This window comes from Neoarius graeffei, chromosome 23, assembly GCF_027579695.1.
Source record: "Neoarius graeffei isolate fNeoGra1 chromosome 23, fNeoGra1.pri, whole genome shotgun sequence".
Lineage (NCBI taxonomy): Eukaryota > Metazoa > Chordata > Actinopteri > Siluriformes > Ariidae > Neoarius > Neoarius graeffei.
Genome location: NC_083591.1, coordinates 11,976,014 through 12,048,102, shown reverse-complemented (window position 1 = coordinate 12,048,102; position 72,089 = coordinate 11,976,014). Strand labels below are relative to the sequence as shown.

General features: G+C 42.3%; 2 protein-coding genes across 2 annotated transcripts; both read right to left on the bottom strand.

The window, feature by feature from the left end:
• Nucleotides 1-2,298: 2,298 nt before the first annotated feature.
• On the bottom strand, nucleotides 2,299-3,231 carry LOC132871156 (succinate receptor 1-like). Its single transcript, XM_060905264.1, has one exon. The coding sequence runs from the start codon at nucleotides 3,175-3,177 to the stop codon at nucleotides 2,299-2,301; it is 879 nt and encodes a 292-aa protein (XP_060761247.1). The 5' UTR covers nucleotides 3,178-3,231.
• Nucleotides 3,232-45,452: 42,221 nt separating this feature from the next.
• LOC132871155 (succinate receptor 1-like) lies at nucleotides 45,453-46,385 on the bottom strand. The gene has a single exon (XM_060905263.1). The coding sequence runs from the start codon at nucleotides 46,329-46,331 to the stop codon at nucleotides 45,453-45,455; it is 879 nt and encodes a 292-aa protein (XP_060761246.1). The 5' UTR covers nucleotides 46,332-46,385.
• Nucleotides 46,386-72,089: the final 25,704 nt, after the last annotated feature.

Here is a 72,089-nt window from a genome sequence, read left to right as displayed (position 1 = left end):
CTTCACAGACACTCTGAGGATCTGAATACCCTGCTTTGGTACTCCACCTGTTGTACTACCATGACTGAAGCCTCTGTTTCCAGCTTCCAAGAATTACAAATCATCAGAATACCAGCAATGGAATGAGCCGTTTTAGCGCCAGTGCCTTATGCAGTGACCATAAAAGGCCGACAGAGAAATTTTCACAGAAGGGGAGGGAAGCAAGGAAGAAACGGTTGAGAGCTAGTTAATGAATAACAAGCACATGTATCTATATATGTATTTCCACATGTATTGAGAAAAATGACAGTTAGTAGAACTGCAAACTCAAGGAAGGGACAAAGGGGTAAAATGTGTGAAATATGTGGCGGGCGGCACGGTGGTGTAGTGGTTAGCGCTGTTGCCTCACAGCAAGAAGGTCCGGGTTCGAGCCCCGTGGCCGGCGAGGGCCTTTCTGTGTGGAGTTTGCATGTTCTCCCCGTGTCCGCGTGGGTTTCCTCCGGGTGCTCCGGTTTCCCCCCACAGTCCAAAGACATGCAGGTTAGGTTAACTGGTGACTCTAAATTGACCGTAGGTGTGAATGTGAGTGTGAATGGTTGTCTGTGTCTATGTGTCAGCCCTGTGATGACCTGGCGACTTGTCCAGGGTGTACCCCGCCTTTTGCCCGTAGTCCGCTGGGATAGGCTCCAGCTTGCCTGTGACCCTGTAGAACAGGATAAAGTGGCTAGAGATAATGAGATGAGATGAGATATTATGTGGCTGACAGAAACGTCAACAAGGTCAAGTCCTGAACTTCTGTTTGGGTTAACTGCAAATTTTACTCCACATGTAATCGCTTTGAACTCTGTCATAATTTTACTGTTTACTGGTTGTCCTTCCAGGTTTTATTTATTAGTAGTACTTATTACTTTGTTGTGCAGGATTCGAGTGAAAATAAGACCAGTCTTATTAATGAGTATGTTAATGAGAATCTTGAAAAATGAATCAGTTAAATACAACAAAATAAATCAAATAACTGCAAGGAAACACACAATAACATTCCAGAAGCTCTGATTTTTATTCATAATTATTTAATCGTAATAACAGGCTTTCAAGCAGAATAATAGTATTTTATTACTGAGACAATTGCTCCCCCTAAAGGCACATGTCTGTAAATAACTATTTTACAATTTTATATTTAACTTTGTTGACTAGTTGTAAAATATCTAAATTTACCAAGTACCAGGATTTGTTTCAAATAAGTTATAGAATAAAATGTATATAAGTCACAAGACAAAAACGTATATATATATATATATATATTCATTACTGTTGTTGTGAATTATAATCTGTAAATTAATGCCACTATTATTAAGGAATAGTTTTGCCAAATTTCAAAATGTACCTAATTTGGGGACACAGCTTAATAACTGCAGTAAAGAAGCAACCTTCACACAACAAATTTGTTCTGACTGATCAACTGCATTTGGAATTATGTGTATACATACTTCCTGGCCACTTTATTAGCAGCACAATGTATACTATCATGCAGATACAAGTCAAGAGCTTCAGTTAATGTTCATGTCAAACCAGGGGAAAATGTGACCTCAGTGATGCTGACTATGGTATGGTTGTTGGTGCTAGACAGGCTGATTCGAGCTCTTCAGCAACTGCTTATCTCCTGGGAATTTTACTCATAAGAGTCTTCAGACTTTATACAGAATGGTGAAAAAAAATTTAGTGAGGAGCAGATCTGGAATACACTTTCATGATGAAAAAGATCAGGAGAGAATGGCCAGGCTGGTTCAAGTTGATGACTGTAGTAACTGAAACGAACACTCCTTACAAATATGGTGTGGAGAAAAGCATCTAAAAAAAAAAAAAACTCACAACAACTCGCTGAATCTTGAGGCATAGGCTCATTTATACTGGATTGATAAAGACTGGAAAAACATTACCTGGTCTTTAAAGTGACCACTGAGTGTATTTCATTGTTTCAGTCTTATCATTTTACTTGTTAAATTATTTAAATAACTTATTTAAGGAAGGAAGACAGGAGCAATAGACAGATGAACAGACGGATAGATAGATAGATAGATAGATAGATAGATAGATAGATAGATAGATAGATAGATAGATAGATAGATAGATAGATAGATAGATAGATAGATAGCAACTGTGTATAAATGTACACCACAGAGAGATTTGAAAGCCACACTAAGATTTGAAAGTTAAAGTCAATTGTTATCAGTGCTCTCTTTGCTTTGAAAGCCACACTAAGATTTGAAAGTTAAAGTCAATTGTTATCAGTGTTGTCTTTGCTTCATAGGTCAAACATGCTTAAGATTTAGTCATTAGTATCCTTTTAAGCTTCCTCCACTTTTCCTGTAGTGCTTCTTTAAAGCTGTCTGTCATGAGAAAGTAAAACACAGGGTTGATGGCACTGTTAGCAAATCCAATTGGCCGTGTCACTGTGTAAACTGCATTAATATAGTCAATGCTACACCGTGAAAAATTTAGGTTAGGAAGCCGTGATGCAACACGCACATTCCTCATTATATGGATGGGTGTGTAGAACACCAGAAACAAGATTGCTGCGACCCTTACAATTCTTACTGGCCTTTGGAATGATGTTCCAAGCACCTCTTCCCTTTTTGTCAGTACAGAAACCATCCGTTGTGATGACAGAAACAAACCCACCAAAGGCATCACATATCCAGTTATGGTGAGCACTACGCTGTAGGTCAGAAGAACTTTGGCATCTCCCAGGCTTGCAAAGTCACGACACACTGTCCAGCCATTTTGATCCAAGTCCTGGATAATGAAGACGATGAGAGGAGCAATTTGAGCAGTCACCCAGATCCAGTTCAAGATGGTGATACACACTGCAGCCTTCAGAGTCAACAGGATGTGTTCACGCTGTGGGTGACACAGCAACAAGTACCGGTCCACACTTACCCACATCATGAAAAGGATGCTGGAGTACAAGTTCACAAAGAGGATGGAGCGATTAATCATGCACAGCGCAGAATTGAATTTCTTCTGGTTGTAAGCGTAATTGTAGGATAGTTCAGGTAAAGTGCACAGGAAGATGAGGTCAGACACAGACAGGTTAAACAGGTACACATTTGTGGACTTCCAAGTAGGGAGGCAAAAGATATAGCCGAGGACCACGACTACGTTTCCGATGAAGCCAGTGGCAAATTCCAGACCATACATTGGTGAGAGGTAAGACTTCTGTAATAGTGGAGTGATGTAACTGGAACAGTTGTCCTGCAGCCATAAAGATTATTGTATTTATAATTACTACACATAACAGGCTCTATTTTCATGCTGATGCAAGCATAATTTGCTGGTTAATGCTAGTGCATTATTATTATTATTATTATTATTATTATTATTATATTTGTAATTAATTAATTAATTGCCAATATTCTCACCCTTGAGACTTCATGCTATTTTTGTGGTCATGAATTAAAGTACTGTACTAATCTGTGTGAAGCAGGTTGTGTCCTTCAATATAAATAGACTGTCATCAAAATATGAATGAATTACAACACTATTATAATCATAAAAAATATATACTAAGATTATATTGCTACTAAATGGCAATTCAAATTGAAGGGTTGGTTTTTTAAGTCTCATTTTAAATTTTATTTTAACCAGCCTTTAAATCCACACCAGCTGAGATGTCCATAAAAGCCTAAACTTCCACGTTCAATCTCTTGACCTCCCAGATGCTTTGTTTCCATTAGGCCTGCTTGGACAATATGATGCCAAATTAATTCAGTGTGAAGCAGATTATTTAGATACTCAGGTGTGGAGCTTTAATTCTTTCAATAATAATAATAATAATAATAATAATAATATTTCTTTCAACCCTGGTTCCTTATAACATAATCCGATCTACTTCAATATAGGCAGTGATCCACAAGTCACCAAGTGCATTGATAAAAGTATAAAGTGAGAATTTGGAATTGGTTCATAAGTTGTTTTTGTTTTGGAGTCTAAACTGTAAAACACACACACACACACACACACACACACACACACACACACACACACACACACACACTTGCTGTAATTTCACCAAATGGACACCTCTTAGTAATGTATTCACTGAAATCCATCCCTTTGCAGCACAATAACACCTGCAGTAATGCTCACAAAGATATATATATATATATATATATATATATATATATATATATATATATATATATATATATATATATACAACCTTGTTTTTGTGTGTGGCATGGCCATGGAAATAGAGCCCAAATTCTCTGTAGGTTGTAGACAGAGATTATACACATGCAAGAGTTAATTTCACACAGGGGATTAATCATGATAATAATGATGAGTTTTATGTAAAACATTTTAAAAATTATTTGCATAAAACATATTAGACTTTTGTCTGTTATACCTCTTTATAAAGAAATTGTTTAAAAGTTTAATATCACTAAACAAGATTGCAAAATTAATATGCCTTTACTTCCTCCTTATTTCATGTTACAGACTGCACAGGATATAAAGGATCTGAATGCTTGTTTAAATGTCATATTTCAGTTTTATTCATAAAAAAAATCTGCCAATCCACTTTTTGGTTTTTGTGTTTTATTGTTTTGTTTTTCTGATTTGTTTTAAAAAAGATGATATTTCACTTTAACACCGCTTAAAAGACCAAATCAGTAGACAAAACTTTCTGATAGTAGATTTATATAAAATCAAACTAATGCATTCGATGGATAAACATAACAGTAATGCATAATCCATACTTGTTTAAGAAAAAAATGACTTTAATTAACTTTAATTTCTTAGTGTAAGCACTTCTTTAATCACAATTAGCATTTGTCTTTCCAAATATTATATTTTTTTGTTAATAAAAAAAATTGAAGGAAAAAAAATTTCATGACTCTAACCTCTGGCATTACTGGTACTTAACATATGTATACACATTATCTTTTTAAAAATAAGTATAGTATATTTGAAGCATTCTTACCATTGCGCTCTTTGATCTGTTGGCTTTGGGAGTGTGAAGTCAGCTTTTCAGGGTCCCTTATTCTAAAAATCACTGCACCGCCCATTTATAGCACATCATCATTAAGTATAAAGTGTACACTGTATTTACATACACGTCAACCCCTCACGGCTCTCACCTGTACTCCCTGGTAAAGAAATCCATAATTTCCATACCAAATCCATAGTAATATTTCATGCATAATAAAAATGTATCAGATCTTACCTAATATATGCACTGGTTTATTTCTGTACATCCATATGTACTGTTAACACTCAATTAAACAACAGTCAGTGTTTTCTTAACCCTATATCAGTTCAACAAAATTTAGTATCTCTTCTCACATAATCCAATAATTTGGGGTTCACTTGGCACATTGTTCAGCAATGTTCCTGATTGTATGAACATGTTGCACTTCTACCCAACTTTACAGAAATATGTCATAGAACCAAGATCACTGTCACAATTCCTAAATAGACAATGATCAGAATTTCTCTCTTTGTACCTAAATTTCAAGGTAACTAAAACTAAACAGAATAGAGCATGCAAATTACTTCAAACAGTATTCATATCTTATATTAGGATTAATATGTGAACTTCATTTAAAACATTAAATAAAAATATTCTTCCCTACCAATTACCTACTAAATTATTTATTCCTTGTGATCTGACACAGAACACTTTTTTGTTTTGGCCTTAACATAAATATGATTAATTATCATGTGTAACTAAAATCACTTGTGTTCAAAGTGGAAATAAATGTCAATGAGGAGTTCATCCACAGGAATCGACAACTCTTTTACTCCAGCAGCAACACAAAGATTTGCTAAGTGGCAAATACATCCGATGTTGAAGATGTTGGGCTGTTTCTCTCGGATTCTTGTCAGCACAGAGTTCTTTCTCCCAATCATGACGCTGCAATTATCACTGGCAAAGCCAACACAATTTGTCCAAGGAATGTCCTGCTTCTTGAAAAAATATATCAAAATTTTCAGTTTATATCAAACTTAAAAAAAAAATTTCAGACATTATCAATACAAAAGGAAATATTAATTCCACATAATTACAAATGTTTTTAAAACAAATTACATGCAACTTATATTAAAAGGAATATTTCAGACATAATTAACACAAAAGGGATAATATTTATTTCTCATAAATAACTGTAACACTTCTGTATGCGGGGGTGGAGCACAGAGGACGGCAGGACAGAGATCAGGTTCAAAATAGGCTTTATTGCCACACTTTGCAGTGAACAATTGCAACACCAAAACGACACACACAACTGGCGTCTAGTTCAGGGATCAGCCCCTCTGCTCTCGCTCTCCCTCCTTAAGTAGGGCGCGGTCACTGGGAAGACACACAAACAGGTTAATTGCTCTCAGGTGTAGTGATTCTGCCACTTACCTTCCCTGACTCTGCCCTCCTGTCACAGACCGGCGCTTGACCACACCCCCACTGCTACATACCCCCACCACCCGACTCAGGCCGGGCGGCCGTCCAGCCTGCAGCTGACTCCCCCCCCCCTTGATGGGAGAGGAAGTCCGCCACGACCATCTGCGCCCCCAGCCTGTGGACCACCTTGAAATTAAAGGGTTGGAGTGCCAGATACCAATGGGTGATCCGCGCGTTGGCATCCTTCATGCGGTGGAGCCACTGGAGGGGCGCGTGGTCCGAACAGAGGGTGAAAGGGCGCCCCAGCAGGTAGTACAGGAGGGCGAGGACCTCCCACTTGATGGCCAGACATTCTTTCTCTATGGTGCTGTAGTGCCCCTCGCGCACTGACAGCTTCCTGCTGATGTACAGGATGGGGCGGTCCTCCCCCTCCACCTCCTGGGACAAAACCGCCCCCAGCCCTCTGTCTGACGCATCGGTCTGCAACATAAAGGGGAGAGAAAAGTCAGGGAAGTGTAAAAGTGGCCCCCCACACAGTGCAGCCTTTACCTCATAAAAAGCCTGCTGGCATTGCTCCGTCCACTGGACCGGATCTGGTGCCCCCTTTTTAGTGAGATCAGTCAGCGGGCTGGTGACGTCCGAATAATTAGGTATAATCTACGGTAATAGCCAGCCAGCCCCAGGAACTGTCTCACCCCCTTTCTGGTCTTGGGCCTCGGGCAGGCCGCAATTGCTGCCGTCTTATTAATTTGGGGACGCACCTGCCCGTTGCCCAAGTGGAAGCCCAGATACCGTACTTCCACCCACCCAATTGCACACTTCTTTGGGTTGGCTGTGAGCCCCGCTCGCCTCAGCAACCTAAGGACGGCCCTCAGATGTTCGAGGTGCCGCTGCCAGTCATTACTATAGATGATGATGTCATCTAAATACGCGGCCGCATAAGTGGCGTGAGGGCGGAGGACTCTGTCCATCAGACGCTGAAACGTAGCGGGCGCCCCAAACAGCCCAAACGGAAGTGTGATGAATTGGTGTAAACCAAACGGTGTGGAAAAGGCCGTTTTTTCTCGGGATAGTGGAGTCAAGGGGATCTGCCAATATCCCTTCGTCAAATCCAGTGTTGAATAAAAGCGAGCAGTGCCGAGTCGATCGAGCAATTCATCAATACGAGGCATTGGGTACGCGTCGAATTTAGACACCGCGTTGACTTTTCTGTAGTCCACACAGAACCGGACTGACCCGTCGGCCTTGGGTACTAAGACCACCGGGCTGCTCCAGTCACTGTGGGACTCCTCGACGATGCCCATTTCGAGCATGGTCTCAAGTTCTTCCCGAACCACCTTTTTTTTGTGCTCGGGTAGTCTGTAAGGGCGGCTACACACTACTACCCCCGGGGGCGTCTCTATGTGGCGCTCTATGAGGTTAGTGCGACCAGGCAGGGGCGAGAACACATCCGAAAACTCGGCCTGCAACTGGGCGACCTCTGTGAGCTGAGTCGGGGAGAGGTGGTCTCCACAGGGGACCGGAGGGGTACGTGATGCCAATGCCCCTTTTTGAACCTCCGGCCCCAGCTCCGCCTTCTCCGGAACCACTGACACCAACGACATGGGGACCTCCTCCTTCCAGAGTTTAAGGAGATTGAGGTGGTAAATTTGTAGTGCCCCACCCCTGTCCGTTCGCCTCACCTCATAGTTGACGTCCCCGACTCTCCGTGTGACCTCAAAGGGACCTTGCCACTTGGCGATCAATTTGGAGCTCGAAGTGGGCACCAGTACAAGTACTTTATCTCCCTGGGTGAACTCCCTAAGGCGCGTACCCTTGTTGTACAGGCGGGCTTGCCGTTCCTGGGCCTGCCGCAAATTCTCCTGGGTTAGGTGGGTGAGCGTGTGGAGTTTTGTGCGCAGGTCCATAACGTATTGAATTTCATTCTTGCTTTGTGAAGGTCCCTCCTCCCAATTTTCCCGCAGCATGTCTAAGATGCCGCACGGCTTATGCCCATATAATAATTCAAACGGGGAGAACCCTGTGGAGGCTTGGGGAACCTCTCGCACTGAGAACAACAAGGGTTCGAGCCACTTATCCCAATTATGTGCGTCCTCACTTACGAATTTTCTAATGATATTTTTGAGGGTGTGGTTGAACCGTTCCACTAAACCGTCCGTTTGTGGGTGATACACACTGGTGCGGATCGGCTTAATCCCCAATAACCCATACAGTTTGCATAGTGTTCGTGACATAAATGTAGTGCCTTGATCAGTCAGAATCTCTTTCGGGATTCCGACTTGGGAGATGACGCGGAAGAGTGCCTCTGCAATACTGCGTGCTGAGATATTGCACAGAGGCGCTGCTTCCGGGTATCGCGTTGCATAGTCCACCAGAACTAATATAAAGCGGTACCCTCGTGCTGACTGATCTAATGGCCCGACGAGATCCATCCTAATTCTCTCAAACGGGGTCTCGATCAATGGAAGAGGGCGCAAAGGCGCTTTTGGAATGGCCACTGGATTTACTAACTGGCATTCGCGGCATGCCGTACACCACCTGCGAACATCGCCGCGAATCCCTGGCCAATAGAATCGGGCCATTATTCGGGCTAGTGTCTTATCCTGCCCCAAGTGTCCAGCCATGGGATTAAAGTGAGCCGCCTGGAATACCAATTCCCGGCGGCTCTTTGGAATCAAAAGCTGCACGACTCACTCTTTAGTTTGAGTGTCCTGCGTCACTCGGTATAATCTATCCTTCATAATCGCAAAGTAAGGGAAGGACGGGGTGGCGTTCGGCTGGAGCGTTTGACCATCGATTACTCTCACTTGGTCAAACGCATGTCGCAGAGTCTTGTCTCGTGACTGCTCTAATGGGAAATCCGCGAGGGATTCCCCAATAGAGAGAGGAGGAGCCGACGGCTCCTCACTCTAATGCGGAGATGACGTAGACGGCTCTGTGACAGCTGCTCCCGCCAAAGTGACACCGGGACCTCCCCCTGTCAAATGGCAGGACCCACTCTTTACTAGGCATGTCATTAAACCCCGAAATCCTAGCCAATCAGTCCCCAAAATTAGTGGGTAAGGCGAGGATTAACCGCCGCCTTCACTATAGATTTTCCCCTCTGAAAAAAATGTGGACCAACACCAAAGGGTAGCTGTGAACATCCCCGTGCACACACAACACCTTCACCCCCTGTGCTCCCCCCAATGCCTCGTTTTGAACCAGGCTTTGGCGAATTGAGGTCTGATTACAACCCGAATCCACCAACGCCTGATATGTAGCCCCTTGGATACTCACCGGTATGTGATACGCTCCGGCCCGATCGAGGGCTGCTTCTGGCACGTCGGGGACCTGAACCACCATGCCCACCTCTATTGCTGTGCACTGCTGTTGGAGGTGGCCCGGTTCCCCGCAGCGCCAGCAAACCGGCCCGGGCTTTCCCTCTGCACCGGTGATCTGGGGCTCACTCACCTGAGGGGGGGGAGAGACAGACACAGAAGGGAGAAATGGGAGGGCACCATGGGTGCGGCAGGCCGACTGGGGTGGTGCCGGCCCCCGCCTCCGCGGTGAGGGAATGGGGCGAGGACGGGACACAGGAGGAGGGGGAGAGAGAAGAGAAGAGGCTGTCTGCTGTCCTGCCGCCAGAACAGCCACCAAATGGTCCTCCGCCAGCTCGATGGCCTGGTCCAGCGATGCCGGCCAGTGGCACTGGACCCACTCTGCGGTTCCTGCTGGCAAGCGCGCGACGAACTGCTCCAGCACCACCTGATCGACGATCTCCTCGGTGTCGCGGTTGTTGGCCCTCAGCCACCGCCAGCAGGCGTCCTGGAGTTGCTGGCCAAACGCGAATGGCTGGCCGACTTCCTCCAAGCACAACGCGCGGAAGCGCTGACACTGCTGATCAGGGGTGCGCCCCACACGCTGGAGGATAGCCCGGCGAAGGTCCGCGTAGGCCAGCCGGCGGTTGGCGGGGAGCTGTAGCGCGGCCAGCTGTGCCTCTCCCGTTAGCAGGGGGAGGAGGTGCGCCACGAGCTGCTCCATCGGCCACCCCGAGGTCTCTGCGACTTGCTCGAAGAGCGTGATGAATGCCTCGGGGTTGTCCTGTGGGCCCATCTTTGTTAGGGTGAGGGGGGACAGGCCCACGGAGGGAGCGTTGGTGGACCCCGCTGACGCGAGGAGGTGCCAGAACGCCTGTCGATCTTCTTGTTGGGCCAACACCAGGGCCTCGAACCGCTGTTCTTGCTCCTTTTGGAGGGTGAGTAGCGCCTGGTGCTGGCTTTGCTGGGCCGTGGCGAGGGCGTGGACCAGTTCAGCGAACAGGGAGGGCTCCATGGGGCTTTTAGGCTGCTGTGCTCCAGGTCCCGGGTTTCAGCACCACTGTAACACTTCTGTATGTGGGGGTGGAGCACAGAGGACGGCAGGACAGAGATCAGGTTCAAAATAGGCTTTATTGCCACACTTTGTAGTGAACAATTGCAACACCAAAATGACACACACAACTGGCGTCTAGTTCAGGGATCAGCCCCTCTGCTCTCGCTCTCCCTCCTTAAGTAGGGCGCGGTCACTGGGAAGACACACAAACAGGTTAATTGCTCTCAGGTGTAGTGATTCTGCCACTTACCTTCCCTGACTCCGCCCTCCTGTCACAGACAGGCGCTTGACCACGCCCCCGCTGCTACAATAACATACTTTGATATACAACTTTTTAACATGTATACTTCAGACATTAATCATACAAAGGAGATAATTGTGCATAACATTAGAGTTAAATAATTTATTTTTATTCATATATTGAAGCCTATTTACAAATACATAATCACATCAGGCATTTAATTTTTTCTCATCTCTTGATTTTAAATGATCATCTCATTTATTAGTATTACGATCATCATGCATCTTTAAAACAAAGTTATATTTCAGAAATTATTCATACAAATAGAAATGTATTTATTCTATATTTATTAAAATGGACATAACATTCTTACTGTAATACTTCATCCAATGTTTTGAAAACTGACTCCGCTGTACCAATGTTACACACTGGTATGTCCAAAATTCTGGATCGAGCCCCAACATTCACGTCAAAAATTCGGACAAGCACTGCCAGTCTCTTGTCACTCTTTTTATCATTGCTTTCATCAATCATTACAGAAAAGGGCATAGTCTTACAATGATCTATCACTGGAGAAGTGGCCTCTGGTGCTAGACTTCGTTTTATAATCTGAGTCGCCTTGGTCCGTTTACAGCTGAATTTCTTTGCTAGATCACTATCTGGAAATAGTGTAGGGATGAGTTCCATGAAATGGTCTGCGACGGACACCGGGAGGTTGTGTTGAGCAATGAAATTGCAAAATGCCACTTCTGATTTTAAGATAGTGTCAGAAAAAAAACCTTTGTTGGCTTTTGCATGAAGAAATTAATTGACAGCTGTCTCTTTTTCTGGTTTGCAATCTTCACATGCATTTGAGATTTCATGTGTTCCCTCATGTCGTAAATTCCAGAGGCAAACACTTTCATGTCTCTACAACAAATTGTGCAGTTGACATACTCAGCACCCATTCTGGAAGCGATAATTATTCCATTGAATGTTTCTGAACATTCGGGAAGAAAGCGACCTCCAGTTTTAGATGTTTTGAGTTTTTTCTTCAGTGGTGCCGACATCTTGACCTCTTGACCTGTCTATTGTTACGCTACATGTGCTGTTATTTCCCACTCGGTGTGCAGGAAAATCACAATTGTGCATGCTCAGACATTCGGAATGGCTTATTGGTACTAGCGGAACTACCGGTTGAGTAATTCTAAATGTAGAAAATGGCGGCTCCCATGCATTTTCGTATTTCATGACGATTTTTTTGATGGTAATAAATCAAAATAATTTTAAGGTGAAAATGTAGAAAAATCCGTAGTTGAATACCACTACGCCCTGTTAGGACTGGGACTGTTTTGGCCTCTAGAGGCCGCTGTTATTTCCTTTTCTTGTCATGTTTGTTTTGGCCTCTAGAGGCCACCACTGTTCCTGTGTTTTGTGTTTGTGTTGATTTCCTGTTTCTCTTCATTAGTGTCACCTGTTTCCCATTTATTTTGTGTATTTATACTCCCTCTGTGAGGTCCCTAGTCACGGAGTCTTTATGCTATGCTGTTAGTGCTAGTTCCCTCTGTCCCATGTACCTTGCCTGTGTCTTAGTATTCTTGGTTTTTGTTACTTTCTTTTGGACTTTGTGGATTTTTGTTTTGACCTTTGGATCTTCTGAGCGTTTGAGTTTTTGCCTCTTCTTTTCTGAGTTGGATTTTGGACATTGAACCTTTGGATATTTTTATTTTTGTATATCTTCTGAGCTTTTGGATTATCCTTTTGTTTTTTCCTTTGGATTGTAAATATTGTAAATAAACGGTTTTTGATACTCTACATTCGCCTCACGCCTCTGCACTTGAGTCATCCCCCTGGTGGCCTAGTGGGGGTTTGCTGGATTATCACACCAGCAACCCGGGTTCGAATCCCAGCAAAACCCTAACAGAAAGACTCCGTCATGACCGACTCAGCAGAGGCTGCTTCAACTGTCTACCCCGCCAACCTTCAGGGAATTATGGCAGCTTTGACACGCTTTAGAGCGACCATGGATGCTCATGGACATATGCTTGCAAGCCAACGTGAGGCCCTTGCTTGCCACGAGGTACTGCTTCAGCAGAAAACCCTGGCACAGCTGACCCCTCTGCCTGCATCTCCTCATCCTGCTCCAGTACCTCCTGCCACGCTACCTCCTTCACCTTGTGAACCCAGACTTCCTGCACCACAGAGGTATGACGGTGAGTGCTGGGAGTTCCTTACCCAGTGCCAACTCACCTTTGAGCTCCAGCCTACCACCTACACTACGGATCGCCACAAGATTGCCTTTGTGATAACCTTGTTAGTTGGTAAGGCACGAGCTTGGGCAACAGCTATCTGGCAGAGACAGGGACCCGAGTGCTCTGATTTCGAACTGTATACAGAAGAGATGCTTCGGGCCTTCGATCAGGTGGACATCAGTACAGACGTAGTCAGAAAGCTCATGTCCATCCGGCAAGGAGGAAGCGTCGCAGACTACGCCATATCATTCCGGATGCTCGCAGCAGTCAGTGGATGGAACGAGGATGCCCTGGTTTCAGCCTTTCACCATGGTTTGTCTGACCCCATCAAAGATGGCCTGGCCTCTATTGGATGCCCAAGTGACCTCAAAACACTGACTTCTCATGTCATTCGTCTTGACAACAGGATGATAGAACGCCGCCAAGCCCTGAGCCTCCCCGGCCTTACTGCCTTGACCTGGAGCCCGTCTACCTCCTCCAGTGACTGTCCAGAGCCCATGCAAGTTGGCCGTACTCATCTCTCCACAGCTGAAAGGGAGCGCAGAAGGAGGGACAAGTGCTGCATCTACTGTGGCAAGCCTGGCCACTTCCAAGCATCATGTCCCGAGCTCTCAGGAAAAGGACCGCCCCGTCCAGCCGAGGGAGGGTTGTGACGGGGCCTACCCTCTCTCCTGAACTTCCTGGCCAAGGAGTCTACATCCCGGTCTCCATCTCCTGGGGTGAGTCTGTCCACTCTTGTCAAGCCTTGTTAGACTCCGGGGCGGCTGGAAACTTTATGGATGTCAACTTCGCCCAAAGTATCAATGTCCCGACTACACCTCTTGAAGTCCCACTGTCTGTGTCTGCCCTCGATGGCCAAGCATTAGGTGATGGAAGAGTCACGCAAGTTACTTCTCCTGTCTTTCTCCAGTCTCAAGGTCATAAGGAAGAGATATCCCTGCATCTTATTCATTCACCAGAGTTCCCAGTGATTCTAGGCCTTCCTTGGCTTACCCGCCACAACCCTCGCATAGACTGGGTAACAAGCCAGGTTGTGGAATGGGGCCCTGCGTGCCATGCCTCTTGTCTGCTCTCTAGCTCTCCTGTGTCTCCTGCCAAGCCCCCTGATCTCACCGAGCTATCTCAAGTTCCCAAAGAGTACTGGGATTTGAAGGAGGTATTTAGCAAAAGCAGAGCCGCCGTTCTTCCTCCGCACCGTGCCTATGACTGTGCCATTGACTTGCTCTCTGGGACTACCCCTCCTCGGGGCAGACTGTTCTCCCTCTCTCAGCCAGAATGCAAGGCCATGGAGGAATACCTCAAGAACGCCCTGGTCTCGGGGTTCATTTGACCCTCCACCTCACCTGCTGGTGCCAGCTTCTTCTTTGTCAGCAAGAAGGATGGGGGTCTCCAACCATGTATTGACTACAGGGGCCTGAACAAGATCACTGTGCGCAACCGCTATCCCCTTCCGCTGATGTCCACAGCATTCGACCTGCTCCAAGGCGCCACTGTCTTCACTAAGTTGGACTTACGGAACACATACCACCTAATCCATATCCGACAGGGAGACGAGTGGAAGACTGCCTTTAACACCCTGTCAGGGCACTACGAGTACCAGGTGATGCCCTTCAGACTCACCAATGCACCAGCTGTTTTTCAGGCCCTTATCAACGACGTCTTGAGGGACATGATCAATCAGCATGTTTTCGTCTACCTTGATGACATCTTAATATTCTCTAAGACCTTTCAGGAGCACCGCCACCATGTCCGCCAGGTTCTCCAGAGGCTGCTATGGAACAATCTGTTTGCGAAGGCCCAGAAGTGCGAGTTTCATGTTCCTGAGGTCTCCTTCCTGGGATTTATTGTATGGATGGGACAACTCCAAATGGACCCAGCCAAGACCCTGGCCGTCCGGGACTGGCCCACTCCCAAGTCCGTCAAGGAGGTGCAGCGGTTCTTAGGATTCATTAACTTTTACTGCAAGTTCATCAGGAACTTCAGTTCCGTAGCAGCACCCATGTCAGATCTCACCAAAAGGACTGGTGGATCTTATGTCTGGTCTCCTCAGGCAGAAAAGGCGTTTAAAGACCTCAAACACCGCTTCTGCATGGCACCCATCCTGGTCCTCCGGGACAATTCTCAACCATTCATCGTCGAGGTGGACGCCTCGGACAGTGGGTTCGGCGCGGTTCTGTCCCAATGGTCGGAGGGCAAGCTGTACCCCTGCGCATACTTCTCCCACCGCCTGAGCCCTGCGGAGTCCCAGTATGATGTGGGGGATCATGAACTGCTTGCGGTGAAACTGGCCCTTGAGTAGTGGAGGCACTGGCTGGAAGGAGTGCAACATCCATTCCTGGTTTGGACAGACCACAAGAACCTGGAGTACCTCCAGCAAGCTAAGAGGCTGAACCCACGACAGGCTAGGTGGGCCTTGTTTTTCAGCCAATTCAATTTCACCCTTTCATACCGCCCGGGCTCTAAGAACACCAAACCAGACGTGCTCTCCAGGCTGTTCTCGCCCGACAACAGGGAAAGTGAAGTTGGGCCTATTATCCCTGTGTCCCGGATTGTGGCCCCTGTCTGCTGGGGTGTTGAGGAGGCCATCCGACAAGCTCAACGCCAGGACCCTGGTCCTGGGACGGGGCCACCAGGCCTCCTGTACGTCCCTTGTCAAACCCGGGCCAAGGTTCTCCAGTGGGGTAACTCTTCTCCTCTCACCGCCCACCCGGGAGCTTGGAGGACCCTGGACTTCTTGAAAAGACGCTTCTGGTGGTCGAACATGGAGAAGGAAGTGAGGTCATTCGTCCTGTCCTGTGATATCTGCATCAGAACCAAGAATCCTTGACAGCGTCCCTAGGGTCTCCTGTATCCTCTGCCTATTCCCCGGCATCCCTGGTCCCATGTGGCAGTCGACTTCATCACGGGCCTGCCAGACTCTCAAGGTAACACTGTCATTTTGGTTATAGTCGACAGATTCTCTAAGGCCTGCCGCTTCATACCACTGTGCAAACTCCTTTCTGCTCTGGAAACAGCTAAATTAATATTTAATCATGTCTTCTGAGTCTTTGGTCTCCCACAGGACATCGTCTCAGACCGGGGGCCCCAGTTCTCCTCCCGAGTGTGGCACGGGTTTTGCAAGCTCATCGGAGCCACTGCCAGCCTCTCCTCTGGGTTCCACCCCCAGTCCAATGGCCAGACGGAGAGGCTCAACCAGGACCTGGAAACCACCCTGCGAGGCCTGGCTATGGATAACCCGACATCATGGAGCACCTGGCTGCCATGGGCAGAGTATGCCCACAACACCCTGCAGTCATCGGCCACCAAGCTGTCACCGTTCCAGTGCCAATTCGGGTTCCAGCCACCTCTGTTCCCGGACCAGGAGGAGGACGCCGGGGTGGCCTCGGTCAACCAATATGTGAGACGGTGTCGCAAGACCTGGAGCAAGGTCAGGAGGACCCTCATCCAGACCTCCAGAACCAACCAGACTCAGGCCAACCGCCATAGAAGGCCTGCCCACGTTTTCCATCCTGGGCAGCGGGTTTGGCTGTCTGCTAAGGACCTTCCGCTACTGGTGGAGAACTGCAAGCTTGCTCCTCGCTACATTGGCCCCTTCAAAGTTGTGCGCAGGGTGAACCCTGTCTCCTACCGGCTCCAGTTACCACGAATGCTAAGGATCAACCCCACATTCCATGTTTCCCTGTTGTGGCCCGTATTGTCATCCATGTATGCCCCTGCCCCTAGGAATCCCCCACCCCCCCGCATCTTCCAGGGTCAGACTGTGTTCACTGTGCATCGCCTGCTTGACTCCCGTCGGGTCCGCAGTGGGCTCCAATATTTAGTGGACTGGGAGGGCTATGGCCCTGAGGAGCACTGCTGGGTCCCAGCTCAGGACATATTAGATAAGGAACTTTGTCAGGACTTCCATTCGGCCCATCCGGATCACCCTGGGAACGTCAGGAGACGCTCCTGGGGGGGGGGTCCTGTTAGGACTGGGACTGTTTTGGCCTCTAGAGGCTGCTGTTATTGCCTTTTCTTGTCATGTTTGTTTTGGCCTCTAGAGGCCGCCACTGTTCCTGTGTTTTGTGTTTGTGTTGATTGCCTGTTTCTCTTCATTAGTGTCACCTGTTTCCCATTTATTTTGTGTATTCATACTCCCTCTGTGAGGTCCCTAGTCACGGAGTCTTTATGCTATGCTGTTAGTGCTAGTTCCCTCTGTCCCATGTACCTTGCCTGTGTCTTAGTATTCTTGGTTTTTGTTACTTTCTTTTGGACTTTGTGGATTTTTGTTTTGACCTTTGGATCTTCTGAGCATTTGAGTTTTTGCCTCTTCTTTTCTGAGTTGGATTTTGGACATTGAACCTTTGGATATTTTTATTTTTGTATATCTTCTGAGCTTTTGGATTATCCTTTTGTTTTTTTCCTTTGGATTGTAAATATTGTAAATAAACTGTTTTTGATACTCTACTTTCGCCTCACGCCTCTGCACTTGCATCATCCCCCTGGTGACCTAGTGGGGGTTTGCTGGATTATCATACCAGCAACCCGAGTTCGAATCCCAGCAAAATCCTAACACGCCTGTACTATTTTTAAAATACCAAAATCCATAGGAAATATGGGAAATCCATAGGGGTTGACATGTATGTATTTATTTGGTATTTTTCTAACCAGAGATCTGATGCTGAGTTTCCCACACATTGACGAGACTATGGTGCCCTGCCATAGTCTAATTTGGGCCACCATAGTCTCAGTCCGCGCACGCACGCACGCACGCACGGCAACATTGACGCACCCGGCCTGACATTGCATGCATTGCCTATCTGAGACAGCGTGAGGAGACAACTCTGATAAGCTACATCCTGTCTGCATCTACATGTTAAGGTAAGTTTATACAACTTTATGTAGCCTTTGACGCGATTGAGAAGGTGACATTTAGGCTACGCTATTGTGCTTTATAGGTGTATGGAGAGCGCATTGATGGATGACGTAAAGTGTATTGTTTCAGTAAAATTACTTTGTCCATTTCGTACTGGCAAACCTACCTTTTCTGTAAGGCAACAGTAGGCTATTTTGAGGCAATACTAGTTAGCCCTATGTAGTTATCTAATTCGTCAAATTAACTTTATCATCCTACCAGGATCAGGTCATTTCCAAATTCACTGGCGAAGTGCTTCCCGCTTGACATTGATGACTTGCTCTTGTGTTTTGAATCATTGTCTTACTACAAAACCCAAATGCTTATTGATTCAGCTCACCAACTGATGACCAAATATTCTGCTTCAGGATTTTCTGGCTGAGAACAGAATTCTTGGTTCCATCAATTATGGCAAGTTGACCAGGTCCTAAAGCAGCAGATCGTCCACGTACCATCACATGACCAATAGCATGCTTGACTGTTGTTATTGTAGATACAGTCCCTTTTAGAACTACGACAGCCCATCTCTTTAAGAAACTACAACTCCCATCACCAACTTCCATGTTGACCTACATCACGCCTGGGTGGGATTTCCAATGTCACATCCTCCATGAAAGCATAAGAAACTGAGAAACGCTTCCTTCTCTCTCTGTGGTGCTGTGAAACTCGTCGTGATCGGCCCGTTCTGCAGAGAAAAGGAGGCTGCTCACCAGAACATCCAAGATACAGATGTCTTTCTCCTGAGAATACGATTCAACACATTTTTTTGTTTACCCTAGGCCATGGTAGAACATTTAAATCGTGCTCTCTTTCTTGGTTGAGCTACAGCCAGTTTTGTTTGTCTATTATCAGTAACGTTATGTACGACTGCAGCCCAAGCAGTTAATTTAAAGAGTTAGAAGTGACCGGATCCTTCTAATTAAAGCACTGTGCACATTATTCTGATCAGAGACTCTCTTTTCATCACAAGCGACCATGCGTCGGACCAAGAAACCCTCTGCTTTCTACAGAAGCGACTCACGTGCTTCACAATGGTGAAACTCCAAAAGTCTCAGAACTTCTTCTCATAATCTCGCGTAGAGGCAAGATACTGAAGTAAGACTGGCAAATTTTGGGCAAAAAGGCTAGTCTTAGGAATTAGTTTATGAAGAAGTGTGAATTTAAACTTAGGAACTGTTTAAGTGTGCACACTGATTTTGTGTTCCATAATTGTTCTATGTTCTCTCAATTGCTTAATAGACAGGTTGCATGCTATCTTCTATTCCTTCCTAACACTCTTAATTCCATTCTTACACATATTTTGACCTCATCAAGATTTCAATGAATTTGGTAATGTTATAAAGCTAGTGGGTTAGCTGCTACGGCTAATTCTTCTGTCTCATTAGCATTCAGAGCTAACTGCATTGTCTCAAGGGACTGTAAGGCCTTACCATGTGGTCACACACAAAACACACCTCAGTTAGCATCCCACGCTAGCCTTTTTAGCTAGGCCATAGGCCTTACAAAACACCTTAGCTGGCTACACAGAGCTAATCTTTTGTCTCCAACATGTGGGCACCCTCCCCCACACCTTAGATAACATTATTTTGTCTTAACTCCACGAGGTAGGATCCTTGTGCCTTAGCTAGCCACATACACTAATTCTTTTGTCTAATTAGCAACCAAAGCTAACTCTCTTGTTTTACTTAAAAACACGTGGTCATCAGGCCCCCCCCACACACATGCACGCACACACACACAGAGACACCAACACCCACACCCACGCTCATCAAGTATATATCATATTTGTATATAAAGATTTCAACTGCCATTATTCATTTTATCTTTGTTATAATAAATTCAATTATTATTGAAACTGTGTGTTTATTTGCTTCCATATTCCTTGAAGTCACACAAATCTCACAAGAATTCTAAGGTGCATATGAGTTATGTAATACGGTAAGTGATCATAATAATTTGGAATATACTATAATTTAGCTGTTTGGTAATTTATTATTAAGTGCCAAAATTAATGGCATTAATTAATGACACTGATCCAATGAGACTGATTCCATGAGTGATTTAATGATAATATGAGACTGATTTAATGACAATAATTAATGAGACTGATTTAATGAGATTAATCACTTAATTACCAATTGCCTACATTATAATAGTCTTATTATTGAATGTTGTTTCAGCCTTTCAGTATGCAATGGGAACCATTACTCCAAGTTCCATTTTTCTCTGATCAGTCTGCAGAACATTTTCCCAAAATACTTGGGGGCCATCAAGGTGTTTTCTGGCAAATGTGAAATGAGCCACGATGTTCCTGTTAGTTAGCAGTGGTTTTTGCCTTGCAACTCTCCCATCAATACCATTTTTCCTCAGTCTCTAAACTTTCTACTGGTGGAATCATGAGCACTTAGCTTATCTGAGATAAGGCTTGCAGTTCCTTCAATGTTTGTCTGGGATTTGTGACTGACTGGATGAATTGTCAATGAACTGTTGGAGGAATTTTTTTAGGTCAGCCTCTTCTAGAAGATTCACCACATTCCATGTTTTCTCCATTTGAAGATAATGGATGTGCTTTGCTAGCGTCCCAAAGTCTTAGAAATTTCTTGGTAACTCATCCAGATTGACATGTTTAAATCAATGTCTAAGTCATCTTGTCTGGAATTTCTTTTGACAATAGTATAGTGTCCAGCTTGTTGAGCTTAATCCACAATTCCAGAAAAGTTTTATTTTTGTAAGGTTTAGATCTAACATCTCATCTCATTATCTCTAGCAGCTTTATCCTGTTCCACAGGGTCGCAGGCAAGCTGGAGCCTATCCCAGCTGACTATGGGCGAAAGGTGGGGTACACCCTGGACAAGTCACCAGATCATCACAGGGCTGACACATAGACACAGACAACCATTCACACTCACATTCACACCTACGGTCAATTTAGAGTCACCAGTTAACCTAACCTGCATGTCTTTGGACTGTGGGGGAAACCGGAGCACCCGGAGGAAACCCACGCGGACACGGGGACAAGATGCAAACTCCGCACAGAAAGGCCCTCGCCGGCCATGGGGCTCGAACCTGGACCTTCTTGCTGTGAGGTGACAGCACTAACCACTACACCACCGTGCCGCCTAGATCTAGAATGATTGGCAGTAATCAAGCCTGGGTGGGTTGAGTATAATTACATCCAGTTGTCAATTAAATTTGGTCTATTGGTTGATTGTATAAGTAAGAGGGCAAATTGGTCTTCACACAGGGTCTGTTGGTGTTGGATACATGTCCTTAAAAAAAAAAGATCATTTAAATTCTGCATTTCTGTTTATTTAGTTGTCTTATATTATGTTACATTTTGTATGAAGATCTAAAAAATGAATGGTGAAAATACGCAGAAAAAGAAGAATTCATGAAGGGGCAAATACTTTTTGACTGCTGCTACAATTAATAATTTTTATTATTATAATTGTGTTGTTGTTGTTGTTGTTGTTGTTGTTAAAACTAGTCAAAATTGAATTGTGGATATGTGGACCTGGAGTTTTTAGTCATAAAGACCTATGTCTTTATGTATCTTCAGTATGGATGTAATCTGTGATTGCATTTCTCTCATAAAAATAAGATTAGGGCAAGAAATAGTTAGTCATATTGAAAACAATAGTAAGATCAATGATTAAAAGTATAACCTGTAATAATATTATAGATATCTTTGAGATGTTCTTCATGTTCAAATGAGAATTCAATATTTAGAATTACTAAAAATAGCTTATTAGAGCTGTGGTTTTAGTCCCGTAATAATAATAAGGCATATTAATAATATGCATTATAATAACATAATAATGAATATTAATAAATTTCCATTAACAAAACTGACTGCGGGCGGCACGGTGGTGTAGTGGTTAGTGCTGTCGCCTCACAGCAAGAAGGTCCTGGGTTCGAGCCCCGGGGCCAGCGAGGGCCTTTCTGTGTGGAATTTGCATGTTCTCCCCGTGTCCGCGTGGGTTTCCTCCGGGTGCTCCGGTTTCCCCCACAGTCCAAAGACATGCAGGTTAGGTTAACTGGTGACTCTAAATTGACCGTAGGTGTGAATGTGAATGGTTGTCTGTGTCTATGTGTCAGCCCTGTGATGACCTGGCGACTTGTCCAGGGTGTACCCTGCCTTTCGCCCGTAGTCAGCTGGGATAGGCTCCAGCTTGCCTGCGACCCTGTAGAAGGATAAAGCGGCTAGAGATAATGAGATGAGATGAAAACTGACTGCTGGCAGGAAATGTTACACTATCAGAATGGAGGAAGGCTCAGAATAGGAGACTAGAGTTTGTCAAGTAGTTGATGAGAACATTGTGCTATTTGATAGCGTTCTAAATATGGTCACCAGTTTTGGACATTAGCTGCAGTGGAAAGGCCACAACGACAGCTTTTCAGTAACAAAAATACTAACCCCATTTCAAGAAAAGTTGGGATATTTCCCAAAATGCAATATAAACAAAAATCTGTGATTTGTTAATTCACGTAAACCTTTATTTAACTGACAAAAGGATAAAGAAAAGTTTTTCAATAGCTTTACTGTCCAACTTAATTGTATTTTGTAAATATGAACGAAGTTAGAATTTGATGCCTGCAATCTACTCAAAAAAAGTTGAGAGAGAGGCAAAATAAGACTGAAAAGTTTATCGGATATTCAAGTAACACCATTTTGAAAGTTCTACAAGAAGCAGTTTAATTGGGTACAAAAGGAACATGCACCAAAGGTTCAGCCTTTGCGAGCAAAAATGGGTCGTGGCTCACTTCTTTGTTCCAAATTCATGAGAGAATTTCTAGTTTCAGAAACAACATTTCCCAACAAAAACTTTTAGGGCTTTCAAAATCTACAGTACATAAAATTGTGAAAAGATTGAGGGAATTCGGAGATACCTCAATGCGTAAAGGGCAAGGTCGGAAACCACTGGTGAATGTGCATGACCTTCGAGCCCTCAGGTGGCACTGCCTGAGAAACTGTCATGCTAATGTGACAAATATAGTCACATGGGCTTGGAAGTACTTCCGAAAACTGTTGGCACTTAACAGAGTCCACTACTGCATCCAGAAATGCAACCTGAAACTGTATTATGCAACGAGGAAGCCATTCATGAATTATATGCAGAAACATCACTGATTTCTCTGGGCCCAAACTAATCTCAGATCAACCAAAAGCCAGTTGAAGTGTGTGCTGTGGTCAGATAAGTGCACATTTCAGCTTGTTTTTGGCAAAACCGGATGTCAAGTTCTCCGTGCCAAAGGTGAATGCAACCATCAGGATTGTTATCAGAGAAAGGTGCAAAAGCCGGAATCTGTGATCGTACGGGGATGCATCAGTGCCTGTGGCATGGGTGAGTTGCATGAGTGTTAAGGTACCATTGATATATTGGGTAAATATTGGGATTTTAGCGAGACATTATTCATCAAGGCAACATCTATTCCCGTGAAATCTATGCTTATTTGAGCAGAACAATGCCAGGCCTCATACTGCATGGGCTACAACAGCATGGCTTTGTAGACAAAGTGTGGGTGTGTACTTCACTGACCTGTTACCAGTCCAGATCTATCTCCTATTGAGCATGTATGGTGCATCATACAAGAAGAGAATCAGACAAGAGCAACCTTGGACTATTGAGCAGCTGAAATCTTGTGTAAAGCAAGAATGGACAAAAATTCCAATTGCAAAACTGCAACAATCAGTATCCATAATTAAAACTGTTATTATAACAAAAGGTGATGTAATATAATGGTAATACTGCCTCTATCTCAACTTTTTTGAGTGTGTTGCAGGCACCAAATTCTAACTTTGTTTATATTTTTATAGAATACAATTAAGTTGGTCAGTAAAACTATTGAAAACTTATTTTCTTTGTACTTTTGTCAGTTAAATAAAGGTTCACACAAATTTATAAATAAAATATTTTTGTTTTTACTGCATTCTGGAAAATATCCCAACTTTTCTTGAAATGTGGTTTGTATTTTATTGAAGTACATGCAGCAGGAGGTCAATGGGCAATTAACATTACATACCTGTTGCTTTTTTTTTGGCTTATCAAGCTGTTGTCTCGAGCAGCTTTGATTTCCCTGTGGTTTTTGTTTGTTTGGCTGGTTGGTTGATTTTCTTATAATCCTGTGCTACAGAATGGGACAGAAATAAAAACTCAACCTGAGTCCACTATGTTCTTGAATTATGTCCACTATCATTTGTCACACTGGTACTAAAACCTGAGCAAGAGCTCAGAGAAAGATGCCACAGAGACATGGAGTCCAATCCTCTTACCCAGATTTTCTAGTCTCTCATGCCGAGGCAGGAGCAACAATATCATGAGTCTGCATACCTGGAGATGTTTGGGGATACTGGCTCAGCATGTGGATGACCAAAGAGAAAGTGGAGACGATGGAATCAAACCATTTTGATTGACCTGGCAGTCTGTAGCATGCCACCAAAGAGCCAACTAGATTATACAGCTGTGTCGACATCCATGCTCGAGCAGGTTGAGCTGTTGCCAGAGGAATCTCATCTCATCTCATCTCATTATCTCTAGCCGCTTTATCCTGTTCTACAGGGTCGCAGGCAAGCTGGAGCCTATCCCAGCTGACTACGGGCGAAAGGCGGGGTACACCCTGGACAAGTCGCCAGGTCATCACAGGGCTGACACATAGACACAGACAACCATTCACACTCACATTCACACCTACGGTCAATTTAGAGTCACCAGTTAACCTAAACTGCATGTCTTTGGACTGTGGGGGAAACCGGAGCACCCGGAGGAAACCCACGCGGACACGGGGAGAACATGCAAACTCCACACAGAAAGGCCCTCGCCGGCCACGGGGCTCGAACCCGGACCTTCTTGTGCCAGAGGAATGTAAACTGCAATTCTGATCCATTCTGTTAGGAGAGAGGGACTGCCTGTTTATATATTTCCCATGATTCCTCAACTCCTGCAACTGCTGTCTGAGACTGCACCCTGCCCATTCAGAGAAGGTCATGAAAAGGGTACCATTAGAACAGATTATCTTCCAACTGCTGGCTGAAAGGTGGGAATGGGTACAATGCCACCAGATGTTCACAGATGTCATCTATCTGGCAGAAGATCACATGTCTGTGTGTCTGGACACAGAGACAGGGTGCGCCTTCCTGCCCATTTACAAAACTTGGCTACTACATTGGACCAACCCGGCTACTGCATTGGACACAATTGCTGCTGTCTGTCGCAACCTGGAAAATACTTGGCAAGAAATATGGTATGAGGTTCATACTAGCTTGGCCATCATTCTTGGCCTGTCACATGGCACAGACCAGGCAGAGTGAACAGTGAGATGGCAATACCTCTAGTTGATGAGGCCACACCTCCTCTCCTCAAAGCTGGATATTTTTTTTGGAGCAGCTCCATGACAATACTTTGAAAAATGCATTTGATCAGGTTGTATCATTAGATGGGCAGAGTAGACAGGCTGGGGCAGCTCTAACATGTTCCCCTTTTTACTAGTATTAAGGACTGTTTATACAGAGTGAGCCAAGGTACTCAGGAAATAGAATCAGTAATCCAACTGTTGGTACTAAATAGCCACAGGGAAATGTTTTTCCACATTGCTTATGAGAACCCCATGGCAGGGCATTTTGGGGTAGATAAAGCACTAGCCAGGTTAATAGCTTGTGTTTATTGGCATGGCTTTGCAGTGATATAGGAAGGTTGTGTGCATCTTGCTGCAAATGTCAGCTGGTGTACCCACCAGCCATGTCAAACACCCTCTCCTTCTTATCTCCTTATGCCCTCTCCTTATCTAGATTATCTTTGAAAGAATTGGCATGGATGTCATCAGACCAATAAACAGGTCAGGATGAGGCTATCACTTCATATTAGTTCTTGTGGACTATGTGATAGTCCAATATCCCAGCTTTCATCATCTGTAAATATGTTAGTGTCTATGTGTGTAAGTGGAGTGCTTTAAAAGAATGCTTAAGAATATAATTTGTAAGTTTGTGCACAATGATAACCAAAATTGGGATAAATGGTTGGAATCCCTATTATTTGCAGTACAGGAGGTTCCCCCAGCTTCCACTGGGTTTTCCCCATTTGAATTATTATATGACAGAAGCACTGGGGCATTTGGAATGTGATTAAAGAAATCTGGGAGGATGGGTCAATGCCCAGAAATGAAGTTCAGTACATCCTCAACCTGTGAGCAATCCACGTAACATTGGGTCAGTTATTGGAGCACAATTTCCTCGAGAATATTTTGGTGTCTATCCCATATCTTGTATTGAAAAACTCTTGACTCAGGTAGGCACTGATAATTTTTATTTGACCCTAGATTCATCCAAAGGCTATTAGCAGAGGTGAAACAGCTCCTGGGGCTGGTGGGATATTATTGCAGGTTTCACTGTATAAAATATCCCAGAATCAAGATGGTTTTGCGTGGATATTTCAAACAATAACCCATATATGATGAAATCCATGTTGGTTTCTCTCCGATCATGGCATTGTTTAAAAAAAAAAAAATCCAGCGAGGCTTTTAGATATGGTCCAGATTCTTGCAAGAATTTAAATAGATATGGATTCTTGGAATTTGGGCACAGTGTTTGTGCCTAACTATTCAGACCTCATCAGCACACTGACTGATCGAACTAAACTAGATCCCATCTAGTGGTTAGAGCAGTGGATGGAGCTCTGTCAGGGTGCTCTGATTCACTCTCTTAACTTTTCTCTCCCATTTGTGTTGCAGACCAATGCATTGGACTGAGGTCTGGGTGCCATTCTGTCCCAGATGGTTGAGGGGTAGGATAGCATGTTAGACTTTAGAGAAGGATTGTTAGACTGTGGAGTCTGGTCATCAAATGGACAGTGCTTACTCTGCAATACTATTTACTTGGGTGCCCATTCACTCACTTTTTGAATAGTACATTCCGTCATCACCTACACACAGGTCCAGTACATCGCCTCCTTGCAAGTCCAACATCTTACCTTTATGCGGGTCTAGCATCTGACCTCCACACAGGTTTAATGCATCATCTCCATGCTGGTCCAAAGCAACACCTCCATGCAGGTCCAGCACCTCACTTCCATGCAGCCCAGATCCTTTACTCTTACAGTGGTCTCCATCTGAATCAACTTGTTCCTCTATATCTCCCAGCCAGTCTCTTTTGTGTTCTGCTGCTGCAACCCTCAATTAATCACTCATCCCTTAATGAGTCAAATCAGCAGGTTATTTCCTGCAACCTGTTCATTCAACACATACATATGTTCACTTAAGCTAAATGTAAAAGTGGACAGAGAAGTTGGGAGTGGTTGTGCATTAAACAACACCAATCAGGGTATCGGTATTATACAGCATATACAATATTTTTGAAAATGCTTGAACATGCCTCAATCTGATTAAAATGACATGTTTACAAATTGATGTTGTTTTAGTCTCTTGTTTGTGTTTTAGTGTCTTGTCTGAGCTCTTGAGACCAGTTAATACACAATTATTGGACAAATGATATCTGTCTGCATCATTCAGGGTAATGTTGGGCAACAGTTCTTTTCCAATTGCCTCTTTTTGCACTTGTTGAACAACACCCTTGCCATCTTGGATGAGGTCAGATTACTGCTAAATTAAGCAAAAGTTATCAAGGGTATAGCCATTATGAAGTGAATAAATGCAAATAGCCTTTGTTATTTTATACACCCATAAAGAAGCTTTTGCCACTTGTAAATCTGTACTCCATTGATATTTTTGTTTTTAGATCAAAGAAGCTGAGGTAGTTGAAGAGGCAAATACTGCAATAGGTAAGTTTTAGGAATGCCTCAGTGTCATAGGAACATTTCATTATATTTGTACACTGGAGGAGAGGAATGGCCTGAATGCATGAACGTCAACTACAGAATATTATGGCAAGCAATATGTCTGTGTGGTATTGATACAGTGAGTGGATGTCCTCATAACTTACTGTATCTCAGTCATCTAAACATGGTGACATTTCAACATATAGACTGACCTTCCAAAATGTTTTATTGTTTTCATTAATGCTGATGTAGTAATCCTCTGTTTAAGAGGAGTGATTATATAACCGGGTGTGACATCTGGTCATGGGGTAATAGGCCCTGGCATGCAGATTACCTGCATGTTGTTTAGTGGCAGTGTGGTGCACAGCATTTTCCCTCGTTGTTTGTAAAAACCTGTCCCGACTATTACTTCCTTACTTTCCAGGGTAAGTTTATGGAGTTTTTTTTTTTTATTCTTTTAACTGCATTTTATTTGTTATTCACTGTAATTTAGATAATCTTTTGGTGGTTCTTCTATTAAACAAGGGTTTCTTGGCTAATCCAGTCAATCCGAAGATCTTTGGATCACCCTGTAAGTGGTGGTGTTAGGATTAGCGATGCCCGTTTTCTGCTGTTTTGCTGATTCGAACTGTGCTGTTTTCCTGCTTCACGCTGTGTTGCTCTGCTAGTTTGCTGATTTATGGCGATTCCTGCTGCTTCATGTTCTTTCATTTGCTGCTGTGCTATCTTGTTGCTTTCCTGTATGGTTCTTAGCTGTGTGGCTGCGTTGCTGAAATTTTTTTCGATACAATTTTCTCCTTTGTATCGCATCTCACTTGCTTTGGCCACACTATGCTGCACCAGGGAAAATTTCTTAACTGTGGTATTGTGGACTGGTTAGGTTACACCATTCGTGACTCCCTGTGACCCAGTCAACCTTTAGAGGTAATATGAAATCTATTGGTGGTTTTCCCTTCTTTTCTTTTTGTGTTTTTAATGGGCCTCATTAACATTAAGTAAAAAAAGTCAAATTTATTTATATAGCACTTTTCACAGACAAAAGTCACAAAGTGCTTTACAAGAGCAAATAAAATAGAAATAACACAAATACAATCACAGTAAAATAAAACACACACACACACACACCACAACAAGTGCATAAGCCAGGAGTTTACCCAAATGCTTATTTAAACAAGTGAGTTTTCAGCTGCCTTTTAAAACAGCCCACAGAGTCAGCAAACCTGAGATGGGTGGGCAGGGCATTCCACAATTTGGGGTCAACAACCTCAAAAGCTCGTTCACCACAGGTCTTTAAACAAGTGCATGGACCTGATAAGAGGTTTTGGTTATGATGGAGTGAAGGTGAGTATACTAGGAGTGGAACAATTCTTCCTGAATTTGAGATGTCTCTAGTGTTTAATGTTATGCCCAGCCTAGGTGAAACCTGAGCATAGCATAAAAGTGACTTCCCCTTTCCCCACTCCTGAGGATGACAAGTGCCACACCCAATTGCAGTCCAATATACAACTGATTTATTTCAACACAGGTAAAATTGGCATCGGGGTGAGCGCAGCCCAAAATAAACAAAATCTATGTAAATATCCACTAACTTACCTGAACAATAAAAAACAAAATACAGGGATCTCACCAAACTCCCAAACAAACAGGAGAAAACAGAGTGCAACAAAAAGGGCGCCTCACCCCTACACTTACCTGGACTGCTTTTAGGGAATTATTTACACTATTTACAATTCAAACATTTTAGTCAGTTGGCAAAACAAGGCACACACTAAAAAAAAATAGCTGAGAATACTAAAAAAAAAAAAAAATCAAGGCAACATTATGCACTAAGAATTTTAAATATTGTCAACCATTAGCCACATGTTAACCCAACTATGATAACACTTGTCCCAATTAAGAATTCTTAGGTCAATCATCATTACTTTCAATTCCTTATTCAGCCATTTAGATTTGTTTGTTCAGCAAATGGCGTTGTTCACATAACTACAGAAAGCTAATTGAGGGAATTCAAATTTCTCATTACACTATACGGTACATACATTTTCACATTGTCCTACATAATTACAAAACTTAAATACTCAAATGACCCCATGCACTGTACAATTTCACAAATTTCAGTCTTTATTTTTGAGCCATTTCTCAAAAGAAAGAAAAAGTGGTACAATATAGCTATGCCTCCAAAACAGATAGGTTAAAAAAAATAAAAAATAAATAAATTCATACAACCAAGAGGTCACTTGATAAAGAGGCTTTCAATTAAGACTGAATTTCAAATCCTTAACATAGACTGTCATTTTATACTAAAACATGGCCCTCCCAACCCTCAATACAGAGGTTCACTTAGAACATGGACCTTCAGAGCCTAAATACAATACAGGTTGAATAAAGTTCCAAAAAGGCCCTGCATGGTCTGAATTAGGAGGTCTGAGATAAAAGAAAGATGTAAAGTGCAAACATCACTCTAAAATAACACTCGTTTTACATTTTATCCTTAATTCTCAAGCATTTGTACAAACCATTAAAAGCATTTAAAACAAACATGCTTTTTGTCAACCTGACAGTATGGGTGTAAGGCTCCCTACGTGTGGGTGGAGCACTGAGGACGGCAGGACAGAGATCAGGTTTGCAAAAGGCTTTATTGCCACACTTTTCAGTGAACAATGTTATATTGGCTAGACACACACACAGCCAGCGTCTAGTCCGGAGATCACCTCCTCTGCTCTCACTCACCCTCCTTAAATAGGGCGCGGTCACTGGGAAGACACACACAAACACAGGTTAATTGTTCTCAGGTGTCATGATTCTGCCACTTACCTTCCCTGACTCCGCCCTCCTGTCACAGACCGGCGCTTGACCACGCCCCCGCTGCCACATACCCCCACCGCCCGACTCAGGCCGGGCGGCCGTCCGGCCTGCAGCCGACTCCCCCCCCCCCCCCTTGACGGGAGAGGAAGTCCACCACGACCATCTGCGCCCCCGGCCTGTGGACCACCTTGAAATTAAAGGGTTGGAGCGCCAGATACCAACGGGTGATCCGCGCGTTGGCATCTTTCATGCGGTGGAGCCACTGGAGGGGCGCGTGGTCCGAACAGAGGGTGAAAGGGCGCCCCAGTAGGTAGTACCGGAGGGCGAGAACCGCCCACTTGATGGCCAGACACTCTTTCTCGATGGTGCTGTAGCGCCCCTCACGCACCGACAGCTTCCTGCTGATATACAGGACAGGGCGGTCCTCCCCCTCCACCTCCTGGGACAAAACCGCCCCCAGCCCTCTGTCCGACGCATCGGTCTGCAACATAAAGGGGAGAGAAAAGTCAGGGGAGTGTAGAAGTGGCCCCCCACACAGTGCAGCCTTTACCTCTGAGAAAGCCCGCTGGCACTGCTCCGTCCACTGGACCGGATCTGGTGCCCCCTTTTTAGTGAGATCAGTCAGCGGGCTGGTGACGTCCGAATAATTAGGTATAAACCTACGATAATAGCCAGCCAGCCCCAGGAACTGTCTCACCCCCTTTTTGGTCTTGGGCCTCGGGCAGGCCGCAATTGTCTCGTCTCGTCTCGTCTTCTTCCGCTTATCCAGGACCGGGTCGCGGAGGCAGCAGTCTAAGCATGGAAGCCCAAACTTCCCTTTCCCCAGACACCTCGGCCAGCTCCTCGGGAAGAACACCGAGGCGTTCCCAGGCCAGCCGAGAGACATAGTCCCTCCAGCGTGTCCTGGGTCTTCCCCGGGGCCTCCTCCCGGGGGGACATGCCTGGAACACCTCCCCAGGGAGGCGTCCAGGAGGCATCCGAAAAAGATGCCCGAGCCACCTCAGCTGGTTCCTCTCGATGTGGAGGAGCAGCGGCTCTACTCCGAGCTCCTCCCGAGTGACTGTGCTTCTCACCCTATCTCTAAGGGAGCGCCCAGCCACCCTGCGAAGGAAACTCATTTCAGCCGCTTGTATCCGCGATCTTGTTCTTTCTGTCATTACCCAAAGCTCATGACCATAGGTGAGAGTCGGAACGTAGATCGACCGGTAAATTGAGAGCTTCGCCTTTTGGCTCAGCTCCTTCTTCACCACGACGGACCGGTAAAGCGACCGCATCACTGCGGAGGCTGCACCGATCCGCCTGTCGATCTCACGCTCCATCCTTCCCTCACTCGTGAACAAGATCCCGAGATACTTAAACTCCTCCACTTGAGGCAGGACTTCTCCACCAACCTGGAGAGGGCAAGCCACCCTTTTCCGGTCGAGAACCATGGCCTCGGACTTGGAGGTGCTGATTCTCATCCCAGCCGCTTCACACTCGACTGCAAACCGCCCCAGTGCATGCTGAAGGTCCTGGTTTGAAGAAGCCAACAGGACAACATCATCCGCAAAAAGCAGAGATGAAATCCTGTGGTTCCCAAACAGGATTCCTTCCGGCCCCTGGCTGCGCCTAGAAATTCTGTCCATAAAAATTATGAACAGAACCGGTGACAAAGGGCAGCCCTGACGGAGTCCAACATGCACTGGGAACAGGTCTGACTTACTGCCGGCAATGCGAACCAGACTCCTGCTCCGTTCGTACAGGGACCGGACAGCCCTTAGCAAAGAGCCCCGAACCCCATACTCCCGAAGCACCCCCCACAGAATACCACGGGGGACACGGTCGAATGCCTTCTCCAGATCCACAAAGCACATGTGGACTGGTTGGGCAAACTCCCATGAACCCTCGAGCACCCTATGAAGGGTATAGAGCTGGTCCAGTGTTCCGCGACCAGGACGAAAACCGCATTGTTCCTCCTGGATCCGAGGTTCCCCTCCTAGAACTGCCACCTTATTGTGGTGGAGGGGTTTGTGTGCTTGAATGATCCTAGGAGCTATGTTGTCGGGGGCATTATGCCCCTGTTAGGGTTTCTCTGAGAAAGCCCGCTGGCACTGCTCCGTCCACTGGACCGGATCTGGTGCCCCCTTTTTAGTGAGATCAGTCAGCGGGCTGGTGACGTCCGAATAATTAGGTATAAACCTACGATAATAGCCAGCCAGCCCCAGGAACTGTCTCACCCCCTTTTTGGTCTTGGGCCTCGGGCAGGCCGCAATTGCTGCCGTCTTATTAATTTGGGGACGCACCTGCCCGTTGCCCAAGTGGAAGCCCAGGTACCGTACTTCCACCCGCCCAATCGCACACTTCTTTGGGTTGGCTGTGAGCCCCGCTCGCCTCAGCGACCTAAGGACAGCCCTCAGATGTTCGAGGTGCCGCTGCCAGTCATTGCTATAGATGATGATGTCATCTAAATATGCTGCCGCATACGTGGCGTGAGGGCGGAGGACTCTGTCCATCAGCCGCTGAAATGTCGCGGGCACCCCAAACAGCCCAAACGGAAGGGTGACGAATTGGTGTAAACCAAACGGTGTGGAAAAGGCCGTTTTTTCTCGGGATAGTGGAGTCAAGGGGATCTGCCAATATCCCTTCGTCAAATCCAGTGTCGAATAAAATCGAGCAGTGCCGAGTTGATTGAGCAGCTCATCAATACGAGGCATTGGGTATGCGTCGAATTTAGACACCGCGTTGACTTTTCTATAGTCCACACAGAACCGGACCGACCCGTCGGCCTTGGGTACCAAGACCACCGGGCTGCTCCAGTCACTGTGGGACTCCTCGACGATGCCCATTTCGAGCATGGTCTGAAATTCTTCCCGAACCACCTTTTTTTTGTGTTCGGGTAGCCTGTAAGGGCGACTACGCACTACCACCCCTGGGGGTGTCTCTATGTGGTGCTCTATGAGGTTAGTGCGACCGGGCAGGGGCAAGAACACATCTGAAAACTCGGTCTGCAACTGGGCGACCTCCGTGAGTTGGGTCGGGGAGAGGTGGTCTCCACAGGGGACCGGAAAGGTACGTGATGCCAATGTTCCTTTTTGAACCTCCGGCCCCAGCTCTGCCTTCTCCGGAACTACCGACACCAACGCCATGGGGACCTCCTCGTTCCAGAGTTTAAGCAGATTGAGGTGGTAAATCTGTAGCGCCCCACCCCTGTCCGTTCACCTCACCTCATAGTCGACATCCCCGACTCGCCGTGTGACCTTAAAGGGTCCTTGCCACTTGGCGATCAATTTGGAGCTCGACGTGGGCAACAGTAAGAGTACCTTATCTCCTGGAGTGAACTCTCTAAGGCACGTACCCTTGTTGTACAGGCGGGCTTGCCGTTCCTGGGCCTGCCGCAAATTCTCCTGAGTTAGGTGGGTGAGCGTGTGGAGTTTTGCGCGCAGGTCCATAACGTACTGAATTTCATTCTTACTTTGTGAAGGTCCCTCCTCCCAATTTTCCCGCAGCACGTCCAGGATGCCGCGCGGCTTACGCCCATATAATAATTTGAACGGGGAGAACCCCATGGAGGCTTGGGGGACCTCTTGCACTGAGAACAGCAAAGGTTCGAGCCACTTATCCCAATTACGTGTGTCCTCACTTACGAATTTCTTAATAATATTTTTGAGGGTGCGGTTGAATCGTTCTACCAAACCGTCCATTTGTGGGTGATACACGCTGGTGCGGATCGGCTTAATCCCCAATAACCCATACAGTTCGCGCAGTGTTTGTGACATAAACGTAGTGCCTTGATCAGTCAGAATCTCTTTTGGGATTCCAACTCGGGAGATGACGCAGAAGAGTGCCTCTGCAATACTGCGTGCTGAGATATTGCGCAGAGGCACGGCTTCTGGGTATCGCGTTGCATAGTCCACCAGAACTAATATAAAGCGGTACCCTCGTGCTGACCGATCTAATGGCCCGACGAGATCCATCCCAATTCTCTCAAACGGGGTCTCGATTAACGGTAGAGGGCGCAAAGGCGCTTTTGGAATGGCCGCTGGGTTTACTAACTGGCATTCGCAGCATGCCATACACCACCTACGGACATCGCCGCGAATCCCCGGCCAATAGAATCGGGCCATTATTCGGGCTAGTGTTTCATCCTGCCCCAAGTGTCCAGCCATGGGATTAAAGTGAGCCGCCTGGAATACCAATTCCCGGCGGCTTTTCGGAATTAAAAGCTGCGTGACTCGCTCTTTAGTTTGAGTGTCCTGCGTCACTCGGTATAATCTATCCTTCATAATCGCGAAGTAGGGGAAGGACGGGGTGGCGTTCGGCTGGAGCATTTGACCATCGATTACTCTCACTTGGTCAAACGCATGCCACAGAGTCTCGTCTCGCGACTGCTCTAATGGGAAATCCGTGAGGGATTCCCCAATAGAGAGAGGAGGAGCCGACGGCTCCTCACTCTGACGCGGAGATGACGTAGACGGCTCTGTGACAGCTGCTCCCGCCAAAGCGACACCGGGACCTCCCCCTGTCAAATGGCAGGACCCACTCTCTACTAGGCGTGTCATTAAACCCCGAAATCCCGGCCAATCAGTCCCCAAAATTAACGAGTGGGTAAGGCGAGGATTAACCGCCGCCTTCACTATAAATTTTTCCCCTCTGAAAATAATGTGGACCGACACCAAAGGGTAGCTGTGAACATCCCCATGTACACACAACACCTTCACCCCTTGTGCTCCCCCCAATGCCTCGTTTTGAACCAGGCTTTGGCAAATTGAGGTCTGATTACAACCAGAATCCACCAATGCCTGATATGTAGCCCCTTGGATACTCACCGGTATGCGATACGCTCCGGCCCGATCAAGGGCGGCCTCTGGCGCGTTGGGGATCCGAACCACCGCGCCCACTTCCATTGCTGTGCACTGCTGATGAAGGTGGCCCGGCTCCCCGCAGCGCCAGCAAACCGGCCCGGGCTTTCCCTCTGCACCGGTGATCTGGGGCTCACTCACCTGAGGTGGGGGAGAGACAGACACAGAAGGGAGAAACGGGAGGGCACCGCGGGTGCGGCGGGCCGGCTGGGGTGGAGCCGGCCCCCGCCTCCGCAGTGGGGGAATGGGGCGAGGATGGGACACAGGAGGAGAGGGAGAGAGAGAGAGAAGAGGAGAGAAGAGACGATGCCATCTGCTGTCCTGCCGCCGGGACAGCTGCCAGATGATCCTCCGCCAGCTCGACTGCCTGATCCAGCGATGCCGGGCAGTGGCACTGGACCCACTCCGCGGTTCTGTCTGGTAAGCGGGCGACGAACTGTTCCAGTACCAGCTGGTCAACGATTCCCTCGGCGTCGCGATTGTTGGCCCTCAGCCACCGCCAGCAGGCGTCCCGGAGCTGCTGGCCGAACGCAAACGGCCGGCCGACTTCCTCCAGTCGCAGCGCGCGGAAGCGCTGGCGTTGTTGCTCCGGTGTGCGCCCCACGCGCTGGAGGACGGCCCGGCGGAGGTCCGCGTAGGACAGCCGGCGGTCGGCGGGGAGCTGTAGCGCGGCCAGCTGTGCCTCTCCCATGAGCAGGGGGAGGAGGCGCGCCGCGCGCTGCTCCATCGGCCACCCCAAGGCTTCGGCGACCTGTTCGAACAACGTGATGAACGCCTCGGGGTCGTCCTGCGGGCCCATCTTGGTGACAATGAGGGGAGACGGGCCCGCGGCCGGAGTGCTGGTGGACCCCGCCGACGCGAGGAGATGCTGGAACGCCTCGCGATCTTCCTGCTGGGCCAGCACCAGGGCTTCGAAGCGCTGCTCCTGCTCCTTTCAGAGCGTGACGAGTGCCTGGTGCTGGCTTTGCTGAGCCATGGCGAGGGCGTGGACCAGATCGGCGAACGGGGAGGATTCCATGGGGCTGCTGGTTTGGTGCTCCACGTCCCGGGTTTCGGCACCACTGTAAGGATCCCTATGTGTGGGTGGAGCACTGAGGACGGCAGGACAGAGATCAGGTTTGCAAAAGGCTTTATTGCCACACTTTTCAGTGAACAATGTTATATTGGCTAGACACACACACAGCCAGCGTCTAGTCCGGAGATCACCTCCTCTGCTCTCACTCTCCCTCCTTAAATAGGGCGCGGTCACTGGGAAGACACACACAAACACAGGTTAATTGTTCTCAGGTGTCATGATTCTGCCACTTACCTTCCCTGACTCCGCCCTCCTGTCACAGACCGGCGCTTGACCACGCCCCCGCTGCCACAATGGGCTATCTAAAGGAACTTCCCCATAAATGGCGAATGGTAAATTAACTTCACCATATAGCCTCAAATTCACACATTTTACCAAGGTTTAAAGTGAGTGTTTTTCAGAAATCAGACAAGCTGTGTGCATTTTGGTCCAATTTCCATGAACACATTCTGCAAGGTATCAAAGGTACACTTGAGACAGGTTAAACATGTAAAGTACAAAAAAGGCCCTGTATGGTCTGAATTAAGAGGCCTGAGATAAAAGAAAAAATGTAAAGTGCAAACGTCACTCTTAAATAACACATGCACCATCACTCACAAATAACATGTTTTACATTGTATCCTTAATTCTCAAGCATTTGTACAAGCCATTAAAAGCATTTAAAACAAACATTCTTTGTCAATATAACAGTATGGGCTATCTAAAGGAATCTAAATTAACTTCACCATATTGCCTCAAATTCACACATTTTACCAAGGTTTAAAGTGAGTGTTTTTCAGAAATCACACAAGCTGTGTGCATTTTGGTCCAATTTCCATGAACACATTCTGCAAGCTATCAAAGGTATACTTGAGAGGCTTTGGGTAGGAAATATTGAGGGTGTAAAGAAGGCCGAAAAGGTACGCTAGAGCTGTGGGGGTGTCTGGGATGTCCTGTAAAACTACTCTTCCAAGATCACAGCAATGTCCTGCACTTTCTTAGAGGATCTTTCCATAACAGTCCTCGAGAACATAAAGAATGCCCACAGCCACGCCCTTGATAGCCATGTCATCTGCATCAGTTTCCTGGAGAACAAAGCATTCAAAGGTCATTTTCAAGTCACAGTGGTTTTGCAAATCTTCCTCACAGGGGCCAACTGGCAATCTGTGCATTCTGGAAGTCCAGAACAATCAGACGGCCAATTTGTCTTGCTCTCCAAAAACTTGCATTTAGTTAAGCCCAATCAAAGCACTGAATATCCATACAGAATCAAATATCAGTAACCACTGCAAATTACTACATGTCTCAAAAGTCAAAACTGAACCCAAATTTGGTGCCCTAATATCCATCTTGATATCTAATGTTCATCAACTTCAAGTTGTAGAGTCACAGTAGAAAGTGTGTGAACCCCTTAGAATATTCTGGTTTTCTAAACCAATTGATCTGATCTCCATGTAACTCACCGGTATGACAACAGAATGTGCTGAAGCTAATACCACAAGAAACCTTTGTATTTCATGTCATTACTGAAAACATCCATGAAATCCCAAAGGTTCTGTGAGGAAAAAAAGTGAACCCTTCAGACCAATCACATGTTGACCCTCCTTTGGCAGGAATAAACTCAAGCCAACCCTGAGAGGATGTTTAGAAGGTATTAGTCAATTTTTCTTCTTTCAGTCGACCCATATTCTCTGGTGTGAATAGTTTTCTATGATATGCATCTCTATGGGTGATGGTCATCACCCTCTTGGAAGGTTGATAAAACTTATTTTTTCACTAGGTACTGGTCAACTTTATATTACTGCAAGAAGAAAATAAGCCCCAAGTTTCATCAACCTTCCAACAGGTTGATGATCATCACCCGTAGAGATGCATAGAAAACCATTCACACCAGACATCCAAAGAATATGGCTGAACTGAAATGGACTAAAATACCTCCTAAACATCCTGCCAGGGTTGTACATATCCTTGCCCCTGTTGCTCTTGGGTGCTCCTTGTTAATGTGTGAGTACTGTAATTTGCCCCGCCATTAATGTAGTTGATATCTGGTCTTACCTGAGATGTCTTATTCTCTACACCATTCATCACCCATCCCTATGCATCCCTTAGCCACCACCACAAATCCCTCCCATTCTGCACTATTTGCACTTTACCCCCCCATGCACAATAGGCTGACAAGACACATTTCACATTATACCCAGTAACTATATGCATGACAAATAAACTTCCTTTTATCCTTGGCTATTGTGTATGTGAAACCTTGACAGGCATCGTTACTATTGTGAGACAGTATCATGGTCAACAAGGAGTGTGTGCGCGCATGTATAGGTGGCTGTGTGAGCATATTTTGGAAAAAACTTCAGGGCCTTTTAGTCTAAATCTGTCCCTGGTTCTGCATACTTCTGTTAAAAGAAAAAAAAAGATTACTGTTTTATGCAAATCAATACTTACAAGACATTGTTTGAAAAGTTTCTCGGGGTCTTCATGGAGAAATATGGGAAGTCCTTGAAGAGCAGCATTTTTGCGGTGCCTGAGGATGTCAGAGGTCTACCAAAAGGGGGGGAAAAAACATTAAGTAAATATGACAAAACAGTTTGCTTAACAAAAATTGTGACTGAGCAAAGTTAAATATTCCAACTACATCATACCTCATCATCAAGCTTCATCAGGATGTCTTCCCTATCCTTTCCAAAGGATGCTTTACTTGCACGGTACAGCCGAAGTAGGTTTTTTTTTTGGGGGGGGGGTATATTTCTCCACAGCAGCTCTGAATGTTCCCAATAACTTGTTTGTGATGCGAAAAAACTCTGCATTGATCTGTTAAGTAGAGAAACCAACATGGACAAGAAGTTTGATGAATAAACACAGTGGATGAGCTCACAGGATACAAACCTGTGAAGGTAGGTCTATAGCAGTTTTAAAAAAATCACAAATTTGTTAAGTTTTACTTGATCTTTGAAGAATAAAGCAGGCCATCTATCCTATATGTTAATAATGTCTTTATTGTTTAAAATAGCCGCAACCAAATCCTGATCCGACTGACTCATTTTTGCTGCAGGATGGTGGCAGTGCCTTCATGACGTCAGCCAAGTTTCATTCCATATATTCAGAGTTTCATTCCATATATTCAGAGTTTCATTCAATATATTCAGAGTTTCAATCTTTGAATATATGGAATGAAACTTTGAATATATGGAATGAAACTCTGAATATATGGAATGAAACTCTGAATATATGGAATGAAACTTGGCTGACGTCATGAAGGCACTGCCGCCGTCCTGCAGCAAAAATGAGTCAGTCGGCTCGGGATTTGGTTGCGGCTATTTTAGACAATAAAGACATTGTTAACATTCTGGCGAATGCTTGTGGTTTTATTAGTGTTTACTTCTTTTATGTGCAACGAAGCTATGGTGACAAAGTCATTTCCCTCGTGGATCATTAAAGTCTGTTTAAGTCTAAATCTATGTTTGTGCATTCACCGATCGCGGCAAATGTTAGCATTAGCATGTACATTAATTTTGCCATTAACATTAGCCGGAAGCTAACGCATATTTCTATAATGGTATTTTCTGTATATAAAACTAATTTGTAAAATTTTGTTTGTCGAGTTTTACAGCGTTTCTCAATATACTCTAATACTCTCCTCTGAGTCAGAGTTTTTCTTGGGACCTGTTGTCTATCTGCTGAGCTGTGGGAGTGGGGGCAGAATACAAAGTTTCATTCCATATATTCAGGGTTTCATTCCATATATTCAAAGTTTCATTCCATATATTCAGGGTTTCATTCCATATATTCAAAGTTTCATTCCATATATTCAGGGTTTCATTCAATATATTCAAAGTTTCATTCAATATATTCAAAGCTTAATTTCCTGAAAGGCATGCCATAATAAATATTATATTATATTATCATAATAAAATTATATTATATTATATTATATTATATTATATTATATTATATTATATTATATTATATTATATTATATTATATTATATTATCTCATTATCTCTCGCCGCTTCATCCCTCTACAGGGTCGCAGGCAAGCCGGAGCCTATCCCAGCTGACTACGGGCGAAAGGCGGGGTACACCCTGGACAAGTCGCCAGGTCATCACAGGGCTGACACATAGACACAGACATATTATCTCATCTCATCTCATCTCATTATCTCTAGCCGCTTTATCCTTCTACAGGGTCGCAGGCAAGCTGGAGCCTATCCCAGCTGACTACGGGCGAAAGGCGGGGTACACCCTGGACAAGTCGCCAGGTCATCACAGGGCTGACACATAGACACAGACATATTATATTATATTATATTATATTATATTATATTATATTATATTATATTATATTATATTATATTATATTATATTATATATATTTTTTGCATGTGTTGGGTTGTAGGGCAGGGCAGTCCAGGCTGCATTGGTTCACATGTGGCAGAGTGGGGAGCTTGTCCCTTTTTAGGCTCCTGCCCAGGAAATCAGGATTTACCATTTCCTTGAAAACCAAAAATATATCCCAGCTCATTTCATAGCAGCTTACCTTTGTACTTTGACAGAGCATATCTGATTCTCTTCACAGCACCACTCACTGTGGTTTCCCTCTTAGCACTTAGTTGTATACTCTAACCATACTGCATAGATAGCAACAGAAAATTATCTTGTCCACTAAAAATGAGATGTTTTGCCCCTTTTGACCACAAATCACATGCATTCCCAACTAAAAATGAACATTTCTGCACATAATAATAGCTGCACCATTCGATTCCCAGTCTCTGGTTCAGTATCTGCAAGTACAAATATCTGGAACAAAAAGCACATTTGTAAAGCTTACTTCCTCAAACTCTGACATTGTTAATCTGTAAATCGTCGTTGAACATGGACTCATTTATTGGGGAATTCAAGTGATTTTTAGACTGCTATAACAGAAAGAAAGAAAAAAAATACTGTCAAGCCACCCTGATTGTTAGAGCAGTTTGTTTGGGGGGGGGAGGGGGGTTCTTTCTCAATTTCACACTTTTGGATCTTCCATAGGTATTTCATTCATATAAAATTGAAAATTTATGTGGAGCATTTAAAGATTTAAAAGTGAAGATCTCCCTATACATGCACTGTTTATCAGTCAAAACCAAACCAAAATACACTGCTTACATTCAGTGTTTATATATGGAGCAGATAATGCCGAGCCTATACCGAAAATACGAGAGATCAATCCCACAGTACAATGTGATGTGATATTGATTCTCAAGACTATCTTCATTGTAGAGGTGGGTGGCCTGTTCAGTGTTTGTGCTTTGAGGGTGGTTTTCCAAACTGCCACAGGTGTTTTTTTCTGATCTTCTGAAGGCTTCTCAAGTCAACCTTTTAATCCTGATGGATACTGTGTCAAACTATCGTGGAACACTTCCACACATTTAGGTTAAACCACATCCTGCTTTCTATAATACCACAGTCTACAGTAAGTCATGCCAGGTCATTAGGATAGTTGATGTGAACCACAGCACCATTTCCCATGCACTCAGAAATCATTTTACATGTGTCTTTATTCAAATGATCTCCATCTCTCCTTCGCTTAAAGCCTGCTGACATAATCTCTGCTCACCCAATTATAACTGAATTGTCACAGTTGTGCCTAAAACAGGCTATGACAGACCACACACACAAACACAGAAATGTGCATAAAATAATGTTCATGCTTTGCATTGTCAAGCCATCTACTCAGGCTTTGCTTTTATGTTTTTTTTTCCCATCTACAACAACGCTGCTCAGCACAACCAAAACCAAAACCTTTTATGTGGTATATCAAACAAATATGGAAACAGTCTGCAGTGACATACAGTGAACACTGTAGGGCAGCTTCGAGCTGGTGGTTATGAGAGGCCTTTATCGAACATATGCTGTTCCATTTTATCTATTTTTGTTTGTTTATTTATTTGTCCAATTTATATAGCACTGTACTTAAGGTTTGAGTACCATATGAGATTTTCTGGCAAAATGCAAATAGTTTTTGCAGCATACAGATGTTTTGGATGATTAAACCCCAAAATCAATATGACAAGATTGCAGCCACAGACTTTGTAGAGCATTATTACTTGGAAATGAAAATTTAAAAAATATATTAAAAAGTTGCTCTTGTCAAAGTTATCAATTTAATTTAGATAACACTTATTTTCTCATCTTATTTTAAGTTGTATCAAATAATTAGGAAAACTGATTTGTAGTCATCATTCTTTAAATTTCTGGAGGATTATCACTTGTGTACTGTTTATGGGGATTATTATTGTGTGTACTTACCATTTACAGTCTTCTTTTCTTAGCTGATAGTGTAAAGGTAGAACTAGTTGAAGGACTATCCCAGTTTACTGTGTGCATGGCTAGTAAAATCTAATAGATTTTTACGGTGGTCATGTACTTGACAGACACTCTGAGGATCTGAATACCCTGCTTTGGTACTCCACCTGTTGTACTGCCATGACTGAAGCCTCAGTTTCCAGCTTCCAAGAATTACAAATCATCAGAATACCAGCAATGGAATGAGCTGTTTTAGCGCCAGTGCCTTATGCAGTGACCATAAAAGGCCGACAGAGAAATTTTTACTGAAGGGGAGGGAAGCAAGGAAGAAACAGTTGAGAGCTAGTTAATGAATAACAAGCACATGTATCTATATATGTATTTCCACATGTATTGAGAAAAATGACAGTTAGTAGAACTGCAAACTCAAGGAAGGGACAAAGGGGTAAAATGTGTGAAATATTATGTGGCTGACAGAAACGTCAACAAGGTCAAGTCCTGAACTTCTGTTTGGGTTAACTGCAAATTTTACTCCACATGTAATCCCTTTGAACTCTGTCATAATTTTACTGTTTACTGGTTGTCCTTCCAGGCTTTATTTATTAGTAGTACTTATTACTTTTTGTGCAAGATTAGAGTGAAAATAAGACCAGTCTTATTAATGAGTATGTTAATGAGAATCTTGAAAAATGAATCAGTTAAATACAACAAAATAAATCAAATAACTGCAAGGAAACACACAATAACATTCCAGAAGCTCTGATTTTTATTCATAATTATTTAATAGTAATAACAGGCTTTCAAGCAGAATAATAATATTTTATTACTGAGACAATTTCTCCCCCTAAAGGCACAAGTCTGTAAATAACTATTTTACAATTTTATAATTAACTTTGTTGACTAGTTGAAAATATCTAAATTTACCAAGTACCAGGATTTGTTTCAAATAAGTTATAGAATAAAATGTATATGTCACAAGACAAAAACGTTTTACAAATTTCAGAATATTATATATATATATCTCATCTCATCTCATTATCTCTAGCCGCTTTATCCTTCTACAGGGTCGCAGGCAAGCTGGAGCCTATCCCAGCTGACTACGGGCGAAAGGCGGGGTACACCCTGGACAAGTCGCCAGGTCATCACAGGGCTGACACATAGACACAGACAACCATTCACACCTACGGTCAATTTAGAGTCACCGGTTAACCTAACCTGCATGTCTTTGGACTGTGGGGGAAACCGGAGCACCCGGAGGAAACCCACGCGGACACGGGGATAACATGCAAACTCCGCACAGAAAGGCCCTCGCCGGCCCCGGGGCTCGAACCCAGGACCTTCTTGCTGTGAGGCGACAGCGCTAACCACTACACCACCGTGCCGCCCCTATATATATATATATATATATATATATATATATTACTGGTGTTGTGAATTATAATCTGTAAATTAATGCCACTATTATTAAGGAATAGTTTTGCCAAATTTCAAAATGTACCTAATTTGGGGACACAGCTTAATAACTCCAGTAAAGAAGCAACCTTCACACAACAAATTTGTTCTGACTGATCAACTGCATTTGGAATTATGTGTATACATACTTCCTGGCCACTTTATTAGCAGCACAATGTATGCTATCATGCAGATACAAGTCAAGAGCTTCAGTTAATGTTCATGTCAAACCAGGGGAAAATGTGACCTCAGTGATGTTGACTATGGTATGGTTGTTGGTGCTAGACAGGCTGATTCGAGCTCTTCAGCAACTGCTTATCTCCTGGGAATTTTACTCATAAGAGTCTCCAGACTTTATACAGAATGGTGAAAAAAAAATTTAGTGAGGAGCAGATCTGGAATACACTTTCATGATGAAAAAGATCAGGAGAGAATGTCCAGGCTGGTTCAAGCTGATGACTGTAGTAACTGAAACGAACACTCCTTACAAATATGGTGTGGAGAAAAGCATCTAAAAAAAAAAACTCACAACAACTCACTGAATCTTGAGGCATAGGCTCATTTATACTGGATTGATAAAGACTGGAAAAACATTACCTGGTCTTTAAAGTGGCCACTGAGTGTATTTCATTGTTTCAGTCTTATCATTTTACTTGTTAAATTATTTAAATAACTTAAATAACTTATTTAAGGAAGGAAGACAGGAGCAATAGACAGACGAACAGACGAACAGACGGATAGACAGATAGATAGATAGATAGATAGATAGATAGATAGATAGATAGATAGATAGATAGATAGATAGATAGCAACTGTGTATAAATGTACACCACAGAGAGATTTGAAAGCCACACTAAGATTTGAAAGTTAAAGTCAATTGTTATCAGTGCTGTCTTTGCTTTGAAAGCCACACTAAGATTTGAAAGTTAAAGTCAATTGTTATCAGTGCTGTCTTTGCTTTGAAAGCCACACTAAGATTTGAAAGTTAAAGTCAATTGTTATCAGTGCTGTCTTTGCTTTGAAAGCCACACTAAGATTTGAAAGTTAAAGTCAATTGTTATCAGTGCTGTCTTTGCTTTGAAAGCCACACTAAGATTTGAAAGTTAAAGTCAATTGTTATCAGTGCTGTCTTTGCTTCATAGGTCAAACATGCTTAAGATTTAGTCATTATTATCCTTTTAAGCTTCCTCCACTTGTCCTGCAGTACTTCTTTAAAGCTGTCTGTCATGAGAAAGTAAAACACAGGGTTGATGGCACTGTTAGCAAATCCAATTGGCCGTGTCACTATGTAAACTGCATTAATATAGTCCATGCTACACCGTGAAAAATTTAGGTTAGGAAGCCGTGATGCAACACGCACATTCCTCATTATATGGATGGGTGTGTAGAACACCAGAAACAAGATTGCTGCGACCCTTACAATTCTTACTGGCCTTTGGAATGATGTTCCAAGCACCTCTTCCCTTTTTGTCAGTACAGAAACCATCCGTTGTGATGACAGAAACAAACCCACCAAAGGCATCACATATCCAGTTATGGTGAGCACTACGCTGTAGGTCAGAAGAACTTTGGCATCTCCCAGGCTTGCAAAATCACGACACACTGTCCAGCCATTTTGATCCAAGTCCTGGATAATGAAGACGATGAGAGGAGCAATTTGAGCATTCACCCAGATCCAGTTCAAGATGGTGATACACACTGCGGCCTTCAGAGTCAACAGGATGTGTTCACGCTGTGGGTGACACAGCAACAAGTACCGGTCCACACTTACCCACATCATGAAAAGGATGCTGGAGTACAAGTTCACAAAGAGGATGTAGCGATTAAACATGCACAGCGCAGAATTGAATTTCTTCTGGTTGTAAGCGTAATTGTAGGATAGTTCAGGTAAAGTGCACAGGAAGATGAGGTCAGACACAGACAGGTTAAACAGGTACACATTTGTGGACTTCCAAGTAGGGAGGCAAAAGATATAGCCGAGGACCACTACTATGTTTCCGATGAAGCCAATGGCAAATTCCAGACCATACATTGGTGAGAGGTAAGACTTCTGTAATAGTGGAGTGATGTAACTGGAACAGTTGTCCTGCAGCCATAAAGATTATTGTATTTATAATTACTGCACATAACAGGCTCTATTTTCATGCTGATGCAAGCATAATTTGCTGGTTAATGCTAGTGCATTATTATTATTATTATTATTATTATTATTATTATTATTATTATTATTATTATTATTAATTAATTAATTAATGGCCAATATTCTCACCCTTGAGACTTCATGCTATTTTTGTGGTCATGAATTAAAGCACTGTGCTAATCTGAAGCAGGTTGTGTCCTTCAACATAAACAGACTGTCATCAAAATACAAATGAATTACAACACTATTATAATCATAAAAAATATATACTAAGATTATATTGCTACTAAATGGCAATTCAAATGGAAGGGTTGTTTTTTTAAGTCTCATTTTAAATTTTATTTTAACCAGCCTTTAAATCCACACCAGCTGAGATGTCCCATAAAAGCCTAAACTTCCACGTTCAATCTCTTGACCTCCCAGATGCTTTGTTTCCATTAGGCCTGCTTGGACAATATGATGCCAAAATAATTCAGTGTGAAGCAGATTATTTAGATACTCAGGTGTGGCGCTTTAATTATAATAATAATAATAATAATAATAATAATAATAATTCTTTCAACCCTGGTTCCTTGTAATATAATCCGATCTACTTAAATATAGGCAGTGATCCACGAGTCAGCAAGTGCATTGATAAAAGTATAAAGTGAGAATTTGGAATTGGTTCATAAGTTGTTTTTGTTTTGGAGTCTAAACTGTAAAAAACACACACACACACACACACACACACACACACACACACACACACACACACACACACACACACACACACACACACACACACTTGCTGTAATTTCACCAAATGGACACCTCTTAGTAATGTATTCACTGAAATCCATCCCCTTTGCAGCACGATAACACCTGCAGTAATGCTCACAAAGATATATATATATATATATATATATATATATATATATATATATATATATATATATATATATATATATATATACTCAACCTTGTAAAACATTTTAAAAAATTTGCATAAAACCTATTAGACTTTTGTCTGTTATACTTCTTTATAAAGAAATTGTTTAAAAATATATATATATATACAACCTTGTTTTTGTGTGTGGCATGGCCATGAAAATAGAGCCCAAATTCTCTGTAGGTTGTAGACAGAGATTATACACATGCAAGAGTTAATTTCACACAGGGGATTAATCATGATAATAATGATGAGTTTTATGTAAAACATTTTAAAAATTATTTGCATAAAACATATTAGACTTTTGTCTGTTATACCTCTTTATAAAGAAATTGTTTAAAAGTTTAATATCACTAAACAAGATTGCAAAATTAATATGCCTTTACTTCCTCCTTATTTCATGTTACAGACTGCACAGGATATAAAGGATCTGAATGCTTGTTTAAATGTCATATTTCAGTTTTATTCATAAAAAAAAATCTGCCAGTCCACTTTTTGGTTTTTGTGTTTTATTGTTTTGTTTTTCTGATTTGTTTTAAAAAAAGATGATATTTCACTTTAACACAGCTTAAAAGACCAAATCAATAGATTTGGTTACTTAATTTGCAAGTACTTAGATACGTTATCAATAATCTGACAAATAAAATATAACTTACCTGTGGCTGTGCTCCGAGAAAATGAAGAAACTTTAAGAAACCTAGAGTTGTCTCTCTGGGTGAATGCTTAAATATTCTACACTGAACTCTACAACAGAGTGTTTCCCTATCAGAAAGGACTTCAAGCAGAACCGTTTTGTTTAAGAACCCTTGAGCTATCAACAGAAGTGTGAACAAAACTTTCTGATAGTAGATTTATATAAAATCAAACTAATGCATTCGATGGATAAACATAACAGTAATGTATAATCCATACTTGTTTAAGAAAAAATGACTTTAATTAACTTTAATTTCTTAGTGTAAGCACTTCTTTAACCACAATTAGCATGTCTTTTCAAATATTATATTTTTTGTAAATAAAAAAAAATGAAGGAAAAAAATTTCATGACTCTAAAATAACCTCTGGCATTACTGGTACTTAACATATGTAGACACATGATCTTTTTCAAAATAAGTATAGTATATTTGAAGCATTCTTACCATTGCGCTCTTTGATCTGTTGGCTTTGGGAGTGTGAAATCAGCTTTTCAGGGTCCCTTATTCTAAAAATCACTGCACCGCCCATTTGTAGCACATCATCATTAAGTATAAAGTGTACACTGTATTTATTTGGTATTTTTCTAACCAGAGATCTGATGCAATGACACACTGATGCAATCTGATGCAATGATCACTTTGTTGCTTTTCTTCTTTCTTTGTCTGCTTCTGTGTCTGTCTTTCATTCCTGTTCACTGACGTATTGTCAAACCTATGACGTTTGTTGAGATGCAGATGGAGCGGTGATGAGTTTTGTTGACTCAACATTATTTGATGGAGTTTTTGCGAGTGTCTTGTACATTAAGCCTTGATCTCAGCTGTACTATTGTTTCAAAATCATGAAGCCAGCATTGCCAGAGAGATCATTCACCTGGCACCTTTAGGACACCAGACCCTGGTGCCATTTTCCAACTCCTACAGTTTACCACCACACTCCTATGGCAAATCTAATTTTGCATAAAATATCTCTATGACTATTCCTCATAACCAAGGTTTTAATGGTCATAATGTCAATGTCAGATTACACAATTCATTATTCACAATAAAAATGTCTAAAACTCACATTCGACAAGTTGTACTTCTATTTCCTCATATCCATAATGCAACTAAATTATCATACTATATGTTTTCTGGTCCTCATACAAAATTACTATACCAAAATGGAGAATATGAGGAAACATTATAGTTTTTAAATGATCAATTCATTTCTTGAAAGAAAAAGGTTATGCAATACTTATCACCCCAGAGGCCATTCTAGAGTCTATTGTGGCCCCAAGCAAAAATTTCCAGGGGGCCCTTCTGACCAGTGTTCATCACCAATATGTTATAAATAATCTGACACCAACGAAAAATGTATGAAACCAAAGTTTTTTAAATTCCAAATGTGACAATACAATGGTAAAGAACAATAAAACAATAAAAACAATAAAAAATAAAATAAATAAGCCCTTGGGCCCCAACTCTTGGGGGGCCCCTGGGCCAGGGGGCCCCAAGCAGTTGCCTGCCTTGCCTGTTCACAAGCTGCACATCTGATCACCCCCTATTTCACCTATATCTAAAATACACTGTATGTGCCACCTTTAGCAGCAATAACTGCAACTAAATACTTCCAATCACTGGTGATTCATCTTTCACATTGCTGTGGAGGAACTGAGGCCCACTCTTCTCTGCATTATTTTTTTAATTCAGCCACATTGCACATTTGAGCATGGACTACTCATTTAAGATCCTGCCATACCATCTTAATGGTGTTCCAGTCTGGACTTTGACTTATCATAATTTTGTTTCCTTTGTATCATTTTGATGACTTGCTCTTGTGTTTTGAATCATTGTCTTACTGCAAAACCCAAATGCTTATTGATTCAGCTCACCAATTGATGACCAAATATTCTGCTTCAGGATTTTCTGGCTGAGAACAGAATTCTTGGTTCCATCAATTATGGCAAGTCGACCAGGTCCTAAAGCAGCAGATCGTCCACGTACCATCACATGACCAATAGCATGCTTGACTGTTGTTATAATAGTCTTATTATTGAATGTTGTGTCAGCCTTTCAGTATGCAATGGGAACCATTACTCCAAGTTCCATTTTTCTCTGATCAGTCTGCAGAACATTTTCCCAAAATACTTGGGGGCCATCAAGGTGTTTTCTGGCAAATGTGAAATGAGCCACGATGTTCCTGTTAGTTAGCAGTGGTTTTTGCCTTGCAACTCTCCCATCAATACCATTTTTCCTCAGTCTCTAAACTTTCTACTGGTGGAATCATGAGCACTTAGCTTATCTGAGATAAGGCTTGCAGTTCCTTCAATGTTTGTCTGGGATTTGTGACTGACTGGATGAATTGTCAATGAACTGTTGGAGTAATTTTTTTTAGGTCAGCCTCTTCTAGAAGATTCACTGCATTCCATGTTTTCTCTATTTGAAGATAATGGATCTGGTTTGCTAGTGTCCCAAAGTCTTAGAAATTTCTTGGTAACTCATCCAGATTGACATATTTAAATCAATGTCTAAGTCATCTTGTCTGGAATTTCTTTTGACAATAGTATAGTGTCCAGCTTGTTGAGCTTAATCCACAATTCCAGAAATGTTCTATTTTTGTAATGTTTAGCTCTAACATGATTGGCAGTAATCAAGCCTGGGTGGGTTGAGTATAATTACATCCAGTTGTCAATTAAATTTGGTCTATTGGTTGATTGTATAAGTAAGAGGGCAAATGGGTCTTCACACAGGGCCTGTTGGTGTTGGATACATGTCCTTCAAAAAAAATGACCATTTAAATTCTGCATTTCTGTTTATTTAGTTGTCTTATATTATGTTACATTTTGTATGAAGATCTAAAAAATTAATGGTGAAAATATGCAGAAATAGAAGAATTCATGAAGGGGCAAATACTTTTTGACTGGTGCTACAATTAATAATTTATATATATATTTATAATTAATTTATATTTATATAATTTATATTTATAATATAAATAATTTTATATATATATATATATATTTTGACTAGTTTTAACAAAATATATATATATATATATATATATATATATATATATATATATATATATATATATATATATATATATATATACTTTTTTTTTTGTTAAAACTAGTCAAAATTGAATTGTGGATATGTGGACCTGGAGTTTTTAGTCATAAAGACCTATGTCTTTATGTATCTTCAGTATGAATGTAATCTGTGATTGCATTTTTCTCATAAAAATAAGATTAGGGCAAGAAATAATTAGTCATATTGAAAGCAATAGTAAGATCAATGATTATAAGTATAACCTGTAATAATATTATAGATATCTTTGAGATGTTCTTGATGTTCAAATGAGAATTCAATATTTAGAATTACTAAAAATAGCTTATTAGAGCTGTGGTTTTAGTCCCGTAATAATAATAAGGCATATTAATAATATGCATTATAATAACATAATAATGAATATTAATAAATTTCCATTAACAAAACTGACTGCTGGCAGGAAATGTTACACTATCAGAATGGAGGAAGGCTCAGAACAGGAGACTAGAGTTTGTCAAGCAGTTGATGAGAACATTGTGCTATTTGATAGCGTTCTAAATATGGTCACCAGTTTTGGACATTAGCTGCAGTGGAGCAGTGGAAAGGCCACAACGACAGCTTTTCAGTAACAAAAATACTAACCCCATTTCAAGAAAAGTTGGGATATTTCCCAAAATGCAAAATAAACAAAAATCTGTGATTTATTAATTCACATGAATCTTTATTTAACTGACAAAAGGATAAAGAAAAGTTTTTCAATAGCTTTACTGTCCAACTTAATTGTATTTTGTAAATATGAACGAAGTTAGAATTTGATGCCTGCAGTCTACTCAAAAAAAGTTGGGAGAGAGGCAAAATAAGACTGAAAAGTTTATCAGATATTCAAGTAACACCATTTTGAAAGTTCTACAAGAAGCAGTTTAATTGGGTACAAAAGGAGCATGCACCAAAGGTTCAGCCTTTGCGAGCAAGAATGGGTCATGGCTCACTTCTTTGTTCCAAATTCATGAGAGAATTTCTAGTCAATTCAGAAATAACATTTCCCAACAAAAACTTTTAGGGCTTTCAAAATCTACAGTACATAAAATTGTGAAAAGATTGAGGGAATTCGGAGACACCTCAATGCGTAAAGGGCAAGGTTGGAAACCACTGGTGAATGTGCATGACCTTCGAGCCCTCAGGTGGCACTGCCTGAAAAACTGTCATGCTAATGTGACAAATATAGTCACATGGGCTTGGAAGTACTTCCGAAAACTGTTGGCACTTAACAGAGTCCACTACTGCATCCAGAAATGCAACCTGAAACTGTATTATGCAATGAGGAAGCCATTCATGAATTATATGCAGAAACATCACCGATTTCTCTGGGCCCAAACTAATCTCAGATCAACCAAAAGACAGTTGAAATGTGTGCTGTGGTCAGATAAGTGCACATTTCAGCTTGTTTTTGGCAAAACCGGATGTTAAGTTCTCCGTGCCAAAGGTGAATGCAACCATCAGGATTGTTATCAGAGAAAGGTGCAAAAGCCGGAATCTGTGATCGTACAGGGATGCATCAGTGCCCATGGCATGGGTGAGTTGCATGAGTGTGAAGGTACCATTGATATATTTGGTAAATATTGGGATTTTAGCGAGACATATTCATCAAGGCAACATCTATTCCCTGGAAATCTATGCTTATTTGAGCAGGACAATGCCAGGCCTCATACTGCATGGGCTACAACAGCATGGCTTTGTAGACAAAGTGTGTGTGTGTGTGTGTGTGTGTGTGTGTGTGTGTGTGTGTGTGTGTGTGCTTCACTGACCTGTTGCCAGTCCAGATCTGTCTCCTATTGAGCATGTATGGTGCATCATACAAGAAGAGAATCAGACAAGAGCAACCTTGGACTATTGAGCAGCTGAAATCTTGTGTCAAGTAAGAATGGACAAAAATTCCAATTGCAAAACTGCAACAATCAGTATCCATAATTAAAACTGTTATTATAACAAAAGGTGATGTAATACAATGGTAATACTGCCTCTATCTCAACTTTTTTGAGTGTGTTGCAGGCACCAAATTCTAACTTTGTTTATATTTTTATAAAATACAATTAAGTTGGTCAGTAAAACTATTGAAAACTTATTTTCTTTGTACTTTTGTCAGTTAAATAAAGGCTCACACAAATTTATAAATAAAAGATTTTTGTTTTTACTGCATTCTGGAAAATATCCCAACTTTTCTCGAAATGTGGTTTGTATTTTATTGAAGTACATGCAGCAGGAGGTCAATGGGCAATTAACATTACATACCTATTGCTTTTTTTTTTTTTTTGGCTTATCAAGCTGTTGTCTCGAGCAGCCAAGCCTTGATTTCTCTGTGGTTTTTGTTTGTTTGGCTGGTTGGTTGGTTGATTTTCTTATAATCCTGTGCTACATAATGAGACATAAATAAAAACTCAGTGAAATCTCATCCTGAGTCCACTATGTTCTTGAATTATGTCCACTATCATTTGTCACACTGGTACTAAAACCTGAGCAAGAGCTCAGAGAAAGATGCCACAGAGACATGGAGTCCAATCCTTTTACCCAGGTTTTCTAGTCTCTCATGCCAAGGCAGGAGCAACAATATCATGAGTCTGCATACCTGGAGATGTTTAGGGATACTGGCTCAGCATGTGGATGACCAAAGAGAAAGTGGAGACAATGGAATCAAACCATTTTGATTGACCTGGCAGTCTGCAGCATGCCACCAAAGAGCCAACTAGATTATACAACTGTGTCGACATCCATGCTCGAGCAGGTTGAGCTGTTGCCAGAGGAATGTAAACTGCAATTCTGATCCATTCTGTTAGGAGAGAGGGACTGCCTGTTTATATATTTCCCATGATTCCTCAACTCCTTCAACTGCTGTCTGAGACTGCACCCTGCCCATTCAGAGAAGGTCATGAAAAGGGTACCATTAGAACAGATTATCTTCCAACTGCTGGCTGAAAGGTGGGAATGGGTACAATGCCACCAGATGTTCACAGATGTCATCTATCTGGCAGAAGATCACATGTCTGTGTGCCTGGACACAGAGACAGGGTGCGCCTTCCTGCCCATTTACAAAACTTGGCTACTACATTGGACCAACCCGGCTACTGCATTGGACACAATTGCTGCTGTCTGTCGCAACCTGGAAAATACTTGGCAAGAAATATGGTATGAGGTTCATGCTACCTTGGCCATCATTCTTGGTTTGTCACATGGCACGGACCAGGCAGAGTGAACAGTGAGATGGCAATACCTCTAGTTGATGAGGCCACACCTCCTCTCCTCAAAGCTGGATATTTTTTTTTGGAGCAGCTCCATGACAATACTTTGAAGAATGCATTTGATCAGGTTGTATCATTAGATGGGCAGAGTAGACAGGCTGGGGCAGCTCTAACATGTTCCCCTTTTTACTAGTATTAAGGACTGTTTATACAGAGTGAGCCAAGGTACTCAGGCAACAGAATCAGTAATCCAACTGTTGGTACTAAATAGCCACAGGGAAATGTTTTTCCACATTGCTTATGAGAACCCCATGGCAGGGCATTTTGGGGTAGATAAAGCACTAGCCAGGTTAATAGCTTGTGTTTATTGGCATGGCTTTGCAGTGATATAGGAAGATTGTGTGCATTTTGCTGCAAATGTCAGCTGGTGTACCCACCAGCCATGTCAAACACCCTCTCCTTCTTATCTCCTTATGCCCTCTCCTTCTTATCTAGATTGTCTTTGAAAGAATTGCCATGGATGTCATCAGACCAATAGACAGGTCAGGATGAGGCTATCACTTCATATTAGTTCTTGTGGACTATGTGATAGTCCAATATCCCAGCTTTCATCATCTGTAAATATGTTAGTGTCTATGCGTGTAAGTGGAGTGCTTTAAAAGAATGCTTAAGAATATGATTTGTAAGTTTGTGCACAATGATAACCAAAATTGGGATAAATGGTTGGAAGCCCTATTATTTGCAGTACAGGAGGTTCCCCCAGCCTCCACTGGGTTTTCCCCATTTGAATTATTATATGACAGAAGCACTGGGGCATTTGAAATGTGATTAAAGAAAACTGGGAGGATGGGTCAATGCCCAGAAATGAAGTTCAGTACATCTTCAACCTGTGAGCAATCCACCTAACATTGGGTCAGTTATTGGAGCACAATTTCCTCGAGAATATTTTCGTGTCTATCCCATACCTTGTATTGAAAAACTCTTGACTCAGGTAGGCACTGTTAATTTTTATTTGACCCTAGATTCATCCAAAGGCTATTAGCAGAGGTGAAACAGCTCCTGGGGCTGGTGGGATATTATTACAGGTTTCACTGTATAAAATATCCCAGAATCAAGATGGTTTTGCGTGGATATTTCAAACAATAACCCATATATGATGAAATCCATGTTGGTTTCTCTCCGATCATGGCATTGTTTAAAAAAAAAATCCAGCGAGGCTTTTAGATATGGTCCAGATTCTTGCAAGAATTTAAATAGATATGGATTCTTGGAGTTTGGGCACAGTGTTTGTGCCTAACTATTCAGACCTCATTAGCACACTGACTGATCGCACTAAACTAGATCCCTTCTAGTGGTTAGAGCAGTGGATGGAACTCTGTCAGGGCGCTCTGATTCACTCTCTTAACTTTTCTCTCCCATTTGTGTTGCAGACCAATGCATTGGATTGAGGTCTGGGTGCCATTCTGTCCCAGATGGTTGAGGGGTAGTATAGCATGTTAGACTTTAGAGAAGAATTGTTAGACTGTGGAGTCTGGTCATCAAATGGACAGTGCTCACTCTGCAATACTATTTACTTGGGTGCCCATTCACTCACTTTTTGAATAGTACATTCCCTCATCACCTACACACAGGTCCAGCACATCGCCTCCTTGCAAGTCCAACATCTTACCTTTATGCGGGTCTAGCATCTGACCTCCACACAGGTTTAATGCTTCATCTCCATGCTAGTCCAAAGCAACACCTCCATGCAGGTCCAGCACCTCACTTCCATGCAGCCCAGACCCTTTACTCTTACAGTGGTCTCCACCTGAATCAACTTGTTCCTCTATATCTCCCAGCCAGTCTCCTATGTGTTCTGCTGCTGCAACCCTCAATTAATCAATCATCCCATAATGAGTTAAATTAGCACGTTATTTCCTGCAACCTGCTCATTCAACACATACATATGTTCACTTAAGCTAAATATAGAAGTGGACAGTGAAGTTGGGAGTGGTTGTGCATTAAACAACACCAATCAGGGTATTGGTATTATACAGGATATACAATATTTTTGAAAATGCTTGAACATGCCTCAATCTGATTAAAATGACATGTTTACAAATTGATGTTGTTTTAGTCTCTTGTTTGTGTTTTAGTGTCTTGTCTGAGCTCTTGAGACCAGTTAATACACAATTATTGGACAAATGATATCTGTCTGCATCATTCAAGGTAATGTTGGGCTACAGTTCTTTTCCAATTGCCTCTTTTTGCACTTGTGTAGTTGAACAACACCCTTGCCATCTTGGATGAGGTCAGATTACTGCTAAATTAAGCAAAAGTTATCAAGGGTATAGCCATTATGAAGTGAATAAATGCAAATAGCCTTTGTTATTTTATACACCCATAAAGAAGCTTTTGCCACTTGTAAATCTGTACTCCATTGATATTTTTGTATTTAGATCAAAGAAGCTGAGGTAGTTGAAGAGGCAAATACTGCAATAGGTAAGTTTTAGGAATGCCTCAGTGTCATAGGAACATTTCATTATATTTGTGCACTGGAGGAGAGGAATGGCCTGAATGCATGAACGTCAACTACAGAATATTATGGCAAGCAATATGTCTGTGTGGTATTGATACAGTGAGTGGATGTCCTCATAACTTACTGTATCTCAGTCATCTAAACATGGTGACATTTCGACATATAGACTGACCTTGCAAAATGTTTTATTGTTTTCATTAATGCTAATGTAGTAATCCTCTGTTTAAGAGGAGTGATTATATAACCGGGTGTGACATCTGGTCATGGGGTTATAGGCCCTGGCATGCAGATTACCTGCATGTTGTTTAGTGGCAGTGTGGTGCACAGCATTTTCCCTCGTTGTTTGTAAAAACCTGTCCCGACTATTACTTCCTTACTTTCCAGGGTAAGTTTATGGAGGTTTTTTTTTTTAATTATTTTAACTGCATTTTATTTGTTATTCACTGTAATTTAGATAATCTTTTGGTGGTTCTTCTATTAAACAAGGGTTTCTTGGCTAATCCAGTCGATCCGAAGATCTTTGGATCACCCTGTAAGTGGTGGTATTAGGATTAGCGATGCCCGTTTTCTGCTGTTTTGCTGATTCGAACTGTGCTGTTTTCCTGCTTCACGTTGTGTTTGCTAGTTTGCTGATTTATGGCGATTCCTGCTGCTTCATGTTCTTTCATTTGCTGCTGTGCTATCTTGTTGCTTTCCTGTATGGTTCTTAGCTGTGTGGCTGCGTTGCTGAAATTTTTTTCGATACAATTTTCTCCTTTGTATCGCATCTCACTTGCTTTGGCCACACTATGCTGCACCAGGGAAAATTTCTTAACTGTGGTATTGTGGACTGGTTAGGTTACACCATTCGTGACTCCCTGTGACCCAGTCAACCTTTAGAGGTAATATGAAATCTATTGGTGGTTTTCCCTTCTTTTCTTTTTGTGTTTTTAATGGGGCTCATTAACATTAAGTAAAAAAAGTCAAATTTATTTATATAGCACTTTTCACAGACAAAAGTCACAAAGTGCTTTACAAGAGCAAATAAAATAGAAATAACACAATCACAGTAAAATAAAACACACACGCCACAACAAGTGCATAAGCCAGGAGTTTACCCAAATGCTTATTTAAACAAGTGAGTCTTCAGCTGCTTTTTAAAACAACCCACAGAGTCAGCAAACCTGAGATGGGTGGGCAGGGCATTCCACAATTTGGGGTCAACAACCTCAAAAGCTCGTTCACCACAGGTCTTTAAACGAGTGCATGGACCTAAGGGGTTTTGGTGAGTATGGAGCACTTGCATGTGACGTCACAGCCGATCCAGATTGTGACAGACGCCATCGTGTCGGTCAAACGCCATATTCCGCCTTCTACTTCTACTTCTGGTTCTACTTCTGCTTTTACTTCTACCTTTTCTTCTGGAAAACCCTACTATATACAATTCTACTACAACGGCTGCGGCTACAAGCTCTCCCTACCTGTGCACGTTTTTTATGTTTTTTGTGTGTATTTTTGCGTGTTGTTCGTCTGTACCGGACTTCAATATCCACTACAACCGTATGGACTTACTGGACATTGGTTTCCAGCAGAAAATGACGGTTTGTAGCGATTTCCATCGCATGCACAACATTCCGGATGAGAAAAAAAAACATTCCGGACGAGACAGCGAGACCAGAGGGGTCTCCGTGGATTATTCTCGGAAGCAAAGCGAAGGAGGCGGCGCCGGGAGCAGAAGCAAAAGCGAGGCTACAGGCAGAGCCAGCCTGTTGACTAAGCTCAGAAAACAGCTACTCAAACCTCCACTGCCAAGCCTCTACCTCTCCAACGCCAGATCCATGTAAACAAGACGGACGATTTGGAATTACCTTATTCTATTCTATAATCGGCTGGTCAGTGCTATACTCAATACTTAAGTGACTTACCCATCCAATGAGGATTATTTTCTTGTTTACAAGATGCCACATCTGAGTCGCTGACAAATCCTGAATTTCTGTAAAGAAAACTGTCCAGAGATTTATAAGCACGCAGTGCTTCACCACTGAACAGCGAGGGAAAGTTAATGAGGTAATCATACACGTCCGGGTATTCCGCTGGCAGTTCAAAATCTGGTCGTGAAAACTCCATCCGGAAAGCCATAAGGGTCACAAATCTGTAGATCGTTTATTTTAGACATATATCTAGTTATCTGTTCATTAGAAAAATGAGCCGTGTAGTCCGTCGGTTGAAATTGATCCATTCTGTACACGAGTGCAGCAGTATTCAGCGGTGTTTTTGACCGACAAGATGGGGGTTGTGTACTTTCCGGTCACGTGACTGCAAGATCTCTATACTAGGAGTGGAACAATTCTTCCTGAATTTGAGATGTCTCTAGTGTTTAATGTTATGCCCAGCCTAGGTGAAACCTGAGCATAGCATAAAAGTGACTTCCTCTTTCCCCACTCCCGAGGATGACAAGTGCCACACCCAATTGCAGTCCAATACACAACTGATTTATTTCAACACAGGTAAAATTGGCATCGGGGTGAGCACAGCCCAAAATAAACAAAACCTATATAAATGTCCACTAACTTACCTGAACAATAAAAAACAAAAAATACAGGGATCTCACCAAACTCCCAAACAGGAGAAAACAGAGTGCAACAAAAAGGTCGCCTCACCCCTACACTTACCTGGACTGCTTTTAGGGAATTATTTACACTGTTTACAACTCAAACATTTTAGTCAGTTGACAAAACAAGGCACACACTAAAAAAAAATAGCTGAGAATACTAAAAAAAAAAAATCAAGGCAACATTATGCACTAAGAATTTTAAATATTGTCAACTATTAGCCACATGTTAACCCAACTATGAAAACGCTTGTCCCAATTAAGAATTCTTAGGTCAATCATCATTACTTTCAATTCCTTATTCAGCCATTTAGATTTGTTTGTTCAGTAAATGGCATTGTTCACATAACTACAGAAAGCTAATTGAGGGAATTCAAATTTCTCATTACACTATACATACATTTTCACATGTTCTACATAATTACAAAACTTAAATACTCAAATGACCCCATGTACAATTTCACAAATTTCAGTCTATTTTTGAGCCATTTCTCAAAAGAAAGAAAAAGTGGTACAATATAGCTATGCCTCCAAAACAGATAGATTAAAACAAATAAAAAATAAATACATACATACAACCAAGAGGTCACTTGAAAGAGGCTTTCAATTAAGACTGAATTTCAAATCCTTAACATAGTCTGTCATTTTATACTAAAACATGGCCCTCCCAACCCTCAATACAGAGGTTCACTTAGAACATGGACCTTCAGAGCCTAAATACAATACAGGTTGAATATATAAAGTTCCAAAAAGGCCCTGCATGGTCTGAATTAGGAGGTCTGAGATAAAAGAAAGATGTAAAGTGCAAACATCACTCTAAAATAACACTCGTTTTACATTGTATCCTTAATTCTCAAGCATTTGTACAAACCATTAAAAGCATTTAAAACAAACATGCTTTTTGTCAACCTGACAGTATGGGCTATCTAAAGGAACTTCCCCATAAATGGCGAATGGTAAATTAACTTCACCATATAGCCTCAAATTCACACATTTTACCAAGGTTTAAAGTGAGTGTTTTTCAGAAATCACACAAGCTGTGTGCATTTTGGTCCAATTTCCATGAACACATTCTGCAAGGTATCAAAGGTACACTTGAGACAGGTTAAACATGTAAAGTACAAAAAAGGCCCTGTATGGTCTGAATTAAGAGGCCTGAGATAAAAGAAAAAATGTAAAGTGCAAACATCACTCTTAAATAACACATGCACCATCACTCACAAATAACATGTTTTACATTGTATCCTTAATTCTCAAGCATTTGTACAAGCCATTAAAAGCATTTAAAACAAACATTCTTTGTCAATATAACAGTATGGGCTATCTAAAGGAATCTAAATTAACTTCACCATATTGCCTCAAATTCACACTTTATCAAGGTTTAAAGTGAGTGTTTTTCAGAGATCACGCACACTGTGTGCATTTTGGTCCAATTTCCATGAACACGTTCTGCAAGGTATCAAAGGTATACTTGAGAGGCTTTGGGTAGGAAATATTGAGGGTGTAAAGAAGGCCGAAAAGGTACGCCAGAGCTGTGGGGGTGTCTGGAATGTCCTGTAAAACTACTCTTCCAAGATCACAGCAATGTCCTGCACTTTCTTAGGCCCTGTTCACACGGCAAAGGATTCAGGTGACTCCGATACAATTGCTTATCATTTAGGCCTGGCGTCCACACGGCACCGGCGTTTTGGGTGCCCAAAACGCAATCTTTTTGAGAACGGGTTCCAGAGTGGAAAGATCTGGCAACGTTGCCGTTGTGAAGTCGTCTGGATGAGTAGAACGGATTTGTTTACGATGACGTCACAACCACATGACTGTGAGTGCTTCACGCCGGGTAGAAGTGTAACAAACTCGATGCGAGTTGTCAACAAATCCTATAACTTGGTTCATGAAACGTGCTTACAAAATATTTTCACTGTGAATATTTATTGTGTAATGGTGCAAAGTGAGAGAGAGAGAGAGAGAGAGAGAGAGAGAGACTCTGCCCTTAGGGCAGAGTCAATCCCGCCAGCAAAAATAGGGAAAAAAGGAGCGAGCTCACCTCTTCAGATGATGGTTTAAGTCCTACAATACATTCCTCAAAAAGGGCGTAGAAGAGCAAATTAGTCCATCAACGTGTAGCATTCAATTTATTCCGGACCATTAAAGATGCCGCCTTCCGCGTAGAATCATACGTCATCCTCGCCGCCATATTGGATAGGTCAAAGCGGAGAATAAAGATTCATGTGCTGCGTTTAACTGTACCAACAGGTTTACCGTCCAAACGAGATCACATGGGATTACCTTTCACAGGTGAGAAACAAATTCTCCGCTTTGGATAGGTCAAAGCGGAGAATAAAGATTAGCTGCGTTTAACTGTACCAACAGGTTTGCCGTCCAAACGAGATCACATGGGATTACCTTTCACAGGTGAGACTGGAAAAATACTTTTCATTGTATTTGGTCATTATAATGTAATTTTACGAACAGATTTTCCTGACTTTGTGGCTAATATGAAGTCTCACGCATAATAGTTTATGCGCATGCGTCCTTACTTCTTCTATTGTTCTGGTGTCTCCGAAGGAACCGTCTTACAGCGCCCCTAGAGGTGTGGCATGTGTATTGCATCATTTTCAGCAAGCGTTGCGTTGCCATATGGACCTGATATTTTACTGATTGTTGCCCATTTGGACGCGATATATTTTTAAATAACATCTCGTTGCCGTTGTCGTGTGGATGTAGCCTTAGAAGACCTTTCCGTAACAGTCCTCGAGAACATAAAGAATGCCCACAGCCACGCCCTTGATAGCCACGTTATCTGCATCAGTTTCCTGGAGAACAAAGCATTCAAAGGTCATTTTCAAGTCACAGTGGTTTTGCAAATCTTCCTTACAGGGACCGACTGGCAATCTGTGCATTCTGGAAGTCCAGAGCAGCCATACAATCAACGGCCAATTTGTCTTGCTCTCCAAAAACTTGCATTTAGTTAAGCCCAATCAAAGCAATTAATATCCATACAGAATCAAATATCAGTAACCATTGCAAATTACTCCATGTCTCAAAACTGAACCCAAATTTGGTGCCCTAATATCCATCTTGATATCTAATGCGCATCAACTTCAAGTTGTAGAGTCACTGTAGAAAGTGTGCGAACCCCTTAGAATATTCTGGTTTTCTAAACCAATTGATCTGATCTCCATGTAACTCACCGGTATGACAACAGAATGTGCTGAAGCTAATACCACAAGAAACCTTTGTATTTCATGTCATTACTGAAAACATCCATGAAATCCCAAAGGTTTTGTGGGGGAAAAAAATGAACCCTTCAGACCAATCAAATGTTGACCCTCCTTTTGCAGGAATAAACTCAAGCCAAGCCAGGGAATAAACTCAAGCCAACCCTGAGAGGATGCTTAGAAGGTATTAGTCAATTTTTCTTCTTTCAGTCGACCCATATTCTCTGGTGTGAATAGTTTTCTATGCATCTCTATGGGTGATGGTCATCACCCTGTTGGAAGGTTGATAAAACTTATTTTTTCACTAGGTACTGGTCAACTTTACATTACTACAAGAAGAAAATAAGCCCCAAGTTTCATTAACCTTCCAACAGGTTGATGATCATCACCCCTAGAGATGCATAGAAAACCATTCACACCAGACATCCAAAGAATATGGCTGAACTGAAATGGACTAAAATACCTCCTAAATATCCTGCCAGGGTTGTGCATATCCTTGCCCCTGTTGCTCTTGGGTGCTCCTTGTTAATGTGTGAGTACTGTAATTTGCCCTGCCATTAATGTAGTTGAGGGGCGGCATGGTGGTGTAGTGGTTAGCGCTGTCGCTTCACAGCAAGAAGGTCCTGGGTTCGAGCCCCGGGGCCGGCGAGGGCCTTTCTGTGTGGAGTTTGCATGTTCTCCCCGTGTCTGCGTGGGTTTTCTCCAGGTGCTCCGGTTTCCCCCACAGTCCAAAGACATGCAGGTTAGGTTAACTGGCAACTCTAAATTGACCGTAGGTGTGAATGTGAGTGTGAATGGTTGTCTGTGTCTATGTGTTAGCCCTGTGATGACCTGGCGACTTGTCCAGGGTGTACCCCGCCTTTCGCCCGTAGTCAGCTGGGATAGGCTCCAGCTTGCCTGCGACCCTGTAGAACAGGATAAAGCGGCTAGAGATAATGAGATGAGATGAGATTAATGTAGTTGATATCTGGTCTTACCTGCGATGTCTCATTCTCCACACCATTCATCACCCATCCCTATGCATCCCTTAGCCACCACCACCAATCCCTCCCATTCTGCACTATTTGCACTTTACCCCCCCCCCATGCACAACAGGCTGACAAGACACATTTCACATTATATCCAGTAACTATATGCATGACAAATAAACTTCCTTTTATCCTTGGCTATTGTGTATGTGAAACCTTGACAGGCATAGTTACTATTGTGAGACAGTATCATGATCAACAAGGAGTGTATGCATGTATAGGTGGCTGTGTGAGCATATTTTGGAAAAAAGTTCAGGGCCTTTTAGTCTAAATCTGTCCCTGGTTCTGCATACTTCTGTTAAAAGGAAAAAAAAAGATTACTGTTTTATGCAAATCAATACTTACAAGACATTGTTTGAAAAGTTTCTCGGGGTCTTCACGGAGAAATATGGGAAGTCCTTGAAGAGCAGCATTTTTGCGGTGCCTGAGGATGTCAGAGGTCTACCCAAAGGGGGAAAAAAAAGAATTAAGTAAATGACAAAACAGTTTGCTTAACAAAAATTGTGACTGAGCAAAGTTAAATATTCCAACTACATTATATCTCATCAAGCTTCATCAGGATGTCTTCCATATCCTTTCCAAAGGATGCTTTTCTTGCACGGTACAGCCGAAGTACTTGGGGGGGAGGGGGTGTATTTCTCCACAGCAGCTCTGAATGTTCCCAATAACTTCTTGTTTGTGATGCGAAAAAACTCTGCATTGATCTGTTAAGTAGCGAAACCAACATGGACAAGAAGTTTGATGAATAAACACAATGGATGAGATCACAGGATACAAACCTGTGAAGGTAGGTCTACAGCTGTTTTAAAAAATATCACAAATTTGTTAAGTTTTACTTGATCTTTGAAGAATAAAGCAGGCCATCTCTCCTGTATCTCGATCACCATGGGCTTGTCATCAACCACCTCCCTTCTCCTGAGGGAGAAGGTTATGTTGATCTTCTCCCTTATGAGTGAGTCATCTACCTGCACTTTCTTTGATGCTTCTACCAAGAGAATTTGCTGTTCAAGTGAGGAATCATCATGTTGATTTGGATGTTCAGGAAAATGGTTAATCTCACCAGGTTTAGCCCTTTTCAGTATGAATTTTGTTGTGTCATCATCTGCCTTTCGTCTGCGATTGAGACAGACTTCACTGCAACCAGCCAGCCACAGCTTTGCCCTGAAATTGTTAAACTTGTTCCTGATGCTGCCAAGCCACCCCTCCCATTGCCATCAACTTCTCTGAAGCATGGATATTTGGTAATCAAAGCAACTGCAATGGTCTCAACTTCATGAGGCTCGGGATAAGCTTTTATATAAAAAAAAAAGCTTGGGTGATTTTGTCCAGAATGCCCATCTTAATGTCTCTTGTAACATCAGTGCCTTTTTTGGTCTTTTCATATGTCTCATTACCTTTTCTTAGCTTCAGTTCAACATCTTGGGACAGTGCAGGGATAGGAAAAGGAGAAGGCCACTCTGAAGCATTGCATAAATTTCCTGAGGTGCTGGGTGAGGGGCCTTTTGAAGAGCTGGGTGAGGAGCCTTTTGAAGAGCTCAAGCTTGCAGTGACAAGTAATGAGATCGATCCAAGTGATTGATCATCTTCAAGTTGGCAAGCCTCTTTCCACTTAATGTGTAGAACAGCACGATCAGATGGTAGTTCCGATATCTCTGACAGATTGCAAAGAGCATTTTGGAAATCAGGGTCCTCAAATTGTAACAAAAATCTCTCTGAAGTTGTACCGTAGTTTCTCTTTTATCAAATCAACAAGGGCATCCACGGACTCTGGCACTTGTGAAAGTTGAACACGCCATGCTTCATCAGCAGATATTACTATTCGGAGCAACAGTGCCTATAAAACAAACATTTAAGGTTAACAGAAAATAATGACATTTATGGAAATGGAATTACACAATCCAAAGAACACTTACCATTATCTCTTTAACTGGAATGTGTCCTTAGTGTCACCCAGAGCTTTCCTCCTATAGAATAAGCTGCCAAAGGATGGTAATGATTCAAAATATCCACATCAAGAACAAAGACTTTACCATAGCTGCTGTTCTCAAGTTGAAAGGATCTATAAGGTACTTCCTTCAAGGTACCAAGCCATGAGCTTTTTGGACAGGAATAACACTGTCACCATTGACAATGGTGCTCAAAATCTTGAAAAAATCTGGTTGGCCAAAGCAATGTCCAGATGTGACGATCATGCTTTGAGTATATTCTGTTCCAAAACATTCTAGCTTACGAGCAACATAGACTGTCAATATGTGGTAATTTCCTTAACACAGCAGTTCTCTGCACACTGTCCAAAGATCCCACTGGTACAGGTCAGACTTAGATTTTGTCCATCCAAATGGTATGCCATTAATTGCTGATGCTTTGTAGCTAAGGAAAGCAACACATTCTTCACATTACGTCCATCTTGGGCTATCGTCTTCGACACTGCTTTGATTCGAACCTCATGGTCCATAGTCCCACCAATGGACCATAACAGTGTATGAGGTGTAGATAATTATGTGCTCAGTTATGTGATGTTTTGGTTTCAAGACAAAATTAGGAAATGTGGATGTAAGTAATAAGCGATGATCTGATAGCTTGAATGCCAGGTAGCTTAATGTTTCTTCTGTGAATCGGTCGAAAACAATTTAAACTATTTTCCATGATGGTTCATTCTCTGGGATGCTACCACCAACCATGAGAGGAAGCAGTCGCAGTAGTGCCCAATTTTCATTAGCATTGCCCCCAATGGACCCCTTTGATAGGGCTGCTTTAGTAACAATCTTAGGTTTGTTGTCTTGGTCTGTGTATTTGTAAGGGAATGACCTAATACTGTGGTTAAGGCAGTCCAGTATGAAAAATCCTTTTGAAAATAAGATTGGAAAGGCACAATGCCAGTTCCACAGGAACAACGCCTTCAAAGTCGTCGTGCAAAATATCAGGTGGGAATCCTGTCACAGGATGGAAGAAAGCCAAGTGCTTGCTCAACACACACTCTCGTTTAACCCCATTCACACTCCGAAGAGTTTGATTTTGCTTAAGCTCTTCCACAAAATTATTGTGCTGCTCAACAGTTCTCAAAATGAATTCTCCTAGTTTGGCAGTTGCTATTTGACTGTGACTAACCAAACAGAAATGGCAAAACTTGTCTACTGTGAAACTTTCCTGGAATCCATGGAAACCATGTGCTCCAAGATTATCTGCACAGACACAGAACAGCTTTACTCCAACAGACCTCTTCAAGGTCTCCACAAAGATCCCATGTTGCTCAACCAGCTTTAGATCCTTTATCAGAGGCCCTAAAAATCTCTCATATCCAAATTTCTGAACATCAACACTTTTTCCTAAAACTCCCAACTGAATGGATGTAAGACCTGACCTAAACTGTAATGAAAAATTTAAGATGACCCAATACATTGCAACTATTTTGTGGATCTTGCGTGACGTGCCCAAAGGCTTGCAGCCTTCAAACTCAATGTACAGGACCAAAGTGATTTCTGTAGCTTTGTCAGGGGAAACATTACTCTGCCAAAAGTAATGGCCATCCTGGAAAGTCCTGTAAACACCAGGTGAGTGCTCTTGGTTGAGGATTAATGCATCAAAAAAATCAGAGCATTTCAACAAGTTTTCAAGTAGCACAGTCAATGGTACATAAACAAAAGTGTTTCTACTGTCTTGTCTGTATAGATATTCTACTGGCTCAATCAAAGAAAATTTCTTCTTAAAATACACATTTCTGTGGTCAGTAGACAGACAGCCCTTTTAGTTTGATGTTATTAGTAATGGGCTGGAAGCAAAAAAACAACCAACTACCTCCTGAACAATAGAGTTTTCTGTTGTAAGGTTGTGTTTTTTAAAAACTTCTGAAACTGACTGAAAAGCATTGGGTTTTGAGCATAACAATATATCACGATATCCCTCAATTATTGTTTGGACTGTACCTCATGAGACATGCAAGACAGCCTGCATAGAAAGATAAAGAATAGCAATTTTATGCTCAATTGTTTCATAGTCAAAAGGATTTACTCCATCTTCCTCCACAACATAATCTGATTCTTCTTCAATGGAAGTTGGGGCATCAGTGTCATCAATAGTGCCAGTTACAGCAATGGCACAAGGCTGTATCACAGTTCTCAAGTCTTCTGTATTATACTGTTTGTTTTCTGCTTTTATGTGCACTGAATGTTGAATATATGTTTTAAAGTAACCTAAAAAAGGACACTGAATAGTTTCCTGAATTTTATGATGATTTCCCAGGTGTTTGAAAAACTCTTTCAGAACATAGCTCTTGAAAAATCACAACATTTGCATTTAAAGGTAAAATTAGACTGATGAACAGGTAGGCCTACACCTTTGCGGTGATGTCGTGAAAGATGGGACCTTAAAGCTCCTTGAGTTTTGACGAGACAGACAGTTGGAATGGACACATGGCCAATGATGAGGTCTCCTATGGTGAAGCTGATGGTGTCTGACGAGATTGTTTAAATCTGCAGAGAAACTGCAAAACTTGCAACGCATGTGGTTTCAGTGGTCTCACCTGAAACATACAAACATGACATTCAAATAAGTTAAAAAAAAAAAGCTCTTAAAAAAGATTACTTTACACTAAAGATAAATCTTTCAACTTCCATCAGTTACACTTGAATGGCTGATATGTTGCCAAATGCACACAAATGAAAAAACCTTATGAATAAAACAAACAGACAAAGTATACTATCCTGTTAGAAGCCCTAATAGCCAGATAACAGAGATTGGGAAAAAAAAAAAAGCTATCTACTCAATGAACAATTTTGCTTAGAGAATGGTTAATGTTAGCTGTACTAGCTAATGGTAATGCTAACGTTAGTTCTAGATGGACAGGCATTAGCTTGACATTGAAACACCATTAGCTAACAAACATAATGCATGGCATAGAACTAAAACAAACACATTGAAATGAGAAATACCGTGCAGGTTACGTTACGGAGGCAACATTACAGCATAAATATACTGACAGATTGTGGATAACCTGTTAATATCATCCATAACATTGCTGCTGTGCAACAATGCTTCAAATTTTAGCTAAATTTAGTATTATATGATTAGCTAACCAAATTTAATTAGCAGGTCAAGGCTAGCACATGTAACGTAATCATTTAATTCAAAAACCTCACACAGACCTTGCAAATATTTTGCTAAGAAGGATAAAATGTTATATACATTATCGCATCCTACACTACGTTGGATATAACCTTAAACATTATTTAACAGTGGTATTATTTACTTTTCCAGGCTTGAACGATCCAGAAAGAACTTCGCCCTTGCGTTTGGAAGGGAAACCCTGTGTATCGATCATTATGCGCATGTGCTGCTGTCATTCCAATAAACAGCTGTGCAAATTGGAAATTTTAAATTCAGGTTATTGACAAATGTATATGTAGACATCATTATGCTGCACCTAATCAGACAGATGTGATTTTTTGCATCCATTTATGATCATTATAATTTTCTTGTCAGAGCGATTCAGAATACTAACTCTATTGAGTAAAGCTTAGCTCTCTTTTCTTTTTTTAGAGTGCAGTCCAGTTGGGAGTCAGGAGAAAGTAAAACATACCCAGCTCCTCCAGAAAGCATTTTAAAGCAGGTGCCATCAACCATGGTCCAATCAGCTGCCTCCACCTATAACCTGTACTCGAGTTGAGGGGGGATGGAGGGCCATCCCCCCGAAATAAAAAATGGTCAAAATCATCCCCCATCTAAAACGGGCATCCCCCCTCCCTTCCCTTGAGCAATTTTATCAATAAATGTGGACATTACTTCTATTTAACATTGGAATTAGAAATGCCATTCCACGTAGCTTTGCTGAAACTGAGCATACAATAAGCTACCGCGAGAGAGGGCACGCGCAAGCGAAGCGGAGGAGGTGATATTCAGTTGGGGTTCCGTTATTTTTTTATTTCATTCGGCATCAGTGACAGCAGCGGATTGCAGCATCATGGCCAAGCGGAGTGGACAGCAAGACCTAAGCAAGTTCGGATTTAAGATCGCAAGAAAAAACATTTCAGGAGGTAAGTCAAGAGTTACGAATATCAGTCACACTTTCTGTGAGCCCACCATCATGCTGAAAAGTTACTGATATGTAGCCTAATTTGTGGGCGGCGGATAACAACACAGCTATCATAATGAATGTTAGTTTGGAGTCTAGCCAGCTATCGATAGCTTACTCAGGTTCATGTTAGCTTTGATTTCTTGTATAAGGCCATTAATTTAATCAGCCTGGACGTTCGTTTGTTATTCTTCAGGCAACAAAAAGTGTTATTCAAGAAAGGAAGGCTAAAATAAACGACACTAGCAGTTTTGAAGGCTTCATTGCCTCATTAGAGGGCCAGTCACAACATGTAAGGCAGAGCAGGATTGGTGTAGGACTCGACAAAGTGTCTGCTAAAATGCAGCTTTCTTTTTCTTCGTCATAGGCTCTTCTTCTGTCACCTCAATGGGCCTTTTCCCCTTTCCAAAGAAACTTTCCAAAGATGCCTGCTTTTAACTCATTTTGCTAGCTTGTATCCAGTATGTATCAAAGTGCTGGTATGTATTGAAGCAAAGTATCAAAGTATCCAAGGCAGCTCCTTGGTAACCGTCAACGTTAAGGTGTCACGTGACCTAGATAACAGCGGGAATCAACGTTACAGAAAGAATCTGGTCATTTTTCAAAGCTCAAATCCTCGTTCAGATAATAAATAAATCAGAAATAACATTATAATTATATTTAATTAAATTATCTTATCCACTGCTCTTTATTCCAGATGACAGTCAGCAGCAACTGCAACACAGTGCGACAGGAGCTGGAGCGGACCCGGAGTGTGAGACAATACAGGAGCAGGAGCAAGCAGGAGAACCAACAGCTGAAGAGCTGAACATTTACAATTTACTGTTGCTTGTTTTAGCTTATTGGTTATCTACCTACCTCTGTATTTAACTCAATGTTCCCAATGTTCAGCTTTGAATAAAAATTCTATTGACTTGATATGAAAAGATTCAGTTGTTCATTTACATTGCCTGCTGAGGGTTTAATAAATTATTTACCAAACGATTTAAAAGGAGCCTACCATGACTATGAAGTTACACTTCAAATGTCATCTGCATTTCACCCTAATATGGAGAATGTGGTAGGTATGTCAGCCAGGAGACTGACTAAATATGACACATGACATCCACACTGTGCATGTTTTACAGTAAAATACCAGTGTATTATGTTTTTTTACAACAATAACAACAATAAAAAGGGTACACAGTGTGTACTACACACTTTATCAGCACAAAATACTGTATGTCTGGTAAATGAACAAGGTCCACAGACCTACGTTGTGTGCAAACCCTCCTAAAAGCAAACCAGTTTCCCACCGACGGATCGACCGATGGGTCGACACACAACGAAAAATTTCACCATCCCCCCTGGTTTGATTTTACAACTCGACCACTGCCTACAACTGAGCATCCTTAAAGAAAAATCACAGGAACAGATGAAAAGCACCCCCTTCAGACAGGGAGAGAGAACAGCAAAAACAGAAAGAAATCAATAATAATGCAGATTATGACCCAGGATCATAAACAATAATATTGTTATTTTTCTGCTTTCTCTCAACATTGTGATTAAATTGAGGTGATGTAGCTGTTACTTTATGTTCCTGGTTTTTTTTTTCTTTATTCCTTCAGAGATGTCCACAACCACTAGCGACCGATGGTTTTCTTCACATATGCAGATGTTCTATGCCAGCTACTCGATCCCAGATAAAAAATAAAAACTTGCTTTTCAATGTTCAAGTGATTTATATTGTCTCCACTGCCAGTGTTGCCAAATACTGCTGATGTTTTCCAGCCCAAAATATGTTCAAAACCCGACAAAATGCACTTAAAACCGCCCAAAATGTAAAATGTACTTGATGCCTATCTTGTAAAGTAAAAATATGCAGCTAAATACCAGTATACTATTTGTAAATCGAACAACAATGCAAACAACTTCTAAATGGCAACATGAGACTGCCAGTGCTGGAGGTGAAAAATCTGCTGTCTGGTACTTGGCTACGTATGGTTGAATCAGATTATAACTTTGCAATCATCTGCTGTGTTCTGAATCCTACATGCACCAGTACAGTGGTGCTTAAAAGTTTGTGAACCCTTTAGAATTTTCTATATTTCTGCAAAAATATGACCCAAAACATCATCAGATTTTCACACAAGTCCTAAAAGTAGATAAACAGAACCCAGTTAAACAAATGAGACAAAAATATTATACTTGGTCATTTATTTATTGAGGAAAATGATCCAATATTACATATCTGTGAGTGGCAAAAGTATGTGAACCTTTGCTTTCAGTATCTGATGTAACCCCCTTGTGCAGCAATAACTGCAAGTAAATGTTTCCGGTATCTGTTGATCAGTCCTGCACACCGGCTTGGAG

Coding starts and splice junctions, on each gene's coding strand:
- LOC132871156 (XM_060905264.1), bottom strand. CDS start 3,177: ATGTATGGTCTGGAATTTGCCACTGGCTTCATCGGAAACGTAGTCGTG.
- LOC132871155 (XM_060905263.1), bottom strand. CDS start 46,331: ATGTATGGTCTGGAATTTGCCATTGGCTTCATCGGAAACATAGTAGTG.